The 72,089-nt window shown below is 41.1% G+C and overlaps 1 protein-coding gene across 1 annotated transcript; it reads left to right on the top strand.

Moving 5' to 3' along the window:
• The first annotated feature begins 44,864 nt into the window (after positions 1-44,864).
• LOC144590070 (G-protein coupled receptor family C group 6 member A-like) lies at positions 44,865-67,113 on the top strand. The gene is made up of 6 exons (XM_078394938.1): positions 44,865-45,058; positions 52,470-52,777; positions 56,842-57,599; positions 61,436-61,636; positions 64,283-64,403; positions 65,996-67,113. Exons 1-6 carry the CDS (start codon positions 44,865-44,867, stop codon positions 67,111-67,113), a joined length of 2,700 nt encoding a protein of 899 aa, XP_078251064.1.
• The last annotated feature ends 4,976 nt before the right edge of the window (positions 67,114-72,089 follow it).

The following is a 72,089-nucleotide window of genomic DNA, read 5'->3' as shown; positions in this document are numbered from 1 at the left end:
ACTGTCTAATTGGTTAAACAAAGTGTTATATCACACAAGAATAATATCACAATCACAATCACAATAATACTTTATTAGCCAAGTATGTTTTGCAAAATATGAGGAACTTCATTTGCCATGCAGTCATAACAATAAAAAGCAACAGGACACACACAATACATTTTAACATGAACATCCACCACAGTGACTCCTCCACATTCCTCACTGTGATGGAAGGCAAAAAAAAGTTCAATATCTCCCTTCTTTGTCCTCCAGTGGTCGGCGGCCTCTAACCTTCGATTAACGGGACGGTCTTGACTCCCGTAGCCGGCGGAGGGCCTTCCTCGTCGGGGCAATCCAGGTCCTGCATCATTGGGGGGGGGGGATTTCAGCTCCCCCGTGCCAGGCGATCGGACCCCGGGTCGGGGCTATCGAATGTCGTGTAGCTTGGAGCTCCCGACCACTCTCAACCCGAGACTGCGAGCTCCTTGATGTTAAGTCCGCAGGCCACGTTGGAGCGTCGATCCCAGGCAAGGGATCGCCTGCTCAGATGTTAAGTCCACACTCCGCAGAGGCTCAAAGTCAGTCCAAGGCAAGACCTCCAGCTCCGTGTTGTTAGGCCACAGATACGATCCGGAAAGCAATCGCATCTCCGGCAAGGTATGAGATTCAAAAAAGGTTTCCCCCGACCCCCCTCCCCCACCCCCCACATAAAACAAACCAGAGAACATTACACAAACTTTTAAAACTTACCAAAAATAACAAAAAGAATTCGAAAAGGACAGACAGACTGTAGGCGAGGCAGCAATCGTGCGGCGCCCCCTGGTGGTATATTATGATTGTGATTGTGCTGACCATTCCATAATCACTCCTGTATTAAACTCTGCTCTTCTACTCGCCACCTTCCAATACAGTAAATCCATATGTGTAATCATCTGTCTCTTTAAACTTTCCCCATCATTTAAGCTAATTTTCTTTTGTTCTTTTAAGAGCCACAAATGAAAAAAAAGGCCTTTATTTTAAAATATTGAGTGCACTTTGGAAGAGGTACTAATTATGCTAAATTTCACTGCACATACAATTAAGTTAATTGGCAAGTTAGACTAAGGTGATAATTTATGTTCTCAGAATGTAATTGTGATGAAATCAGAATTAATGTTCATTTTAAACAAAATATGACGTTCTATTTAGTTCATTGCAGTGATAATCTAATATGTGCTGTCATTACAGAAATTTGTGAGTTATCTTCTAAATGCAGGTTACTAAATTATGAAAGAATAAATGAATAGTTTGGTTAATTAGAATTTAACATTCAAATAAGCAAAATTTAAGAGTTTAGTAAGTCAAGAGCATAATGCCAACAAAGGCACTGATTTAAATAGACTCAATAATGCAGTTAATGTTCTGCCTGAATTTAACAGTAAGGGAGTTGTGCAGGATAGAAGATTTATGAAGTCATTAGTGTGCAACTTGAGCTTTTAATACCTAGCTTTCATTGATATTTGGAGGGATGTCTGCACACCCAAGCAGCTTTAGTTCACACAACACAGAACACAAAGCAGTACAGCACAGGAACAGGTCCTTCAGCCCACAATATCCATGCTGAACATAATGCTAAGAAATCTAACCTCCACTTTATTAAGGAAACAAATATCCAGCATAAACAAATTATGCCAGCAACACAGTTCAACCTCTGGTTAGTCACAAGGATAATTTCCTGCTGCAGGCTACCACCCCAATGAAAGTAAATAGACAATAGACAATAGGTGCAGGAGTAGGCCATTCAGCCCTTCGAGCCAGCACCGCCATTCAATGCGATCATGGCTGATCACTCTCAATCAGTACCCCGTTCCTGCCTTCTCCCCATACCCCCTCACTCCGCTATCCTTAAGAGCTCTATCCAGCTCTCTCTTGAAAGCATCCAACGAACTGGCCTCCACTGCCTTCTGAGGCAGACAATTCCACACCTTCACCACTCTGACTGAAAAAGTTCTTCCTCATCTCCGTTCTAAATGGCCTACCCCTTATTCTTAAACTGTGGCCCCTTGTTCTGGACTCCCCCAACATTGGGAACATGTTTCCTGCCTCTAATGTGTCCAATCCCCTAATTATCTTATATGTTTCAATAAGATCCCCCCTCATCCTTCTAAATTCCAGTGTAAAGGTGCAAGCTCTGCTGAATTATGCAGTTCGCTTTCTCCTTCATCTCAAACCTGCCTTTTTTACACGTGCTTTCTGATGCTTTCTTCCTGGTGTTTCATTCTCCCGAGGGATCTGGTCCTTTAGTTGCTTCTGTTCCTGGTCTGACCTCAGATCTACTTCAATATCACAGGAGATGTATTGTTTTTCAATGGAGCTTCAAGACAAATAATAGCTAAAACACCAGCATGTGACAAAAAACATGAAAGATTTCAATATAGTAATTTTGTTATCTACTCATCAATATCATGCAGTGAAAATATTGATTTCATGAAATATCAATATGTTATAACTCAGTGTGCTGCTAAACCTTTTCATCTTCCTTTACTTGAACATGTGATTAGGTACAATGGTAGAAACTAAGTCACACATTAGAAATACTTCTATTCAGTAAATATTTCAGCTAGAAGAATTTTATTTTATTTGTTGGTTAAGGATTACGAGATTTTTTAAAAAACACGTGGGATGTAAAAGACCCGGAAAGTGATTAAGTTAGACTAATCAACTAATCTTAATAAATTATTAATTAAAATTAATTTATTAACGCTGACACTGTGGTTCAGCCCTAGTAACCCATGTTCAATCCTGACTTCTGGTGTCATACATGTGTGTTTTTCATGTTTTTCCTGTGAATATGTCGGTTTCTTCAGGGTTTCTCCGGTCTTCTGTCACATCCCAGGGATATATGGATTGGAAGGTGAATTGGCTGCTCTAAATTGTTCCCAGTTTGTTATCATATTCATATCATATATATACAGCGCGGAATCAGGCCTTTTCGGCCCACCAAGTCCGCGCCGCCCAGCGATCCCTGCACATTAACACTATCCTACACACACTAGGGACAATTTTTTAAAACATTTACCCAGTCAAATTAACCTACATACCCGTACGTCTTTGGAGTGTGGGAGGAAACCGAAGATCTCGGAGAAAACTCACGCAGGTCATGGGGAGAACGTACAAACTCCTTACAGTACAGCACCCATAGTCAGGATCGAACCTGAGTCTCCGGCGCTGCATTCGCTGTAAAGCAGCAACTCTACCGCTGCGCTACCGTGCCGCAATCAAAGATCAGTGGAATTTCATAGGATTAGTGTAGGGTTGATGTAAATGATTACCAAATGGTTGGTGTAAATGATTATCAAATGGGCTGAAGGGCCTGTTTCCGTGTTGCATGACTATGAATCTGAGACCAGGTTGGCTGCACTAACTTTTCTTTTCCTCCATTATAGAATATTTTACTAATATTTAATAGGCAAATAACTAACCTGACACAAACAATGAACCTGTCCTGAGGCATTAACATACTACTATTTGATTAGCAGGCAAATAACCTGTTGCTGGCGTTACTTGTCGTTTAATTTTTTTCTCAAGGTTTTTTTTAACTTCATCTATAAAGTTTTATTGCCTATTACAGCTGTATAAAACTTAGGTTAGGCCACTTTTGGGATATTGTGTGGAGTACTGAGTACCGATAACTGAGAAGATATGGAGGCGTTGGAGAATAAATGGAACAGGTTCACTAGGATGGTGTCTGGATGAGAGAACATTAGCTATAAGACAATTCTCAATTAAAAACAGCTGCACCATTGCTTTTATGATTTATCATGCTGTGTTCAAGATGGTGAACAACTGCAGAGAACTTGACTCAATACTCAATCAGCAAACCGTTATAAAACTCAAATGTTCCAAATGCACATCCAGTTAAATTATTCAAGAAATATTCATCTATGTATTATTCTGTTTTTTTTTGCCAACAGTGAATTTGTTACTACAGAGACAATTATTATTTCACTGCAATGTTTTGTATCATTACTATAATCTGTTTCCACTATGCATGCCAAATAACTAACGATTTAACACATTTGCAGGTGCACGATCTGCAAAACGAGCTCATCATCACTTGTAACCTAATTACTGTTCCCATGAAATTTTCATTATGTTTCTGATCAAAATTTTTGGGGAAATCTGTAACATGAGAAAGGCAAATTTCTCCATGGTGGTAATTTATTTCCCCTTACTACATACTCTTTGTCAAGATAACAATGCTTTATTTAGGATGTCAACCAACCTTGGTTTGGTTGAGTAACTAAATTTAGAAATTTAGTTATTTAGAGTAATTTAGAACATAGAAGATTGAAGAGTACAGCATGGGAACAGGCCCTTCATCTCACAATGTATGTGCTGAACATGATGCCAAGACCAACATTTATCTGCCTGCAGTGTATATCCCTCCATTCGCTGCATATCCATGTGCATTAGCCTCTTAAATTACATTATTGCCTCCACCACCACCACCAGTGCGTCCCAGGCACTCACCAGCCTCTGTGTAAAATCTTTATACCTGGATTTATATATAAATATAAATGGATTTCCAGCACAGGTCTCTGCGGAGCTCCACTTATATACATATATAATTACGATCAAGTCACCGTTAATCCCACATGCATCTTCATCATCTGGATCAGATTACCATAGAGGACTTTATCAAATTCCTTACTAAATCCCATGTGGATGACATCTACCGCCCTACCCTTATCAATCAGCTGTGTTGCATTAGTAAGAAAGACCTGCCACATTGAATTCCATGCAATAAACGACTATTGACTATTGAATTCCCTAATTAACCCATTCTCTTCCAAATGGGAGGTGATTCTATTTTGAGGAAGGACATTCTTGCTATTTAGGGAGTGCAGCATATGTTCATGAGGTTAATTCCCAGGATGGTGTACGATGAAAGAATGGAATGACTGGGCTTGTATTCGCTGGAATTTAGAAGGATGAGAGGAGATCTTATAGAAACATAAAATTATTAAGGGATTGGACATGCTAGATGCAGGAAACATGTCCCCGATGTTGGGGGAGTGCAGGGCTCGGGGCCAGTTTAAGAATAAGGGGCAGGCCATTTAGAACTGGGATGAGGAAAAACTTTTTCACACAGAGAGCTGTGAATTTATAGAATTCTCTGCTTCAGAAGGCAGTGGAAGTCGATTCACTGGATGCATTCAAAAGAGAGCTAGAATGAGCTCTTAGGGCTAGCGGAATCAAGGGAAATGGGGAGAAGGCAGTAATGGGGTACTGATTGTGGATGATCAGCCATGATCATATTGAATGGTGGTGCTGGCTCGAAGGGCCAAATGGCCTACTCCTGCATCTATTGTCTATGTATCTATGTATCTATGAACGACTCTCTCAATAGCTTCCCTACCACTGATGTGAGCCTCACCAGTCTAGAATTCCCTGGATTCTCTCCCTTTCCTAAACAAATAGTTCATCATCACTTATAATGACTATTCTGATGAAGCTGTTCAATATATTTCTGATCAATTTTATCTCAGATTACTCAAGAATTAATTGTTTAAGTACAAAAGTAGGCCATTCATCCCCTCCATTCTATGGTATGGCGTTTTATGGCGTCAGCACCATAGCAATGACAGGTACAGTGAAATTATTTTTTGTTTACAGTTCAGTACAGATATCACAATACATAAGCACTTAGATACATATTAGACAAGCATTTCACATCAAATGCAAATGGATAGCAGAAGTACACTGAGACAGTATACAGAGTCACCAGTTTGATGCCATTTCCAAGTTCCAGCTGTTGTAAGTGCACTGATCTTGATCTGACCGTGAAGGTCTGCTGTCCTGGTGGTATTGCAGGGTCGGCCTGGCCAAACGTAGCCGTGGTGTCCTCCGCCACTGCTCCACCGCTGTAGGCTGCGTGCGGGCCACGTGCTCGGCCTCTTGGAGTGGTGCCCGATACATCTGAGCCCCAGATGTAGGGCCTCCAGCGGCCCAAGACACAATCGAGGCCATGCACTCCCTCCCGCAGCCAGTCTGCTTGCTGGCTCTCCCGTGGGTCCTTAATCAGCAGCAGGTGAGCCGGGCCTCAGTCCATGCCAGGCAAGTCCCTGGTGTGCAGTGGCGAGCTGGGCCTACCGGGCGGGTTCCTGTCTACGATGCGGGCCCACCACCGCGGCGGGCAAGTCAGGCCTACCGGGTGGGTGGGTCCTTGTTCATCTACTTATGCAAATCATGGCTGGTCCAACTCTACCCAACTGACTTGGCTCCAATGTCTTAAAAATCATTACTAGCAAAAGAAATATTGATCTCAGATTCAAAATCTTAAATAAAGCATCAGGGTGCAGATATTTGCAAAAGGTTTCCATTTTTCTGCGTGAGAAATGATTCCTAACATTGTCATACAGGACAGAAATTTAAATTGGTACTTGGATTGCTTGCTTTAGACTCCTTCACCAAAGAGGAAAGTTCTAGAAATGTATTTTTTGAATGCACATTCTTTATGGAAGTGTAAAATTGATTATTAAACAATTGAGTACCAACATCACACACAAAAATTTATTTGGGCATGACCACGTGTATGTTGCATGTGTGTTGTTAATTTGGAAGTTGGTTGGTGGTGGTGCAGAGGGATTGAATTGAGAGGGGAAATCCTAAATTTGTTCTGATTGGAAAGAGGGAGAGTGTACTTGGAAAATTGAACTATGGAGTGACCATCTTAAAGAAAGGAGACAAGGAGACAAGGAGACAAGTATAATTGAATTAACCTCAGAGGGCTCTCCCTGTTGCCTCCCAGGGAGAAAGTTTGCCAGGGACTTTTCTCCTTTACTTTAACTTTCTCTCTCTCTCATGTAGTCTCCTCTACATCAGAGGCACCAAACTCCACTTGGCTGATACTATGCTATACATTTCTGTTCACCCTACAAGCGTCACCCGGAGCTTCTCGTTACCTGTCTCTTAAATTTTCCTTCCCATTCTCACTCTGACCTCTACTCCATCATAAGCTTGAGGAATAGTACATTATCTTCCAACTCTGGAAACTAATATTATTTTCAACAATTTCAGGCAAATAATCGTGATTTCCTCAAACAAAAAGAAAAAGTACTGGAAACATTGAGGAGGTCAGGAAGCACCTGTGGAAAGAGAAAATGAGGACACTAAGAGACATTAGTTTACCTAGTTATAGTGATGAAAAAAATCACCTTTTCTTCCAATTGCCTTGATTTTTTAGGCAAATAAAAATTGGATTATTTTTGGGGCCACGTCGACTGGAAGTAAAGGTCGTGTTGAATTTCATGTCTATGGTTCAATGGTTCTTCAAATGTAGACACAAAATGCTGGAGTAAGTCAGCGGGTCAGGCAGCATCTTGGGAGAGAAGGAATAGGTGACATTTCAGGTTGAGACCCTTCTTCAGACTGAATGTTTGACTCAATGGTTCTTTAATATCACGTAAGCACAGCACAGTGAAATTCTTTTGCACAACACATAAATGCACGGTCGCCATATTTTAGTGCCGTTGACAAAGAAAAGGAAACTGTCCAATGTCCAAAGTCTGGTCCACCTGTTAGAAGGATTGGAATACTGGAGATGAAGTAGTATCATATGCACAAGGACGGTGAAGTACAGGAACAATGTAAATGTTGCATGCAATAGCATCACAGGCATATAGACTCTGACTGCACACAAAAACATAAATTACACGTAAATTACACATACATTCTACAGGGCAGTGAAGAAAGTAAATAGAGATGAAGACGGTGGAAAAATGAAGACATCAGTTCAAAAATATATAAAATTAGAAAATAGGTTCATGGTAGTGCAAGAGGTGATGCATATGTTGCTGAGGTTAGTCAAAAACAGAATAATGTAACAGAATTTGTATGGGTGAAAGGATTATGTCCACATTTTTGAATTCAGACATGGAGAATGCTTTCTATAGTTCTGTAAGGAACTTTGATAAGGTCCCACATAGGAGATTAGTGGGTAAAATTAGAGCACATGGTATTGGGGATTGGGTACTGACATGGATAGAAAATTGGTTGACAGACAGGAAACAAAGAGTAGGGATTAACGGGTCACTTTCAGAATGGCAGGCAGTGACTAGTGGGGTACCGCAAGGCTCGGTGCTGGGACCACAGCTGTTTACAATGACTTAGATGAAGGGTTTAAAAGTAACATTAGCAAATTTGCAGATGACACAAAGCTGGGTGGCAGTGTGAACTGTGAGCAGGATGTTATGAGGATGCAGGGTGTCTTGGACAGGTTGTGTGAGTGGGCAGATGCATGGCAGATGCAGTTTAATGTGGATAAATGTGAGGTTATCCACTTTTGTGGCAAGAACAGGAAGGCAGATTATTATCTGAACGGTGTCAAGTTAGGAAAAGGGGAAGTACAACGAGATCTGGATGTCCTTGTTCACCAGACACTGAAAGGAAGCATGCAGTTACGGCAGGCAGTGAAGAAAGCTAATGGCATGTTGGCCTTCTAACAAGAGGAGTTGAGTATAGGAGCAAAGAGGTCCTTCTGCAGTTGTACAGGGCTCTAGTGAGACCACACCTGGAGTATTGTGTGCAGTTTTGGTCTCCAAACCTGAGGAAGGACATTCTTGCTATTGAGGGAGTGAAGCGTAGGTCCACAAGGTTAATTCCCGGATTGGAGGAACTGTCATATGTTGAAAGAATGGAGCGACTGGGCTTGTATACTCTGGTATTTAGAAGGATGAGAGGGGAACTTATTGAAACATATAAGATTATTAAGGGATTGGACATGTTGGAGGCAGAAAAAAGGTTCCTGATGTTGGGGGAGTCCAGAAGCAGGGGTCACATTTTAAGGATAAGAGGTAGGCCATTTAGAACGTAGATGAGAAAAAACGTTTTTACCCAGAGAGTTGTGAATCTGTGAAATTCTCTGTCTCAGAAGGCAATGCGGGCCAATTCTCTAGATACTTTCAAGAGAGAGTTAGATAGAGCTCTTAAAGATAGCAAAAGGATATAGGGAGAAGTCATGAACGGAGTACTAATTGTGGATGATCAGCCATGATCATAGTGAATGGTGGTGCTGGCTCGAAGGGCTGAATGGCTTACTCCTGCACCACAATATTCAACCTCTCCTTGGCAAAGTCCGTGGTCCCTGCATGCTTCAAAAGATCCATCATTGTAACGGTGTCAAAGAATGCCTCTCCAGCGTGTTTAAATGACTACCGACCGGTGGCCCTCACCTCGGTTGTCATGAAATGCTTTGAGAGGCTAGTCAAGAAGCACATCTGCGCCCTCCTTCCTCGCAACATGGACCCACTACAGTTCGCATACCGTCCGAACAGGTCCACGGATGATGCGGTCTCCCAGGTTCTACACACCGCTCTCTCTCATCTGGACAGCCAGGGGGGCTATGTGAGGATGCTGTTCATTGACTTTAGTTCAGCATTCAACACAATAGTCCCCAGCAGACTGGTTGAGAAGCTGCTGGAACTGGGGCTTAGCACCCCTCTGTGTGCCTGGGTCCTGGACTTTCTCACTGCCAGGCCCCAAGTGGTCAGGATGGGGGAACACACATCTAGCTCCCTCACCCTGAACATAGGATCCCCCCAGGGCTGCGTCCTTAGCCCCCTACTGTACTCCCTGTACACACATGACTGTGGGGCCAGGTTCAGCTCAAACTCCATCATCAAGTTTGCTGATGACACTGTGGTGGTGGGCCGGATCTCCAACAATGATGAGAAGGCCTACCGGGAGGAGGTGGCTGATCTGGCACTCTGGTGTCAGGACAATAGCCTCCTCTTGAATGTCACTAAAACAAAGGAGCTGATTGTGGACTTCAGAAGGGCTAAACATCCAGGGACGTACACGCCACTGGAGATAGATGGGTATACTGTGGATAGGGTGAGCAGTTTTAAATACTTGGGAGTCTGCATCACAGAGGATTTGACGTAGTTTCGTTCGGTACTTCAGTACCGAATGACAAATAAAGCTCTGTTATACCTGTTATACCTGGCCGCACTGGTGGGTAAGGTTAAGCAGCGCCTTTACCACCTTAGACAATTGAGGAAATTCAGAGTGTCTCTGAGGATCCTTCATTGCTTCTACTCTGGGGCTGTAGAGAGCATCCTGTCCGGCAACATTACAGTCTGGTTTGGGAACAGCTCTGCCCAGGACAGGATGACCCTGCAGAGAGTAGTGCGTTCGGCAGAACGCACCATGGGAACTACACTCATCCCCCTGCAGGACCTATACATCAGGAGGTGCAGATCCAGAGCAAGCAAGATCATGAGGGACCCCTGCCACCCCAGTAACGGACTGTTCCAGATGCTACGATCAGGCAAACGCCTCCGCTGTCACGCTGCGAAAACGGGGAGGATGAGACGGAGCTTCTTCCCACAGGCCATCAGGACTGTCAACTTTTATAACCCCAGAGACTAAATTTTTGTCGACACTAATAGTAACTTATTAACTTTATTTATATGCTGTAACTGTAATTCTTTTATGTGCACAACCCGCAGGCATTGCCACTTTCATTTCACTGCACATCGTGTATGTGTATGTGACAAATAAATTTGACTTGACTATTGTCTATTGAAACACAATTCAAAACATCCCTCTTTAATGAGCTGCACAATTGTATTTTACGTTCAAGCCAAACTTGGGTTTGGCCACATATTGTTAACACAGCATTAGTTTAGCAATGGTGCCAGTGTTGACATGTCAGTGATACTCTGGCTGGCTCTCACCCAGCCAATAACGGTGTTACCTGGCCTCCTTTCCATCATCTGGTGAATCACGTCAACAACAGCATTAACATTTACTCTTCAATCAATTATTGTCATTATTTTGATTTCCGTCAGACTTTTGCTCCACACATGCCTACAAGGGCACTGCAGTGTGTACAACGTGACTACTTGCAGCTCTCAAATATCGGCAAATGCATTTGCAAGAACCAAAGTCTTCAGGTGATACTTTTATAGACGACGATATTTGGATTTTTTTTTCTCTCATGGATGTCAGTGTTCTACAACAGGAACTAAATTTGTTTATACTGCTTCTCATAGTGTCTCTCCAAAGATGAAATATTGCAGTCACTTACAATGGCTCGCACCTCTACATATTATTTCCATTCAATTTACAACCACAAACAAAACACATGTTGGAAAAAAAAGAGAAAATTTCACTACATCATGAAACATGCAAAACATACAAAAAAAGCAGTATAAACAAATTTAGTTTGGTTTAATTTAGTTTAACGTCACAGCACGGAAACAGGCTCTTCAGTCCACCGAGTCCACACCGACCAGCGATCCACGCACATAAACACTTCTTGCGCTTCCTTGTTAATCCCACTTTTAATCTCAGTGATGTTTTGGCTGACTTCTAAACAAGCAGAATTAAGGTCATAAGGTCATAAGTGATCTGGCCCATCAAGTCTACTCCGCCATTCAATCATGGCTGAACTATCTCTTCCTCCTAACCCCATCTTCCTGCCTTCTCCCCATAACCCCAGACAATCAAGTGGGAGTTGCCTATCTGATTGTAAATGGAGGTGGCCTGGCCATCCCTTTCCATGCACTCTTTCATCTGAAAAAAACCCCATTCTTTGCAGGCTTCCCCTCTCTGGAACCCAACCCAGCCATCCTGTTGTAGAACACTGACATCCATGAGAGAAAAAAAAAATCCAAATATCGTCGTCTATAAAAGTATCACCTGAAGACTTTGGTTCTTGCAAATGCATTTGCCGATATTTGAGAGCTGCAAGTAGTCACGTTGTACACCCTGCAGTGCCCTTGTAGGCATGTGTGGAGCAAAGGTCTGACGGAAATCAAAATAATGACAATAATTGATTGAAGAGTAAATGTTAATGCTGTTGTTGACGTGATTCACCAGATGATGGAAAGGAAGCTGTGTGTATAAAAACCGGCCAGGTAATACCGTTATTGGCTGGGTGAGAGCCAGCCAGAGTATCACTGACATGTCAACCCTGGCACCATTGCTAAACTAATGCTGTGTTAACAATATGTGGCCAAACCCAAGTTTGGCTTGAACATAAAATACAATTGTGCAGCTCTTGAAAGAGGGATGTTTTAAATTATGTTTCAATAGACAATAGGAATCTGTTTTGCATATTTCTCGGGAATCTGTTTTGCATATACAAAATTTGAATGTATGTAGAATGCTGGCCTTTTCAGAATTGATTGCTGTGCCCTCTCATACTTCCCTCTGCCCCTCTCCTACACATGTGAGGCAACGTTCAGGGTGGGGGTGGGCTGCGGCTATGGGGTAGGCCTCCTCATCATCAGAGGCTTTCACATCTGTGTGTAAATGTCCCTGGTGAGGTATATTTAAATAATTTAACTTAATAACATTTATAATATAAAATAACCCATAAATTGAATGAATGACACCATAAAATACTGGCATTTTACTGGAAAAAGTAAAATAAGGTAAAATAAGGTGAAGTATTTCCTGCAATTTTTTCCTCTTAGATTTGGCGTTCTCGTCATGCAGATGGGGAATTTTACAGCCCTGGCATAAAGCAGGGTGCTAGATGAAAAGTGCAGCATGCACCTTTCTGCATCGTGTCCAGTATTTTGCACTAGACTCATCGATAGCTCCAGCAGTGGAACAAGAGAGAGACGTGTTGGCACCTGAGCTGCGGGACATTTCAGACTTCCATATTTGGCCGAGCATGTGTGAAAGCCCGAAACAAATTGAGTCCTGAATACCTGAGAGTCAAAGTTTCCCAATGGATCCATTGACTGTCAGGCACTTTTATTTGCCCTTTAATTTTCCTTCCCTGCCAGTCAAATTTCAATGACGGGTGTACTTCCACAAACTGTTACTTAATTAACCAACTAGAAATGAAAGATTCTTCAATGACTTTTCATTTGTAGTGTTACTGGGATTTGAAAGGAATAACAGCAAGCGTGTGAAAACAGGTCTAGAAATTGGATCAATTTTGACACATTATTAAAAAGCACACATAAAGCAATTTAACTCAGCATCGACTTCATGAAAAATCATTTCCAAATGTGTCAATGGGGAGCACTTTGGAGATAGCGACCATAACTATATATATTTCAAAGTAGTGATGGAAAAAGACAGGGAATAAAGGCCTTAAGTTGGAGGAATGCCAACTTCAGTAAATAAGACAATACCTGGCAAAAATGCCCTGGGAGCAGCAAAGATACACTGGGAGCAACCGGGAGATACGGTGGGAAGCATTCAATTGAAAAATAGCAAAAATCCAAGGCCAAACCTGGTCCTTTAAGGGTGAAAGTGCAGGGAACCCTGGCTGTCAAGCGACATTGAGGATTGGAAAAAGAGAAAAAGGAAGCTTATTTAGAGGCTGTAGTGTTTAATAGCCTGATGTAGGGAATTGTAGGGAAGAAGCTGCTGCTGTACCTGGACATTACAGTTTTCAGGTTCCTATATCTTCTTCCTGATGACAGTGGCGGCACGGTGGCGCAGCGGTAGAGTTGCTGCCTTACAGCAAATGCAGCGCCGGAGACTCAGGTTCGATCCTGGCTACGGGCGCCGTCTGTACGGAGTTTGTACGTTCTCCCCGTGACCTACGTGGGTTTTCTCCGAGATCTTCGGTTTCCTCCCACACTCCAAAGACGTACAGGTATGTAGGTTAATTGGCTGGGCAAATGTAAAAAGTGTCCATAGTGTGTGTAGGATAGTGTTAATGTGCAGGGATCGCTGGGCGGCGCGGACCCGGTGGGCTGAAGGGCCTGTTTCCGCGCTGTATCTCTAAATCTAAATCTAAAATCTAAATCTGAAAGCGTAGCCAGGATGGTATGGGTTTCTGACAATGCTGGCTCCTTTTTTCAGCCAGTAACTTCTGTAGATCCCTTTGATGGTGGGGAGATCAGTACCCATGATGGACTGGGCAGTGTTCACCTCTTTCTGCAATAGGCATAGGCAACGTTCTAAGTGAATACTTTTCATTGGTATTCAGAAAGAAAAGAGGCTTCGGTGGGGATAGGTGACCAAGATACGCCATCTATACTAGTCTGAGTTTGACCCATATACCTTTAAACCTTTCCTGTCCATGTAGCTGTCCAAATGTTTTTTAAATGTTGATATTGTATATGCCTCAACCACTTCCTCACACATTTCGTTTCATAATCATACGACCCTCTGAGTGAAAAAGTTGATCATTGGGATCCTATTATCTCTCTCCCCTTTCACCTTAAACCCATGCCCCTAACCTGGGAAAAAGACAGTACGTTCACCCTATCAATGGCCCAAAGTTGTGGATGGGCTGCCTCACAATACGTTGAAGGTAGAGGTGGATATATTTTTAATTAGGAAGGAAGAGAGTTGAGTGCAGGGAAGTGCTGCTGAGCTAAGGACTTACAATTTCAGACATACTTTTGTTGAATTGCAAAGCAGGGATGAAGGCCAGTTAGCCTTTTTCTGGTTCTGTTTCTTAGGTCCTCAAAAGCCTTTACAGGGTGGCACAGTGGCACAGGGCCAGAGACCCAGTTTCGATCCTAAAACTTGACTGCTGTCTGTGTGGGGTTTGCACATTCTCGGTGTGTGTGTTTCATTCGGGTGCTCTGATATCTTCCCACATTCCAAAGACACATAGGAAAGATGTTGTCAAGCTGGAAAGGGTACAGAGAAGATTTACAAGGATGTTGTCAGGGCTAAAGGGTTGGAGCTATAGGAAGAGGTTGAGTAGGCTGGGACTCTATCCTTTGGAGCCCGGGAGGATGAGGGGTGATCTATTGAGGTATATAAAATCATGAGAGGAATAGATCTGGTAGATGCACAGGGTCTCTTGCCCAGAGTAGGTGAATCTAGGACCAGAGGACACAGGTTTAAGGTGAAGTGGAAAAGATTTAATAGGAATCTGAGGAGTAACTTTTTCACACAAAGGGTGGTGGGTGTATGGAACAAGCTGCCAGAGGAGGTAGTTGAGGCAGGGACTATCCCAGCATTTAAGAAACAGTTTGACATGTACATGGGTATGACAGGTTTGGAGGGAAATGGACCAAATGCGGGCAGGTGGGACTGGTGTAGCTGGGACATGTTGGCTGCTGTGGGCAAGTTGGGCCGAAGGGCCTGTTTCCACACTGTATCACTCTTTGACTCTATGACTTGTGGGTTTGTAAGTTAATTGGCCTCTCTAAATTGCCCCTAGTTTCTAGGGAGTGGGATAACATAGAACTAGTGTGAAGGGTTGGTATGGACTTGGTAGGCCAAAGGGCCCTTTTCCATGCTGTATCTCCAGGGTTGCTAACTTCATCACTCCTAAATATGGGACAAAGTGACGTCACAGCCCTGCGCACCATGTGACCTCACCCAGCCAGTGGTCATGTGCTCCCACTCCACCAATGGCGGCTGCCAGGGCCGGGTGGCCGCCATTGGTGGAGCGGGAGCACGTGGCGGCTGGCTGGGTGAGGTCACGTGGGGTGCGGGGCGGTGACGTCACCCTTTGTCCCTTACTTGGGAGTGAGGATGTTGGCAACCCTACTAATACGGGCAAGGGCGGTCCCGTACGGGACAAACCAATTTAGCCCAAAACACGGGATGTTCCAGCTATTACGGGACAGTTGGCAACCCTATGCATCTCTAAACTCTAAACTGAACACTGTGACTTTATGCAGTTTGTGGACTCTTTTATAAGCACACCCAAAGTGGAAATTGTCTCACGGTTCAGTTTTTGCAGATTTCAATATATGCCTATTTTTCTGACTCTTTCTGTAAATTAATCTGTCACATGTAACTAGACTACGCAACATGAATAATAATTCCGGCTCATTAAACAACTTCAAATAGCAGAGACATTCATACTACCACACGCAGTAATAAAACTCTGCGAGATGGTATGAGCCTTGGACTACTGGGAACTCAAGGCAATGAGACAGTTTTACATACTTTCAACAGGCACTGTCACACTGAAATATATATAAATATTAAAATAATAAAAATCAAATGTTAAAGACATTTACTGCAATAATATTAAACTGCCACAATTAAAAAATTATTTCTAACCAACATTTTTCAAATATCCTCTCATTTTAATTCTTACTCATTTACTTTTTTTTTGTTTGTTTTTAGTAGGTTTCCCGTTATACTAATTATCTAATCGGCACGGTAGCGCAGCGGTAGAGTTGCATGCAGAATGCAGCGCCGGAGACTCAGGTTCGATCCTGACTACGGGTGCTGCACTGTAAGGAGTTTGTACGTTCTCCCCGTGACCTGCGTGGGTTTTCTCCGAGATCTTCGGTTTCCTCCCACACTCCAAAGACGTACAGGTATGCAGGTTAATTGGCTGGGTAAATGTAAAAATTGTCCCTAGTGGGTGTAGGATAGTGTTAATGTACGGGGATCGCTGGGCGGCACGGACTTGGTGGGCCGAAAAGGCCTGTTTCCGGCTGTATATATATGATATGATATGATATGATAATCTCAAACTTTACTGTCCTTTTACTTCCCTTTCCTGCAGCATTTATGTTACTGAAGCTGGAATTCGATTGGTTAAAAAAACAGTTCAAAGCAATGTTTTTCAGCAATTCTGGTCCTAAGATTTAAGACGTAGATGCAGGAACTGCAGATGCTGGTTTACAAAAAAATGACACAAAGTGCTGATGTAATTCAGTGGGAGAACAAGACACAGAGTGTTGGAATAACTCAGTGAAATGACACAAAGTATTATCCAGAGATGCTGCCTGACCTGCTGAGTTTCTAAGATTTAAGGATGATTGGGGCCATTACAAAATGGTCAACTTCATTTACAAACACATACAGGCATTAAACAAGGAGAAATGGCCAATAAGCAAACTCATCCATTATCCCAAGAGTTCAAACAAACTCATAATTCAATACTAAAATGTAGCTATGATTATTTAGAATGTTCTCTGGTTTATGCTGGAGATTTTATTATATTTCAATATAACGAAATAAGGTTCTAACAATTTCATGTTAAACAGTAATAAGAACTGCAATATGTTCCATCACAGTAGATTAAACACAGTATGTTTAGTTTGATAATTTATTTCCAATATTAGTAACAATTAGTTTTTCATATTTTAGCTGCTTCCTTGTCTTTTACTATCACATCAATTAAATTAAATGTATATATCGTCTCCTGATTATTTTAAATGATTGCATTATCTTCATGCTCTGAGATATCCGTCATGCATCATCTGCTGAATTTTTGGTGACAGGGGAGATTCGCATTATCTTTTTCAAATTATTCCAAGTGACATATATCAAACTCCAGCATCTGCCAAGCTTGTCAGTCACTTTAATTGGAACTATCTTGGAACAATTGCCATTAAAGATGACTGTGGGCTGACTGCAATATATGGTGTCATCTCAAATGCAGGGAAGTACAAAATGCATCCTAATTCCTATGGATTTATTCCAAGCTATGTCAATCACCAACAAAATAAGAAGCCAAGTAGCTGAAACTGTTAAAATTCATCCACAGAATTAACAAAAAAATTTGATGCAAGGTTATCAAGTTGTTTGCCACATTAATTAAGCAGAGTTTAAGCCTGTGGCTGCTCTGATGTTCAGTCACGCTCAGAACACGTTGCAGCTATGATTCAAATAGGGAAAGGAGGAAACATGTTTGATCTCTTCCTCAAAAATGGAAGATTTCAATGATTGTTTTAAAATCATACCATGGTCCTGAGTACACAAATAAATTCATTGAGGAGTACAACAAAAACATGTGTTTATCAATGGTACCAAGACATATAAACCACATTTAAGAATTCTAGACTTACTGATTCTCTAAAAGCAGAGTTATGCCCTGCTTGAACCTAACAAGCATGACTGCTTTGTTAATAAAAACAGAGCATGGTGAAGCTTACAGAACATATCTACCATAGCCACTACTCAGAACAATCAAAGAGGAACATACCACAATACATTTGATTCCCTTTTATGGAAAGCGATGTGTTATTCTCACATTAGTTAGAACAGGAAGAGGTCCTTCAACCCATGGTTTCTGTGCCTTGATGTCATTTTAAATTGCACATCTTCCAGCTCATGGTCCATATCCCTCTATTCCCTGCCTATACATGAACCTTTCTAAATGTTTCTTAAACATTGTTATTCCCACCACCACTGGTAGTGGATTCAGGAAACATATTATCCTCTGTAAAAAACTTGCCTTGTCAATCTCCTTTAAACTTAATTTGTCTTGCCCTTAAAATGTGCCCATTTTAATTGAGATTTCCATTCTGGGGAAAAAGATTTTGATAATCTACCCTATCTATGCCTCCCATCATTTTATATACTTCTCTAAAGTCGCGCCTCAGCCTCCAGTGCCCCAGAGAAAACAACCGAGATCCATTGCACCTCTTCTTATAGCTAATGTTCTCTCACCCAGACACCATCCTAGTGAACCTGTTCCATTTATTCTCCAACGCCTCCATATCTTCTCAGTTATCGGTACTCAGTACTCCACACAATATCCCAAAAGTGGCCTAACCTAAGTTTTATACAGCTGTAATAGGCAATAAAACTTTATAGATGAAGTTAAAAAAAACCTTGAGAAAAAAATTAAACGACAAGTAACGCCAGCAACAGGTTATTTGCCTGCTAATCAAATAGTAGTATGTTAATGCCTCAGGACAGGTTCATTGTTTGTGTCAGGTTAGTTATTTGCCTATTAAATATTAGTAAAATATTCTATAATGGAGGAAAAGAAAAGTTAGTGCAGCCAACCTGGTCTCAGATTCATAGTCATGCAACACGGAAACAGGCCCTTCAGCCCATTTGATAATCATTTACACCAACCATTTGGTAATCATTTACATCAACCCTACACTAATCCTATGAAATTCCACTGATCTTTGATTGCGGCACGGTAGCGCAGCGGTAGAGTTGCTGCTTTACAGCGAATGCAGCGCCGGAGACTCAGGTTCGATCCTGACTATGGGTGCTGTACTGTAAGGAGTTTGTACGTTCTCCCCATGACCTGCGTGAGTTTTCTCCGAGATCTTCGGTTTCCTCCCACACTCCAAAGACGTACGGGTATGTAGGTTAATTTGACTGGGTAAATGTTTAAAAAAATTGTCCCTAGTGTGTGTAGGATAGTGTTAATGTGCAGGGATCGCTGGGCGGCGCGGACTTGGTGGGCCGAAAAGGCCTGATTCCGCGCTGTATATATATGATATGAATATGATAACACACTGGGAACAATTTAGAGCAGCCAATTCACCTTCCAATCCATATATCCCTGGGATGTGACAGAAGACCGGAGAAACCCTGAAGAAACCGACATATTCACAGGAAAAACATGAAAAACACACATGTATGACACCAGAAGTCAGGATTGAACATGGGTTACTAGGGCTGAACCACAGTGTCAGCGTTAATAAATTAATTTTAATTAATAATTTATTAAGATTAGTTGATTAGTCTAACTTAATCACTTTCCGGGTCTTTTACATCCCACGTGTTTTTTAAAAAATCTCGTAATCCTTAACCAACAAATAAAATAAAATTCTTCTAGCTGAAATATTTACTGAATAGAAGTATTTCTAATGTGTGACTTAGTTTCTACCATTGTACCTAATCACATGTTCAAGTAAAGGAAGATGAAAAGGTTTAGCAGCACACTGAGTTATAACATATTGATATTTCATGAAATCAATATTTTCACTGCATGATATTGATGAGTAGATAACAAAATTACTATATTGAAATCTTTCATGTTTTTTGTCACATGCTGGTGTTTTAGCTATTATTTGTCTTGAAGCTCCATTGAAAAACAATACATCTCCTGTGATATTGAAGTAGATCTGAGGTCAGACCAGGAACAGAAGCAACTAAAGGACCAGATCCCTCGGGAGAATGAAACACCAGGAAGAAAGCATCAGAAAGCACGTGTAAAAAAGGCAGGTTTGAGATGAAGGAGAAAGCGAACTGCATAATTCAGCAGAGCTTGCACCTTTACACTGGAATTTAGAAGGATGAGGGGGGATCTTATTGAAACATATAAGATAATTAGGGGATTGGACACATTAGAGGCAGGAAACATGTTCCCAATGTTGGGGGAGTCCAGAACAAGGGGCCACAGTTTAAGAATAAGGGGTAGGCCATTTAGAACGGAGATGAGGAAGAACTTTTTCAGTCAGAGTGGTGAAGGTGTGGAATTGTCTGCCTCAGAAGGCAGTGGAGGCCAGTTCGTTGGATGCTTTCAAGAGAGAGCTGGATAGAGCTCTTAAGGATAGCGGAGTGAGGGGGTATGGGGAGAAGGCAGGAACGGGGTACTGATTGAGAGTGATCAGCCATGATCGCATTGAATGGCGGTGCTGGCTCGAAGGGCTGAATGGCCTACTCCTGCACCTATTGTCTATTGTCTATTTACTTTCATTGGGGTGGTAGCCTGCAGCAGGAAATTATCCTTGTGACTAACCAGAGGTTGAACTGTGTTGCTGGCATAATTTGTTTATGCTGGATATTTGTTTCCTTAATAAAGTGGAGGTTAGATTTCTTAGCATTATGTTCAGCATGGATATTGTGGGCTGAAGGACCTGTTCCTGTGCTGTACTGCTTTGTGTTCTGTGTTGTGTGAACTAAAGCTGCTTGGGTGTGCAGACATCCCTCCAAATATCAATGAAAGCTAGGTATTAAAAGCTCAAGTTGCACACTAATGACTTCATAAATCTTCTATCCTGCACAACTCCCTTACTGTTAAATTCAGGCAGAACATTAACTGCATTATTGAGTCTATTTAAATCAGTGCCTTTGTTGGCATTATGCTCTTGACTTACTAAACTCTTAAATTTTGCTTATTTGAATGTTAAATTCTAATTAACCAAACTATTCATTTATTCTTTCATAATTTAGTAACCTGCATTTAGAAGATAACTCACAAATTTCTGTAATGACAGCACATATTAGATTATCACTGCAATGAACTAAATAGAACGTCATATTTTGTTTAAAATGAACATTAATTCTGATTTCATCACAATTACATTCTGAGAACATAAATTATCACCTTAGTCTAACTTGCCAATTAACTTAATTGTATGTGCAGTGAAATTTAGCATAATTAGTACCTCTTCCAAAGTGCACTCAATATTTTAAAATAAAGGCCTTTTTTTTCATTTGTGGCTCTTAAAAGAACAAAAGAAAATTAGCTTAAATGATGGGGAAAGTTTAAAGAGACAGATGATTACACATATGGATTTACTGTATTGGAAGGTGGCGAGTAGAAGAGCAGAGTTTAATACAGGAGTGATTATGGAATGGTCAGCACAATCACAATCATAATATACCACCAGGGGGCGCCGCACGATTGCTGCCTCGCCTACAGTCTGTCTGTCCTTTTCGAATTCTTTTTGTTATTTTTGGTAAGTTTTAAAAGTTTGTGTAATGTTCTCTGGTTTGTTTTATGTGGGGGGTGGGGGAGGGGGGTCGGGGGAAACCTTTTTTGAATCTCATACCTTGCCGGAGATGCGATTGCTTTCCGGATCGTATCTGTGGCCTAACAACACGGAGCTGGAGGTCTTGCCTTGGACTGACTTTGAGCCTCTGCGGAGTGTGGACTTAACATCTGAGCAGGCGATCCCTTGCCTGGGATCGACGCTCCAACGTGGCCTGCGGACTTAACATCAAGGAGCTCGCAGTCTCGGGTTGAGAGTGGTCGGGAGCTCCAAGCTACACGACATTCGATAGCCCCGACCCGGGGTCCGATCGCCTGGCACGGGGGAGCTGAAATCCCCCCCCCCCAATGATGCAGGACCTGGATTGCCCCGACGAGGAAGGCCCTCCGCCGGCTACGGGAGTCAAGACCGTCCCGTTAATCGAAGGTTAGAGGCCGCCGACCACTGGAGGACAAAGAAGGGAGATATTGAACTTTTTTTTGCCTTCCATCACAGTGAGGAATGTGGAGGAGTCACTGTGGTGGATGTTCATGTTAAAATGTATTGTGTGTGTCCTGTTGCTTTTTATTGTTATGACTGCATGGCAAATGAAGTTCCTCATATTTTGCAAAACATACTTGGCTAATAAAGTATTATTGTGATTGTGATTGTGATATTATTCTTGTGTGATATAACACTTTGTTTAACCAATTAGACAGTTATATGGATAGGAAAGGTTTAGAGAGATATGGGCCAAATGAGGACAGGTGGGACGAGTGTAGATGGGGCATCTTGGTTGGCAAGGACAAATTGGGCCTGAGGGCCTGTTTCCCATCTCCGTGACTATGACATTATAATTCCCCCTTGGAGCAAGATCGCACCTCCAAATGGATTCCATTCTCAATTATCTGCATATTACTCTGCTTTCCCTGGTCCCATGCCATTGGAAGAGTGCTTCTTCTCCTCAGATCTGGCCCTATGCTCAAGTTTGAGCATGCTCTCTACCCTTGAGGATTTTGTTTCTGTTCCTGGCTCCACGATATTGCTTCTGGGGATCCCACAAGATGCAATATCTGAGGCATACAGCCATGTAGTATTGAAACAAACCCAGTGGCCCACTGAGTCTGCACCAATCATCACAACCCATTTACATGCATGCCGTTATTTAATGTTGCTAATTTCCCCATCATCTCCAGAGGCCAATTTACAGTGGCCAATTAACCTACCAACCTGTGTATTTTTGACATTTGGGAGGAAAGTAGCCAATCTGGAAAAAACCCCTACACATTCACATGGGGAGCATGCAAACACCACACAGGAAGCAACAGCAGTCCGGACTGATTTCATCTCTTGAAGCAATGAGATAGCAGCTCTACGAGCTGCACCTGTACTTCCCAACTGTGACTTCCATTGCTTCCTCGTCAACCTGCTCACTTTGATGTTATTATTCAGAGATAATATACATCTTTGGCACCCAGGTCTAACTCTCCACTGACTCTTTCAATCTCTTCATTACCTCCAATTGTTCCTCCTATATTGGATCCCTCCAATTGTTCCTCTTATATTGGATCTTAAATGAGCTGCAATTTCGATGTTATGAATTCTGCCCCCTTACTGATCATTATCTCAGGCCTGAATGGAAGAGGTTCATGGCCATTATATGCTGTACTGTACTAAGATGACCCCATTCCTATCACAGATATCACCAATCTCCAGCCATGTTTCCAGTTCACTGTCATTGAAATAGTTCATTTATGCTATTAATATCTTCAGGCTCAATTTATTCAATGCTCTCCTGAGTATATTGCATCCTCCTGTAATTTAATCATATCTAAAGCTCCGCAGTCAGGGTGGCACAATTGTGCAGTGGGAGAGTTGCTGTCTTATCGCGCAAGAGACCTGAGTCTGATCCTCACTTCGGCTGTTGTCTGTACGGAGTTTGTACATTCTCCCTGTGATCACATGAGTTTTCTCCGGGTGCTCCATTTTCCTCTCACACGCCAAAGACGTACAGGCTTGTTGGTTAATTAGCTTTGGTAAAATTGCAAAATTGTCCCTTGTGAGTAGGACAGATCTAGTGTCAGCGTAATTGCAGGTCAGCGCTGACTCGGTGGGCCAAAGGGCATGTTTCTGCACTGTATCTCTAAAGTCTAAAGGTCAGAGCCTTTACATTGTCAATCCTGACCAATTTGTTGCCCAGTTATCATTGGCTCATAAAGATTATATTCAGATCACTTTTCTAAAAGTGGAACCTCATAATCAAACAGTCCACATCCCAATGCACTACTTCTTCTAACTCTGTCCCCCCCCCCAATACCTTTTTATTTGCTTTTTGACACCCAGTCCCACAATATGAAATGCTCTCCTGAATCCTTATATTGTTCTTGGCCCACTTTGAGGAAGGATATTCTTGCTATGGAGGGCGTGCAGCGTAGGTTCACTAGATTAATTCCCGGAATGGCGGGACTGTCGTATGTTGAAAGGCTGGAGCGATTGGGCTTGTATACACTGGAATTTAGAAGGATGAGGGGGGATCTTATTGAAACATATAAGATAATTAGGGGATTGGACACATTAGAGGCAGATAACATGTTCCCAATGTTGGGGGAGTCCAGAACAAGGGGCCACAGTTTGAGAATAAGGGGTAGGCCATTTAGAATGGAGATGAGGAAGAACTTTTTCAGTCAGAGGGTGGTGAAGGTGTGGAATTGTCTGCCTCAGAAGGCAGTGGAGGCCAGTTCGTTGGATGCTTTCAAGAGAGAGCTGGATAGAGCTCTTAAGGATAGCGGAGTGAGGGGGTATGGGGAGAAGGCAGGAACGGGGTACTGATTGATAGTGATCAGCCATGATCGCATTGAATGGCGGTGCTGGCTCGAAGGGCTGAATGGCCTACTCCTGCACCTATTGTCTATTGTCTATTGTTGCCAATCTCTTGGTCAGTACTCTAAATGGTTTGGTATCAATTCTTGTTTGATAGCTTTTGCCAGTAGTAACAAGGCTGTTTCCCCATTATAAAGATGCCATATCAGTGCAAAACATTGTAATTGCTGATGTTTTTTCTCTAACAGATTCTTATGTATAAGAACTGTACAGTACAGGAATGAGCCCTTTTGGCCCACAATGTTTGTGCGAAACATGATGCAAAGTTAAACTGATCTCATCTGCCTGAACATGATCCATATCCCCTTATATTCCTTGCACCTCCATGTGCCTATCCAAAAGCCTATCAAACACCACCATTATATTTGCCTCAACCACTGGCATTGTGTTCCAGGCCCCCATTACTCTCTGTGTAAAACAATATGACTTTCATATCTTCATTACATTTTGCCCCTCTCATCTTATAGCTATAGTGTTAGAGTGAGCCAGTGAGCTGAACTATCCGGAATCCTGAATAATACGTCGGTTGTGTAGAAAGGAACTGCAGATGATGGTTTAAACCGAAGAGAGACACAAAATGCTGGAGTAACTCAGCGGGGCAGGCAGCATTTCTGGAGAGAAGGAATGGGTGACATTTTGGGTTGACTGAACCAGTCTGAGAAGGGTCTTGACCCGAAAAGGTCACCCATCCTTTCTCTTCAGAGATGCTGCTTGTCCCGCTGAGTTACTAATACATTGTTTGTGCTCAGCTTAAGAATATATATAAACCAGAAGAGGGCGCTGATAGTCCATAATTCATCCACACTAGTGACATTCTGAAACAATCCCCATGATGGATATATTAAAATTTAATTTTTACAAGATGGGTTGCTGCTGGCAGGTGGGGAGACCAGCTTGCCTTTAGTTCCATAATTATAGTAAACTTCTGATTGCAGTCTTTGCCAACAAACAAAAACACTGCGCTAGAAATATGGCTGATATTTGTCTGACTTTGAAGATGGAGTGCAGTAAGTATTATTCTTAGGTTCCAATCCAGATGATTGTGGGGATATAAACACTGTTGATGGTAAGCAAAATATCTCAACAATTAGAATAATAATCAATGTGGAACTTAAAAATATTCACCTTCAGAGGTTTTGCATAGGGATAATTATTGTAATACCAATGCAAGGTATTTATTCACAAAATGCTGGAGTAACTCGGCAGGTCAGGCAGCATCTCAGGAGAGAAGGAATGGGTGATGTTTCGGGTCGAGACCCTTCTTCAGACTGATGTCAGGGGGGCGGAACAAAGAAAGGATGTAGTTGGAGACAGGAAGACAGTAGGAGATCTGGGAAGGGGAGGGGAAGAGAGGGACAGAGTGAACTATCTAAAGTTGGAGAAGTCAATGTTCATACCACTGGGCTGCAAGCTGCCCAGGTGAAATATGAGGTGCTGTTCCTCCAATTTCCGGTGGGCCTCACTATGGCACTGGAGGAGGCCCATGACAGAAAGGTCAGACTGGGAATGGGAGGGGTTGAAGTGCTCAGCCACCGGGAGATCAGGTTGGTTAAATACCAATGCAGATCACTATGATAACAATTGATGTTGGGGGCTTGGATCTTACTGGTTGTCTTGCTGTAACTGAAGAGCACAGACCATCCCCAGCACTCTTCACCTTGATCTGAGACGGCAGGCGGATGGTGAGGGAATAACAGACAAAAAAGATTTGGCTCTATGTTACGATGAGGTACTTGGTGCTCTTTGAAAGAACGGTGGGCCGCGCGGCCAGGAGAAGGATCGGTGGACCGCGGCCTGCAGCGGAAAACCGTCGACCCGGCCCTGGCTCATTCCCCGAGAACCGGAAAGGGGGATTTGCGGGAGTTTGCGATGGCAGTCGTAAAAATGAGGGCCAGTCAGAGAGTGAACCAGGGTCTTACCTTACGCACCCTTAAGGTTGGCTGCAGGAAGCGCCCCCAGGACACAAAAGCTGAAGGTGGCTGGACAAGGAGAGGGATGACAGCTCGCTGGATGATCCAGATGGAGGCGACGGCTGGACGTCCTGCAGCAGCTTGGACCTTGCCTGGATTGGGCACAGTTTCGGAAGATTGAGCGTGTAGACTGGCCTGGCGCCCAACCTGGCAACTCTTGCATGCGGTCTCAGCTGGACGATTTCTATGCATTTTGTATGAACTAACAATTGTGTCCAGGTATAGCAATACTTGAGTGAACTGTATGCAAACACAAGACTGTACGTATGTAGTGTGATAATAAAGAATCGTTGAATTATTTGAGCTGGAACTCTCATGATTCTAATGATGTACTGTACATGCTCACAGAAGCTGCTCGGTAAGAGCATTAGAAGATAACAGTGCAAAAGATTTGTAAATAATGTAGGCTTTACACGTTTTTAAAGGGTCCTAAATTTGGATCTTCCTTCAGATGGATTCTTTCTTTATCTCATCATGAGCAGTAAAGGCTCCCACTCTCACTCCTCCCTGTTGATGCCCTCAGTCCACAGACCAGATCAGCTCCTTGAGACTATATCCCAAACTTCTCCTGTTCACAATAACTGAAGCAGAATGGGCACCTAGGACCATTGCCTTTACAAATTGCTCTTTTGTAACAGTATCCAGAAAACATCATGTTTCATAAAGTACTGATTCTGTGTACCCAGATCCATTGTAAGGAGTGAACAATGAAGGCATTAATTGCATTTTCTGAGAATTGATTTTGTTAGTCAGTGCAAAAAAGAGAGAAAAAGAACATGTAATTGAAAGTCTTCAGGCTTATTAATTTTGTGTCTTTCCTAGTACTGTGATTGTTATCTAAGTTCAGTAACTTTCTCCCATCTATAATAATTAGGCACATCATCAGTTTTAACTTTTAGTCTGCTATAACTCCTGGGCATTCATGGATCAATTCAATTCACAAACCGTGACATTGAATTAAATATTCATATTTCATCAATATTTACCAGTCATGATTGTACTGTTGTAATATCAACATATAACTAAAGGGGGCACTTAAAATAATTAGGTGTAGAATTTAAAAATACAAGATCTTTAGTTTTTACAGTATTACTCTGATATGACCCAGTTCTCTTTCCCATTTTCTTTTTTATTTAACTATCTGGAAATATACAGTAAGAACAAAAAAAAGTCAAAGGGAGGCTTTGAATATATTATTTGATACATTAGCAATGTTATTAATTAATTAATTGAGAATTTAATTAGCATAAATTATATAAGTAAATATAATTCAAGCAAATCTCTGTCTTAATCCTTAACAATTGGACTATATACAGCAAATCCATAAGAAAAAAGGAATGATTCAAAGATATACCAAATTTCAAAGTATAATATTGATACACTTCGTTCCTCTGTCATAAGGTCATAAGGAATAGGAGTAAAATTAGGCCATTCGGCCCAACAAGTCTACTCCGCCGTTTAGTCATGGCTGATCTATCTCTCCCTCCTAACCCCATTCTCCTGCCTTCTCCCCATAACCTCTGACACCTGTACTAATTAAGAATATACAGTATCTCTGCCTTAAAAATATCCATTGACTTGACCTCCACACCCTTCTGTGGCAAAGAAATCCACAGATTCACCACCCTCTGGCTAAAGAAATTTCCCCTCAATTCCTTCCTAAAAGAATGTACTTTAATTCTGAGGCTATGCCTAGTCCTAGACTCTCCCACTAGTGGAAATATCCTCTCCACATCCAGTCTATCCAAGCCTTTCACTATTCAGTATGTTTCAATTAGGTCCCCCTTCATTCTTCTAAACTCCAGCGAGTACAGGCCCAGTGCCAACAAACGCTCATCATACAGTGCATTCAGAAAGTATTCAGGCCCTTTCACTTTTTCCACATTTTGCTACGTTACAGTCTTATTTTAAAATGAATTAAATTCTTTTTTTTTAATCATCAATCTACACACAATACCCCATAATAAAAAGGCAAAACAGGTGTTTGGAAATGTTTGCAAAGTAATTAAAAAGAAATAACTGAAATATCACATTTACATAAGTACTCACTCAGACCCTTTACTGATTGAAAAATACATCTCTTGATGCTCTTGAACATGATGTAACTTGGGATCCTTGGGTGTTTCAGGTCTTTCAACATCAGACACCCTCGCCAGGGCGACCCAGCCGTGGTTGATCAGACCACAACTTGTGTTCAGGTGGCATTCGCTCCACCCCATGAACCTCCTCTCCTGATCCAGATCCTCTCCTGATCTCGAGGCTTTCTCCGCTGCCTCTGTGGTATTCTTGATGGCTCTTCTCCTCTCCATTCCTGTGATGACCAGCGCACTCAAGGGTTACAGCGCTACAGCGATTGCCCTGCAAAACCTTACTCAGTACTTTGTTGAGGCACCTTTGGCAGCGATTACAGCCTCAAGTCTTCTTGGGTATGACGCTACAAGCTTGGCACATCCGTATTTGGGTAATTTCTCCCATTCTTCTCTGCAGATCCTTTTAAGCTCTGTCAGGTTGGATGGAGAGCATCGATGCACAGCTATTTTCAGGTTCCTCCAGAGATGTTCAAGTCCGGGCTCTGGCTGGGCCACTCACAGACTAGTCATGAAGCCACTCCTGCATTGTCTTGGCTGTGTGCTTTGGGTCGTTGTCCTGTTGGAAGGTGAACCTCCGGCCCAGTCTGAGGTCCAGAACGCTCTCGAGCAGGATTTCATCAAGGATCTCTCTGTACTTTACTCTGTTCATCTTTCTGTCGATCATGAGTAGTCTCCCAGTTCCTACCACTGAAAAACATCCCCACAGCATGATGCTGCCACCACCATGCTTCACTGTAGGCATGGTATTGGCCAGGTGATGAGCGGTGCTGTCTGTACGGAGTTTGTACGTTCTCACCGTGACCGTGTGGGTTTTCTCCGAGATCTTCGGTTTCCTCCCACACTCCAAGGACGTACAGGTATGTAAGTTAGTTGGCTTGTAATAAGTGTAAATTGTCCCCTGTATGTGTAGGATAGTGTTAATGTGCGGGGATTGCTGGTCAGCACTGACTCAGTGGGCCAAAGGGCCTGTTTCCACGCTGTATCTCTAAAATTAAAAAAACTAAAAATAAAGAAGGCCAGTGGAATGATATCACTCTCCCCGAGTCTTGGGCACACCTGTACCCACGGTCACTGCTGCAGATGTTAGATAGGTCTTCCTGAGAGTGAACCCATGGAAAGCAACTGGCATGGGTGGTGTTCCCAGTCACGTCCTCAGAGTCTCAGTGGACCAGGTGACAGGAATATTCAGTTACCTTTAACCCTACACCATTCTGATGTTCCCTCCTATTTTAAGGCCACAATCGTCCTGGTGCCAAAGAAAAGTGAGATAGCCAGCATTAAAAAGAAGTCAAAGGGAATGGCTTTGTATATATTCTTTCGTACATTGATAGTGTTATTGATGAATTAAATGGGAATCTAATTAGCACAAACGATGCAATAAATAAATGTAATGCTCAAGCAGGTTTCTGTTGTAATCCTTGATAACATAAATCAGTAAGAAAAATGAATGTTTCAACAATATACGAGACTTCAAAGTACTTGCTCCCTTGTCTCATGGCCAGCATTAATGACTACTATCAGTGGTTCTGACATCCACCATCATGGTGTTTTGAGAGATTGGTCATGGCACAGATTAACTCCAGTCCCTCACACACTAGCTCTACCACAGCTCACCTACCATCATAATAGGTTCATGGCAGATATTATTATCAAGACTTTTCACTTTTTGTTTGAACAAACAGATAACAAGGACATCTATGGAGACCCCAGTTTATTGACTGTGTCTTTAACACTATAATCTGAACCAAACTCATCTCCAAAAGCCTGGACCTAGGAGAAGGCAACCCCTCTGCCATTGGATCCTTGACTTCCTGACCACAAACCGTCATCTGACTGTGACCTACTGAAGGTTTCTTCTCGGTGAATATTGTTATTGGGAAGGGTGGTTTCTAAAGTCTGGAGGATAGAAATAAAGACATAAAATGTTGAGGGAACTATTGTTCTCGATGAGAGTGCGACTCTTTACAAGAGTTTGATGGATATCAGTTGAATATGATCAAACCAGACAACATTTGAAGTTGCATCCTTGATGCCATCTTTATTGAATTGAAAACATTCAGCTGAGGCACTGTTTTTTCAAATGAATCCAATTGTTGCTCTGGGATGATGTACTAGCCTTCATTCTCTCTAGAAAGAAATGTCAGTAGAAATGATGGATGTATATGATCAGGTTTTATTCAAACTATTCATATTTTTTTTACATCTGTGCTTTATTATCATTGGAAGATCTTGTGTCTTCGCTGTTGTAAACTGATCTGTTCATTGCCCTTGTGGGGGGAATAAGATTATCAACAAAAGTAACATGGTATTCAGATCCATTTGATGTGGGCATTTTCTTTCTTTTATTCTTAATATTTTTTTTCTGTAAGTACTCCATGATAATGTCATTTTTTCTTGGAGGTTAAATCGTTCCTGCTTTTCAAAGTAATTGCAATGTTCCTGTTTTTCTTTTTAATTAGATCACATCGTTTTTATATCATCTGCAGTAGGTGACTGACATGCACCTTCAGCCAATTTTACTGTGTTGTGGGAATCTGGAAGTTTCAGATTATACATACTTTTGCACTGCACATAATTCACAACTCCATTAGGACCATATGCCTTTTTCTCTTTGCTCTGAATATCTATCACCGTAGAATAGATATCTTGCATGTTAATTATCTTAGTTTTCTTGTCTCTACTTTCATGAAGAACTGCGTTGGCACAGATGAAGAGAAATATTCCAATTCCTATAACCAATGGTCCAAAAATCTTCAGCTTGTCAGACTGTGCAGAGCCAGCCATAAATCCAGAAATAATCTCCAAGGTTGTGGTCTCTGCTGTCATATTATTGCTCGTGGCATTATGAGATATGGTTTTGCAAATCTTATAAGCTAGGGGCCAATAACCCATTATTACCATTACAATTCCTCCCAACATTACCAAGATCCCAAATGCAGTAATTAGCCCTGGAATAGAACACAGTTTCAATTTGGCTTTCAATATTACCACATTATTTTTAGTTGTTTTGGATACTTTCCTTCTGTATTTATTTGTACGCCGACAAGATTGGAAGGAATTGTTTGTCCTGGCAGTAATACGAAGAATGCCCCCTGTTGCTATCATAATCCATTCACTTGAGAGCCATGCCTGAAAGAAAAAAAAGTTTATTCGTGAATTGCCAATGCTGTGTCTATGAAAGAGTCAGGAACAGCTCAGGTGACACAATTAGAAGCCTCTGTTTTTCTAACAATTCATGATTCAATGAAAAACATCATTCTACAAGTTTATGTAAAAAGTGTAACCAAAGTGAATGTTACATCTTAAGAGGTAAGACTTACAAATTCATAGTTGGAAATAAGGAAATGGCCCAGACCCGGAACAAATATTTGTTTTTCTTCACGAAGGGAAACACTGAAAGCATCCTGATAAAAGCGTAAATCAACGAGCAAAAGTTTGTTTTTTATTGCACTCTCTCTGTGGCAGTAACACTATAGTTTGTACTCTGTTTGTATTCTCTTTTGCACTACCTAATGTGTTCATGTTCAGTATGATTTGCCTGGATAGCATGCAAAACTATTTTTTCCAGTGTATCTTGGTACATGCGGCAATAATAAACAAATACCAATACCTTTAAACAGGGAAGTTAAAACAATCATATTTGCCATTGAAAAGGTGTTAAGCAAATTAATAGAACTAAACACTGACAAGTTTGTTGGACTTGATACGCTTCATTCTCTATAAAATAATTGTTGTTCAAATGATGGATTCATTGGTTGTGAATTTCTAAAATTCTCTATTTCTTAAAAAATGTCCCAGTGGATGGGAAAACCAGAAATATAACACTTCCTCATCTGGATCCACATATCTCTGGCTCTTGTCCCACCCCTTCCCCTCATGACTTTCTACCAACTATCTTCTCTCTACTTCATCTGTCTGAAGAAAGGTCCTGGCCCAAAATGCCATCTGTTCATTTCCCTCGACGGATGCTGCCTGACCCATTGAGACCCTCCAACATTTTGTTTTTTGCTCAAGGTACCACCATTCAACACAACATCCTATTCAAGAAAGAAGAGAAAAAGAAAGCAGGAAACTTTAGACTCATAAGCCTGACATCTGGCATGAGGAAAATGAAGGAACGCATTTTGAAGGAAGGCACAGCATAAGATTTGGAAGTTCATAGTACATTTAAGCAAAATCAATATGGTGTTAAGAAGGGAAAGCATGTTTGAGGATATAATGAGCAGTGTGATAAACCAGTGGATGTAATGTATTTTGACTATTCAAAGTGCATTTGATGAAGTGCCACACGTTAGAACTCAGGATACCGGGATAACATAGTGTCAACGATGGAGCTTTGGATAACTAACCGAGCCGAGGGTTCAGGTAAATGTATAATGTTCAGATTGGTAAACTGTAACCTAAGGTGTAACATAGGAATCAGAACTGGTCTCAACTACTTATTATTTAATAAAATAACCTGGGTAAAGAGACCGAGTATATTACCATTGTAGGATGAAAAGTCAATTGGGCACCAGTGCGTGGAAATTGAATATCACCTATTCTTGGAGCATTACATGGGGTTAGCCCAGGCACCCTGACAGACTTATACAAATTAAATGTACACATGAGAAATGGTTAAAATGTTCCTCCCCCTTCCCGCAGTTTTAGCACAATGCTTGTGCATTTCCTGATGACAGCATTATTGAAAAACTAAAGATGCTGTTTATTCCTGCACTGACCGCTGAATATCGATATGATATCCATGGTACAATATCCAAGGCAGCCTTAGTGCAGAATCAAAAAGCTGCTGTAGAGGTGAGGGAAAACAGACCTGGGGGATTGTTGAATGTCGGTGGCGACACAATCTTCCCCTCCCTCCCACTTCAGTCACCGATGCCAGTCGATCTTTTCCCATTTGCGGATCCATGCTGCTGTGAGCCATGGACTCACAAGCCTGCAGAGATCACAGCATGTACTGTACATGTCTTCTCATTTTTTTCAGTAAGCAGCATGAGACCAAGCATTGACATTTGCAGAGCACAGAGCAGTAGTCAGGCACACGCAGAGAGCAAAATAGCAATATCTCCAACAGGACACTTTAATTCACATCTGCTCAGTAATTTCTTGTGAAGTTTGCTTCTAATTTGACCATGAGTGAGGATAGTAGATATAGAAGATAGACTTCATTAGTTTAATTTCTATCAGTATGATAGAAGTGAATGTCATACACACTTGATGGTGTTTCCCTGCTCGCAAATTATCATGTGATAGGTGTAGAATTGGGCCATTTGACCCATCAAATGATGCTCAGAAAATGGCAACCATACAAGAGTGAATCATGCCAAGATGAGCCCACTCTCTATCCTGATGGGTGAGACTCAAATCACGCCCAAAAATTATTTATTTGCAATTTCTATGTAAAAATAGATGATCTAAGTATAACTTGGGAAAATGTGAAGTTATCTATTTAAAGAGTGTGCATAGTTCACAGAGAATACAGCCGGGAAACAGGCCCTTTGGCTGCCATCTGTCAGCCTTTTACACTAATCCTTCATTAATCATAATTTTATTCTCCCCACAACTCTTCCCAGATTCTACCACTCACCTGCACACCAGGACAATTTACAGTCGCTAATTAAGCTACCAAAGCATGATACTTTTGGGATGTGTGAAGAAACTGGATCACCCAGACGAACTCATATGCATAAGGGGAGAATGTGCAAACTTCACACAGACTGTATCTGACTTTATGATTGCACTTGAACCTCCAGTGCTGTGCAGCAGCAGCTCTACCAGCCATGCCACTGCGTAATGCCCATTACTGTTGAGATGGGGGTTACTGAATGCTGCAAAGGGATCTGAATGTCTTCTTGGAGAAAAAAAGGCTACTTTTAAATTGAAGAAAAGGTTGGGGCAGTGCTTAATAGAACAACGGGAATATCTCCAGTCAGTTCGGATCAATAGACAATGGACAATAGACAATAGGTGCAGGAGGAGGACATTCGGCCCTTCGAGCCAGCACCGCCATTCAATGTGATCATGGCTGATCATTCTGATCAGGGTTGCTGTGGGGTTGAGGTGCAGGTAGGGGAGACAAAAAGTGTGGTTTTGGATGATCAGCCATGATCATGTTGATTGGTGGTGCTGGCTCAAAGGGCCGAATGGCCTACTCCTGCATCTATTTTAGAAACATAGAAACATAGAAAATAGTTGCAGGAGGAGGCCATTTGGCCCTTTGAGCCAGCACCGACATTCATTGTGATCATGGCTGATCATCCACAATCAGTAACGTGTGCCTGCCTTTTTCTCATATCCCTTGATTCCACTAGCCCCTAGAGTTCTATCTAACTCTTTTAAATTCATCCAGTGAATTGGCCTCCACTGCCTTCCGTGGCAGAGAATTCCACAAATTCACAAGTCTCTGGGTGAAAAAGTTTCTTCTCACCTCAGTTTTAAATGGCCTCCCCTTTATTCTTAGACCAGGCCCCTGGTTCTGGACTCCCCCAACTATTTTCTATGTTTCTGTGTATCACCTCTGTGATTTTGGTGTAGTTGTTTTGAATCCAGTCTTACTCTGTACAGAATTGAAAAGCCAGCTGCTTTCAGAATAGTCGGCATGGACAAATTAGGCTGAAGGACCTCTTTCCGTACAGTACGACTCCATGACTTAATTGTACCAGCCATAACTTGAACTGTTATTTTTGAACATCTAGTTATTCAAATTGAGCTGGTCTTCTAGCTTACAATATTTACATCTCTGTAAATATTCTACGGTACAGTTAACTTTTAGAAGATGGAGCTTAAAGTTCTTATTTTAGTTCAATAGTCGTAAGCAATAAAAAAGAATTAAAAAAAGTATATAAAACACCATTCCATACAAGTAGTATAAGAAAATAACTGCAGATGCAGGTACAAATCGATTTATTCACAAAATGCTGGAGTAACTCAGCAGCTCAGGCAGCATCTCGGGAGAGAAGGAATGGGTGACGTTTCGGGTCGAGACCCTTCTTCAGACCATTCCATACAAAGTATGTCACCTATCGGAATGTGGCATAGTATTTTCCTTTCCTTGTGTTAGAAAGAAGGCTGGCAGTATATAAATGCAAATGATTTTCATGCATGGTTAGTTATTTTTTTGTACATCTTTAGTCAAATAAATTCACCGAGTAATTTAAATGTGACTTAGGGCTGTAATTATCTTGTACTTACCAATTAAGAGAGATAAACACAATAATACATGAGATAGATTTTTAGTTGTCAAAGTTCACAGAAAGACCATTCCCTTTCATTCTCTGCATTATTTAAACCCTCTCTGATAGCAAAGCTATTGACTCTATATTCCATAACATTTCAAAGCTGAAAACTTAAAGTAAGAAAAATGGGAGAATTTAAGAACAAAACTATATCTAAGTTGACAATTATATAAATTCTCATAGTTCCACATGTTTTTAGTGTAACTGCACGAAACTAAACAAGAAATTAGTTCTATAAATGTTGTCATTATAGACTCCATATCCTGTCTTGAATCAAACATTTTTTCTGTGTCGGTCTGTTTAATTGTAAGTTTCTCACTCTGAAATAACACACATACTTCAGTATCATCTTTTAAACAATTAACTTTTTCAGTTAGATTATCACAGATGAATGTCGAATCATGTAAATATAATGTATTGTGATATGATGCCAAAACATCCTGGGCCTCCAAGTAATGTTTCTTGCAATCCAACAATAAAGTGCAACTGTATTGAATGGCAAATAGACAGATAAATACAACCTAATGTATTTAATTATGAACGCAAATCATTCAGGCACATATTTAATATTTAATAGTAAGTTATTCACCTTTATTACAAAGTCATTGGCAACTTCCTCTCTGCAGTGAACAATGAAATCCAAAGGTTATTAATGAAGTATAGGCTTATTATTTTACAGTGTGGATACATTTGTTAAACAATAGTACTAATATGGGAAGGACTGCAGAAGCTGGTTTACACCAACGATAAACGCAAAATGCTGGGATAACAAGGCGGGACAGGGAGCATCTTTGGAGAGAAGGAATGGGTAACATTTCAGGTCGAGACCCTTCTTCAGGCAGAGTCAGGGGAAGGGGAGGGGGAGAATAAGGAAGTGTAAGGTGTGAGAACGAGACATCAAAGGGGGAAATCAAAGAAAATGTGGAACAGATCATTGTTAGCTAGGAGAAGGTAACAACAAAGCAAACAGAGATAAAATGTAATCAGGGACAGTCAGACTGGTCAGAGAATTGGGAAAGGGGAGGGATGGAGAGAGGGAGAAAGCAAGGGTTACTTGAAGTTAAAGAAGACAATATTCATACCGCTGGGGTATAAGCTGCCCAAGCGAAATATGAGGGACATCTCTCCAGAGATGCTGCCTGTCCCGCTGAGTTACTCCAGCATTTTGTGCCTATCTTCAGTAATAATGTAGGGCCTGGTATAAGTCAGAAGTTTAAAGGCACATGTAACAAGGGTTATAAAATAATTATAGTGAACTTTAGTTTATATATAGACTAGGCAAACTAAATTAGCAATCAATGTACAAAACACAAGCTCGTGATTATACAAGTGATTGTTTTGTAGATAAGGGTACTGACTATCCAGTGAGGAAGTAGACTATTTTAGATTTTATGTGCAAGAAGGAACTGCAGATGCTGGTTTAAACTGAAGATAGACACAAAAAGCTGGAGTAACTCAGCGGGACAGGCAGCGTCTCTGGAGAGAAGGAATGAGTGACGTTTCAGGTCGAGACCCTTCTTCAGATTTATACGTATTTTAGATTTCATGTTGTGCAATGAGAAGATTTTTAATTCAGCAAAATGCAAGCAGCTGCAGATGTTGAAAACCTGAAATAAGAACAGAGAATGCTGGAGACACTTAACATATCAGGCAGGACTTGTAAAGAGAGAAAGGTCATTCCAACAATGTCATAGAGTAAAACAGCAGGGAAACAAACCTTTCTGTCCAACTTATCCATGCCAACCAAGATGCCTAGCTAAGCTAGTTTCATCTGCCCACATTCGGCCCGTATTTACATGGGGTTAAAAGGGAAAGATAGATCAGCCGTGATTTGTTGGTGGAGGAAATGCGATGGGCCGAATGGCCTAATTCCCCACCAATGACTCATGAATTTATAAACTTCTGGACATATCCTATCCATGTACCTTTCTAAATATGTTTTAAATATAGTTATTGTATCTGCCTCTACCACTTTCTCTGGCAACTTGTTACATATATCAATCACCCTCTGTGTGAAGAAGTTGCCTTTTAAATTGTTTCCCTCTTACCTTAAATCAATGTCATCTAGTTATTGATCCCCGTCCCTGGGAAAATGACTGCATTCACCGTACCTACGCCCTCATGATATTATGCACCTCTATGAGGTCACCCCTCAGTCTCCTACAAGGATGGGTGTTTCCATTAACTGATGTGTCAACAACCAAGGGTGACTATCTAATAGTAAGGAACGAACCATACGGGGCTGAGATGATGAGAAATTAATTTTGGCAAAAGTTGAGCAGAATAAGGTCATTCGGCCCACCAAGTCTACCCCTCCAATTCAATCATGGCTGCTCTATCTTTCCCTCTCAACCCCATTCTCCTGCCTTCGCCCCATCACCCCTGACACCAGTACTAATCAAATGCAGGTTTCCAATTTGTTTAGGTAAATAAATTAAAGTGCCCTTGTCCTAAATCATGAATCAGGAGTGGGTGCGAATCTTTGGAATTCTGTACCCGGGGGACTGTAGAGGGTCAGCTAATTCTAAGCAGAGATGATCGGTTTTAGGACATCAGGCGATCATGGGCTAGTGCAGGAAAATTGCATTGCTATTAGCCATTATCTTAATGAATGATGGTATGGGCAGGAGAGGCCGAATGGCCTGCTTGATTTTGTTTTTATATTGTTATGCCCTCCTCCCCTGTTAAAATAATCATAACAATCTTATTAACAGTCCCATTAAACACATATATATTATTTATGAGATATCAGAAAACTAGATTTTAATGACTGTCATCTCTGGCAGTCAAAAGAAATACTGGTTGGCAAACATTAAATACCCACACTATGCAATCCATACCATAAAGTTTAACCTATGACTAGTTTAACCACATGACTTAGCTCAGAAAAATCAAAGAATCCGTTAATTGAAGTTAGAAGAGAATGTACTGTACTCAGCACTGCAGATATTGCAGATAAAAATAGAACAATTTCCAACTTACCCAGAAAGGCTTGGCTGATGTTGGTGGTCCAAAACCAATGGCTATCGCAATATTGAGAGAAAATGCCTGTCAAGGCGATAACCTTTTCAGCATTGTCAGTGTTTGTCAGAGTCAAGTGTAGTCGAACTGTGTCAGAGATCGATCGAATTCAGCAGTTTCCCAATTTTTCAAGTAAATTATTCAAAGTGCACTTGACAAATAAAATCACAAATCGGGAGGTTTTAGATTGCTGTCTGGAACAGTGGAGCACATCTTGTTATTTTGGAGTTGCTTGTTCTCTATTTGTTGACTTAGGTTGCAGACTGCTGATGGCATTTTGATGAAGCTAAGGTTACCCAGATTCTGCTGTTGCTATGATACCAGTTTGTGACACACAGGATGCAAGTGATTCCCTCCTATATTCCTTATCCTAACAATCTCGACAGAGCTCTATTTAATTTCCGACTCCTACCAATTTAGTTCTTTCTTTGATGGGTTAATTTGGGAATAAACAATACCATGTTTTAACAACAAAAAAACAAATGCAATTTGATCTGGATGTGCAAATATATTTGTAAACTGATTGTAACCAAATTACATGAGACATCCGAAAATAAATTCATCCTGTGTGGATTTGCAGTTACTCAAATCCAAAGAGAGTTGCAATTACTTTAATCATAGTGTTAACAAGCTAAATTTATTTACAAATATACTGCTCCAAATCCAGTGATAGTTAATATATTCAGGCCAAAAGTTTTAGCATACAGTTTTACATGAAAATGCTGTTTATTAAAAACAGAAATGTAATGGAACAGAACATTTATACAATTCCAATTTATTCAACAATTCTCAATTAAAAACAGCTGCACCATTGCTTTTATGATTTATCATGCTGTGTTCAAGATGGTGAACAACTGCAGAGAACTTGACTCAATACTCAATCAGCAAACCGTTATAAAACTCAAATGTTCCAAATGCACATCCAGTTAAATTATTCAAGAAATATTCATCTATGTATTATTCTGTTTTTTTTTGCCAACAGTGAATTTGTTACTACAGAGACAATTATTATTTCACTGCAATGTTTTGTATCATTACTATAATCTGTTTCCACTATGCATGCCAAATAACTAACGATTTAACACATTTGCAGGTGCACGATCTGCAAAACGAGCTCATCATCACTTGTAACCTAATTACTGTTCCCATGAAATTTTCATTATGTTTCTGATCAAAATTTTTTGGGAAATCTGTAACATGAGAAAGGCAAATTTCTCCATGGTGGTAATTTATTTCCCCTTACTACATACTCTTTGTCAAGATAACAATGCTTTATTTAGGATGTCAACCAACCTTGGTTTGGTTGAGTAACTAAATTTAGAAATTTAGTTATTTAGAGTAATTTAGAACATAGAAGATTGAAGAGTACAGCATGGGAACAGGCCCTTCATCTCACAATGTATGTGCTGAACATGATGCCAAGACCAACATTTATCTGCCTGCAGTGTATATCCCTCCATTCGCTGCATATCCATGTGCATTAGCCTCTTAAATTACATTATTGCCTCCACCACCACCACCAGTGCGTCCCAGGCACTCACCAGCCTCTGTGTAAAATCTTTATACCTGGATTTATATATAAATATAAATGGATTTCCAGCACAGGTCTCTGCGGAGCTCCACTTATATACATATATAATTACGATCAAGTCACCGTTAATCCCACATGCATCTTCATCATCTGGATCAGATTACCATAGAGGACTTTATCAAATTCCTTACTAAATCCCATGTGGATGACATCTACCGCCCTACCCTTATCAATCAGCTGTGTTGCATTAGTAAGAAAGACCTGCCACATTGAATTCCATGCAATAAACGACTATTGACTATTGAATTCCCTAATTAACCCATTCTCTTCCAAATGGGAGGTGATTCTATTTTGAGGAAGGACATTCTTGCTATTTAGGGAGTGCAGCATATGTTCATGAGGTTAATTCCCAGGATGGTGTATGATGAAAGAATGGAATGACTGGGCTTGTATTCGCTGGAATTTAGAAGGATGAGAGGAGATCTTATAGAAACATAAAATTATTAAGGGATTGGACATGCTAGATGCAGGAAACATGTCCCCGATGTTGGGGGAGTGCAGGGCTCGGGGCCACAGTTTAAGAATAAGGGGCAGGCCATTTAGAACTGGGATGAGGAAAAACTTTTTCACACAGAGAGCTGTGAATTTATAGAATTCTCTGCTTCAGAAGGCAGTGGAAGTCGATTCACTGGATGCATTCAAAAGAGAGCTAGAATGAGCTCTTAGGGCTAGCGGAATCAAGGGAAATGGGGAGAAGGCAGTAATGGGGTACTGATTGTGGATGATCAGCCATGATCATATTGAATGGTGGTGCTGGCTCGAAGGGCCAAATGGCCTACTCCTGCATCTATTGTCTATGTATCTATGTATCTATGAACGACTCTCTCAATAGCTTCCCTACCACTGATGTGAGCCTCACCAGTCTAGAATTCCCTGGATTCTCTCCCTTTCCTAAACAAATAGTTCATCATCACTTATAATGACTATTCTGATGAAGCTGTTCAATATATTTCTGATCAATTTTATCTCAGATTACTCAAGAATTAATTGTTTAAGTACAAAAGTAGGCCATTCATCCCCTCCATTCTATGGTATGGCGTTTTATGGCGTCAGCACCATAGCAATGACAGGTACAGTGAAATTATTTTTTGTTTACAGTTCAGTACAGATATCACAATACATAAGCACTTAGATACATATTAGACAAGCATTTCACATCAAATGCAAATGGATAGCAGAAGTACACTGAGACAGTATACAGAGTCACCAGTTTGATGCCATTTCCAAGTTCCAGCTGTTGTAAGTGCACTGATCTTGATCTGACCGTGAAGGTCTGCTGTCCTGGTGGTATTGCAGGGTCGGCCTGGCCAAACGTAGCCGTGGTGTCCTCCGCCACTGCTCCACCGCTGTAGGCTGCGTGCGGGCCACGTGCTCGGCCTCTTGGAGTGGTGCCCGATACATCTGAGCCCCAGATGTAGGGCCTCCAGCGGCCCAAGACACAATCGAGGCCATGCACTCCCTCCCGCAGCCAGTCTGCTTGCTGGCTCTCCCGTGGGTCCTTAATCAGCAGCAGGTGAGCCGGGCCTCAGTCCATGCCAGGCAAGTCCCTGGTGTGCAGTGGCGAGCTGGGCCTACCGGGCGGGTTCCTGTCTACGATGCGGGCCCACCACCGCGGCGGGCAAGTCAGGCCTACCGGGTGGGTGGGTCCTTGTTCATCTACTTATGCAAATCATGGCTGGTCCAACTCTACCCAACTGACTTGGCTCCAATGTCTTAAAAACCATTACTAGCAAAAGAAATATTGATCTCAGATTCAAAATCTTAAATAAAGCATCAGGGTGCAGATATTTGCAAAAGGTTTCCATTTTTCTGCGTGAGAAATGATTCCTAACATTGTCATACAGGACAGAAATTTAAATTGGTACTTGGATTGCTTGCTTTAGACTCCTTCACCAAAGAGGAAAGTTCTAGAAATGTATTTTTTGAATGCACATTCTTTATGGAAGTGTAAAATTGATTATTAAACAATTGAGTACCAACATCACACACAAAAATTTATTTGGGCATGACCACGTATATGTTGCATGTGTGTTGTTAATTTGGAAGTTGGTTGGTGGTGGTGCAGAGGGATTGAATTGAGAGGGGAAATCCTAAATTTGTTCTGATTGGAAAGAGGGAGAGTGTACTTGGAAAATTGAACAAACATACTCGAGAGTCCAGTCGTCGTGTCCAGTCATCTATGCTACAACAGAAACCACAATGTGAAGCAGGAGAAGCCAAATTGAAAGCAGTGATGTAATATAAACCGTCATGATAGATACACTGGAGACAAAGAAATTGGAAGGAATTAACAGAGTTTTGTGTCTCAATTGCTATGGGAGTACCGGCCATGAAATGGATTTTGGCCTCGCTAATGTCTCCTGTCTCCTGCGATTGTGATGGCAAAGTTGAGAAAGGGAAAAAAAAAGGTCAGAGGAAGGGAAAGGAGCAGGCCAACGTTGTACACCGAGAATGATGGTTGTCTGGAACAGCTGCCAGGGGTGGTGATAGCAACAGAGATTATAGTGACATTTAAGAGGCGTTTAGATAGTGACATGGATGTGCATGGAATATGGATCACATGTAGGCAGATGAGATTGATTTAACTTGGCATCGTGTTTAGCACCGACATGGTGGGTCAAGGGACATATTCCTGTTCTATGTTCAATGAAAGGAAAACTTAAATATCTGTCATATGAAAGTGAGAACAGGGTGGAATTGGCAGCAAAGATGGTGAAACTTTCAGAGTCATTGGGAGACCAGGGAGCAGCACCATAGTAATGACTGGTGTATTGGAGGAATGCTGCAGGTTTAGTGGTGAGTGTAAGAGGGGAGAGGGAATAGGTTAGAGTAAGAAAGGGCAGAGAAATAATTAGGATAGTTAAATAGGCAGTTTGTGATGATTGATCCAGGAGGGATTAGAGGCCAAATGTGGACAGGGAATGCTGAACACGGGAAAAAAGGTTCATTGACTCGGGTAAAGACTCCAAAACACAAAGAACACAAAGATATAGTTGGTGGAAGAACTCAAAGCTACTTTGGGTTCAAAATTGAATGTCATCCCTACCTTCCATCTCATGTTTCCAGCATTCACTTTGGTTTGTCTTTCTTCTTTTGTTATTTCAAATATCATTTATCCTTTGCTACTTGCATCTCGTTAACAGTCACTTTTACTGCCCTCTTTCAGTCTGCATTGCACTTATGTAATTGATCTCTTCAGATATCTTCTGAATAGACATTCCCTTTCCCTTCTCTCAGCCGCTTCAACATTTCACCAAAACTTGAAACTTGTTTTATTTCTGACTTTTTTGAAGTTGTAAAAAGGTCTCTGATTAAACATTAACTTTCATTTCTTTCTCTCCACAGATAGTGCCTGACTTGCTGGTGTCCTCTGTATTCCTTGTTTTTATTTCAGTTTATAGAAATAAAAGAACTGCTGGTTTACACAAAAGGACATAAAGTGCTGGAGTAACTCAACGGGGCGGACTGCATCTTTGGAAAACATGGATAGGTGACATTTTGGGTCCTGACCCGAACCGTCACCTATTCATGTTCTCCACAGATGCTGCTTGACCCGTTGAGTTACTTCAGCACTTTGTGTCCTTTTTATTTCAGTCACTGGAGTTTTCAAATCTCGGCCAGCAGAGGGCCTCAGTTGACTTCAGTTCCAGTGCATGTTGTGAAGACTCTCAGGGGAATGACAACAGTTTGCTTGGCTCAACATTAATTCCTACATCTTTGAAAGTTTGCTTTCTTTGAGATTTATTCTATTTCATGCCTTTCCCTAGAGATGATCTGAGACTGAACGCAACTGTTCAGTTAATATTTTCATGAAATAATATTTTCATGCAAAATATTATTCGAGGGAAATTTTATGTGATTGACATTTAAAAAAAAGATATGTCTCAGCAATGTTTCTTTAAATTGTAAAGGATTTTGTTTTCCTTTTAGCATAATGTATTCATTATTTAACTGTGAATTGTTTTCTTTTGATCCAACTTCTGTTATTAAGTATATATTCTGACATATGGCTTATTTTACAAGAATTTTGAGGAAAGGTCTCGACCCGAAACATCACCCATTCCTTCTATCCAGAGGTGCTGCCTGTCCCGCCGAGTTACTCCAGCATTTTGTGTCTATGTTGTACATGTATATGTCCTGATTGTACTCATGCATGGTATGTTTATTGCATAGCACACAAAATAATGTTTCACTGTATCTCGGTACACTTGACAATAATAAACAAATACCAATTGCAATATTTGTGAATAAACCAAAACGTGAAATCATAACTGCCAGAGGATATTTTAAGTAATACCATCAGTTTGAAATTCATATTTTTGTTTGATGCTCACACATAACATGTCACTCTGTCTGGTGAAAGCATTTTCAAATCAATCAAAATTGCAATTGACAAAAAAAAAGTTTTGCCTGACTTCCTTAAAAGCTAGAAAGATTTTTAGAGCTAATATTCTACATCTGTTCAAAGTGTTGTGTTAAATTTCCCTCTCATATTTCAACAGATTCATTTAAAATAAACAATAAAGGGAAAAAAACGCTATTTCCATGCACCTACTATGGTCTTGGGATATTCCAAACATTATAATAGCCAGACAAATACTATGAAAAACACAGCTAATTTCATATGTGAAAATAATTTTACAGTAGGAAATTTAATACAAGAGTAGCTCCTCCCAAAAATGGGTCGTGTTACATCACGATGTATTCAGCTGCGAGTACAAATGTGCCTCATCTAAACTCCGAATCTACCTGCTGAGTTGTTAAACATGATTTCCACACTTACAATACTCATCTTTATTTGTTGGCTCTCAGTTTTATGTGCAATCAGACTCTGTGATAACTCTCATCAGCCTGTAGTAATCAGTGCTCCAGGAGACATCATCATTGGTGGGATCTTTCCAATCCATGGAAAAGTGGAGTTAGTAAACCGAACACAACCAGGAACATTAAGCTGCTCGGAGTAAGTGTGCATCAATCTACACTAGCTTTCCCTTTGATTTTTGTTATTGTATTTTTAAGAGGGGTTAGTTTCAATTATCTTAAAGATGTTTTAAAGGAACTAAGTAAGAAAGGCATTTTGATGTTGTCTGTCAGAACTTTACAATGCCCCAGAATGTTGACCAGCCAGTGGAGTATAGCCAGATTCTCTCGACTATAACAAATGAACCTGCAACCTCTCCCATCCCTGTACATATTGGGTTCATTGAGTAATAGAGTCATAATCATAGCGTCATATGGCGTGGAAACAGTCCCTTTGGCCCAATGTGCCCTCACGGACTAACATGTTCTACCTACAATAGTCCTACCTGCATGCATTTGACCCATATCCCTCTAAACCTCTTCTATCCATGTACCTGCCTAAATGGTTCTTGAACGTTGTGATGCTTCTCAAGAAAAATGTTTCTCAACTACTTCCTCTGGCAGGTCGTTCCATACACCCATCACCCATGTGAAAAATGTTACCCCTCAGGTTCCTATTAAATATTTCCTCCCTCACCTTAAAACTATGTCCTCTTGTTCTTAATTCCCCTACTCTGGGCTCTGTGCGTCTACCCGATCTATTCCCATTACCTGATCTATTCCTCTCATCATTTTGTACATGGTTTGTACATGCTTTCGATGAGCGCATCAGAAACCACCTATTTATATTTTGCATTTGCAATTCCTTTCTTAAACAAACTGTGTAATGCAACTGTTCTAAAAGGAGTGCGCCTTACATTTTTGAAGCACATGGAATCCATAACAACCATTTACATTTATATATTATTCTTAATATAAAACATCCTAAGAAGCTTTTCAGGTACAATCCCAAACAAAATGTAATGTTGTGTAATATAGGGAGGTTTTAGATCTGATGATGGAATGCTTGGTCAAATAATGAGATTTTAACGGGTGTCTTTAAAGAGGAAGTGGTACTAAGGCAGAAAAATGAACTTTGGGACAAGGTGGCAGACGAACAAGAGACCAGGGATCTCAGCAATTTTTAGGTGTGTAGCAGTTTACATAGCTTTCAAGTAATATAAAAAAAAACCCTTCAGGCATGAAGCCCAGCAGGGAATAGCTCTGGCTCAAAAAAAGGTAGATCAAACTCGAGAGCTTGCAATGCCAAAAAAAGCTTGATGCCAAAGAAAATTTCTGAATAAGAGGGACCGTCAATGAAAGAGAAAGTAGAATGTGGAAGTACGAACACAAAAGAAACAACTATAAGAGGTTAAATAGGTATATAAACATTTTTTGTTATAAACCAGCCAACAGGGTTATAAACCAGCTATGGGTGGGCCCTTACAGAATGAAACGGGGAAAATTACGTTGAGAAATAAAAACATTATAAAGTACTCAAAAATGTTTTGTCTTTACTTGTCTTATATCTCATTTATGAGATGTGAGTGAATAAATAGCTGAAGGAAGTTAGCAATAAACATTATTATTGGAGAATGAATGACAGTGAAAGACAATAACCCTGCAGGATCAGTGAGGGTTTTGAAGGAAATGGCTATGGAACTAGTGATGCATTACTTGACATATTTTAAAATTCCATGGATTCTAGATGATGTCCAACAGATTGGGAGGCAGCATTTAGAAAATAATAATAAAATTCAACGGAGTCAACCTGGATTTATGAAAATGAAATCAGATTTGGCAAATTAATTTGACTATTTTAAAGTTATAACTATCAGAATAAATATGAATAAATCAGTTGATTTTGCATTTGGCATTCAATAAGGTGCTACACAAGAGATAATTAAAGTCCGGGAGCAGAGCAAGGACGCCCGTTGGCTGAGCAGTAAAGTAAGTGCTAATCACAGTTCAACAGGCAGTTTAAAAAGAGCGCCAAAAGGAAGTAGTAGGCAATTTGAAAAGTCCGGGAGCAGAGCAAGGACGCCCGTTGGCTGAGCAGTAAAGTAAGTGCTAATCACAGTTCAACAGGCAGTTTAAAAAGAGCGCCAAAAGGAAGTAGTAGGCAATTTGAAAAGTCCGGGAGCAGAGCAAGGACGCCCGTTGGCTGAGCAGTAAAGTAAGTGCTAATCACAGTTCAACAGGCAGTTTAAAAAGAGCGCCAAAAGGAAGTAGTAGGCAATTTGAAAAGTCCGGGAGCAGAGCAAGGACGCCCGTTGGCTGAGCAGTAAAGTAAGTGCTAATCACAGTTCAACAGGCAGTTTAAGTGGGAAGTCAGGTAAATTGGACAATCAGGCAATTTAAATTGGTGATATAAGCAAGGCTCACAAAAGGGTGCAGCCCTGTTCAGGTGCAGCGCCCAGTGAGGGAAGTGCCCAGTGAGAAAAGTGCGAGTCTTCGGCGAGGAGGCTGAGGTGAGGAGGATACCATTGTTTTAAGCCAGAGCTGGTTATAGGCACAAGGTGATGGCGGAAAAGTTGGTGCGGTGTGTTTCCTGCAGGATGTGGGAAGACAGGGACGTCGCGGGAGCTTCTGGGAGCTACACCTGCAAGAACTGTGTCCAGGTGCAGCTCCTGAAGGGACGTGTGGTGGAGTTGGAGAGGCAGTTGGATGACCTCAGGGCCATCCGGGAATGCGAGAGTTTCCTCGACAGGACCTATTGTGAGGCTGTCACGCCAAGGGTCCAGGTCGAGCGAAGGTGGGAGACTGTTTCCGGGGGGAGTGGACGTGGACTACAGGAGACCCCAGTGGCTGTGCCTATTGCAAATAGGTATACCCTCTTGGGAACTGTCGGGGCAGAAGACGTTTCCAGTCCGAGTGGCGGACCTGTTGGCAAGGATACACGACAGGGGAGACCGAAGTCTGGAAGAGCCGTAGTGGTCGGTGACTCCATAGTCCGAGGGACGGACAGAAGATTCTGTGGCAGCAGGAGGGACTTGAGGATGGTCTGTTGCCTCCCTGGTGCCAGGGTTCAACACATCACAGACCGGCTTCAGAAAATCCTAGCGAGGGAAGGCGATCAACCTGAAGTCGTTGTGCACGTGGGCACGAATGACGTCGGGCGGAAGAGGAAGGAGGTGCTACAGCGGGAGTTTAGAGAGTTGGGAAAAACGCTGAGAAGTAGGACGTCGAAGGTAGTTATCTCTGGACTGCTACCGGTACCTCGTGCTGGTGAGGCCAGGAACAGAGAGATAGAGGGTATGAATTTATGGCTGAGGGACTGGTGCAGAGAGCAGGGATTTAGATTTCTGGACCACTGGGATCTCTTCTGGGCTAGGGGTGACTTGTACAAAAGGGACGGGTTGCATCTTAACAGCAGGGGGACAAACATTCTGGCAGGCAGGTTTGCTAGTGTGACACCTGTGGCTTTAAACTAAGTAGTGGGGGGGAGGGGTTAACAAATTGTGAATATGAAGATGAGGTAAAAGGGAATACAGGAGATATTGCAAAAGACTCTCGGAAGAATGGGAACAGAAGTTCTAGAGCGGAAAAGAAATTAAGGGCAGGGCCAATTGTGAACGATGTGAGAGGGGAGGTAAATACAGAAGTTAAAGTGTTGTGCTTAAATGCGCGTAGTATAAAAAATAAAGTGGATGAGCTTGAGGCTCAGTTAGTCATGGGCAAGTATGATGTTGTAGGGATCACTGAGACATGGCTACAAGAGGACCAGGGCTGGGAACTGAATATTCAGGGGTACACAACGTATAGAAAAGACAGACAGGTGGGCAGAGGGGGTGGGGTTGCTCTGATGGTAAGGAATGATATTCATTCCCTTGCAAGGGGTGACATAGAATCAGGAGATGTTGAATCAGTATGGATAGAAATGAGAAATTGTAAGGGTAAAAAGACCCTAATGGGAGTTATCTATAGGCCCCCAAACAGTAGCCTCGATTTAGGGTGCAAGTTAAATCAGGAGATAAAATTGGCGTGTCAAAAATGTAATGCTACGGTGGTTATGGGAGATTTCAACATGCAGGTAGACTGGGAAAATCAGGTTGGAAATGGACCCCAGGAAAGAGAGTTTGTAGAGTGCCTTCGAGATGGATTCTTAGAACAGCTTGTACTGGAGCCTACCAGGGAGAAGGCAATTCTGGATTTAGTGTTGTGTAATGATCCTGATCTGATAAGGGGACTAGAGGTAAAAGAGCCATTAGGAGGCAGTGATCACAACATGATAAGTTTTACTCTGCAAATGGAAAGGCAGAAGGGAAAATCGGAAGTGTCGGTATTACAGTATAGCAAAGGGGATTACAGAGGCATGAGGCGGGAGCTGGCCAAAATTGATTGGAAGGAGGCCCTAGCAGGGAAGACGGTAGAACAGCAATGGCAGGTATTCCTGGGAATAATGCAGAGGTTGCAGGATCAATTTATTCCAAAGAGGTGGAAAGACTCTAAGGGGAGTAAGAGACACCTGTGGCTGACAAGGGAAGTCGGGGACAGCATAAAAATTAAGGAGAGGAAGTATAACATAGCAAAGAAGAGTGGGAAGACAGAGGATTGGGACTCTTTTAAAGAGCAACAAAAGTTAACTAAAAAGGCAATACGAGGAGAAAAGATGAGGTACGAGGGTAAACTAGCCAATAATATAAAGGAGGATAGCAAAAGTTTTTTTAGGTACGTGAAGAGGAAAAAAATAGTCAAGGCAAATGTGGGTCCCTTGAAGACAGAAGCAGGGGAATTTATTATGGGGAACAAAGAAATGGCAGACGAGTTAAACCGTTACTTTGGATCTGTCTTCACTGAGGAAGATACACACAATCTCCCAAATGTTCTAGGGGCTGGAGAACCTAGGGTGATGGAGGAACTGAAGGAAATCCACATTAGGCAGGAAATGGTTTTGGGTAGACTGATGGGACTGAAGGCTGATAAATCCCCAGGGCCTGATGGTCTGCATCCCAGAGTACTTAAGGAGGTGGCTCTAGAAATAGTGGAAGCATTGGAGATCATTTTTCAATGTTCTATAGATTCAGGATCAGTTCCTGTGGATTGGAGAATAGCAAATGTTATCCCACTTTTTAAGAAAGGAGGGAGAGAGAAAACGGGTAATTATAGACCAGTTAGTCTGACATCAGTGGTGGGGAAAATGCTGGAGTCAATTATAAAAGACGAAATTGCTGAGCATTTGGATAGCAGTAACGGGATCGTTCCGAGTCAGCATGGATTTACGAAGGGGAAATCATGCTTGACAAATCTACTGGAATTTTTTGAGGATGTAACTAGGAAAATTGACAAGGGAGAGTCAGTGGATGTGGTGTACCTCGACTTTCAGAAAGCCTTCGACAAGGTCCCACATAGGAGATTAGTGGGCAAAATTAGGGCACATGGTATTGGGGGTAGGGTACTGACATGGATAGAAAATTGGTTAACAGACAGAAAGCAAAGAGTGGGGATAAATGGGTCCCTTTCGGAATGGCAGGCAGTGACCAGTGGGGTACCGCAAGGTTCGGTGCTGGGACCCCAGCTATTTACGATATACATTAATGACTTAGACGAAGGGATTAAAAGTACCATTAGCAAATTTGCAGATGATACTAAGTTGGGGGGTAGTGTGAATTGTGAGGAAGATGCAATAAGGCTGCAGGGTGACCTGGACAGGTTGTGTGAGTGGGCGGATACATGGCAGATGCAGTTTAATGTAGATAAGTGTGAGGTTATTCACTTTGGAAGTAAGAATAGAAAGGCAGATTATTATCTGAATGGTGTCAAGTTAGGAGGAGGGGGAGTTCAACGAGATCTGGGTGTCCTAGTGCATCAGTCAATGAAAGGAAGCATGCAGGTTCAGCAGGCAGTGAAGAAAGCCAATGGAATGTTGGCCTTCGTAACAAGAGGAGTTGAGTATAGGAGCAAAGAGGTCCTTCTACAGTTGTACCGGGCCCTGGTGAGACCGCACCTGGAGTACTGTGTGCAGTTTTGGTCTCCAAATTTGAGGAAGGATATTCTTGCTATGGAGGGCGTGCAGCGTAGGTTCACTAGATTAATTCCCGGAATGGCGGGACTGTCGTATGTTGAAAGGCTGGAGCGATTGGGCTTGTATACACTGGAATTTAGAAGGATGAGGGGGGATCTTATTGAAACATATAAGATAATTAGGGGATTGGACACATTAGAGGCAGATAACATGTTCCCAATGTTGGGAGAGTCCAGAACAAGGGGCCACAGTTTGAGAATAAGGGGTAGGCCATTTAGAACGGAGATGAGGAAGAACTTTTTCAGTCAGAGGGTGGTGAAGGTGTGGAATTCTCTGCCTCAGAAGGCAGTGGAGGCCAGTTCGTTGGATGCTTTCAAGAGAGAGCTGGATAGAGCTCTTAAGGATAGCGGAGTGAGGGGGTATGGGGAGAAGGCAGGAACGGGGTACTGATTGAGAGTGATCAGCCATGATCGCATTGAATGGCGGTGCTGGCTCGAAGGGCTGAATGGCCTACTCCTGCACCTATTGTCTATTGTCTATTGTCTATTGTCTAAACAAAATCAGGGTGCACAGTATTGTTGGTAGTATACCAATATGGATTGTGGATGAGTTAATGGATTGAAAACACAGAGAAGAAATAAACAGATTGTAAATAGTAGGGTACTGAATGTCTTGGTACAGAGTTCCTAGCTGTTCACACACTATATCAATGATTTGTGTACGTGGATCAAGTGTAATATGATACTGCAGTATTATCTATAAGGAGGATGCAGAAACATTTCAAGGAGATATAGACAGGCCAAGAGAAAGTGGTACTGAGATAAAGGATTGTCCATGATCTTAATGAATGGTGAAGCAGGCACAAAGGGGTAAATAATCTTTCGCAATCGCTATTTCTTCTGTTCAAATCAATCTCTTTAACCAAGCTTTTGGTCAGCTTCCTTAATACTGCCTACAGTAGCATTTTTGTTTGATAGCTTTGAAGTCACTCAGAATAATTTGTCATATTAAAGGCACTATATAAATATGTTGCTAGATTAGCAAGCACAATGTTATCTTGGTTCTGCACTAATCCCACCACATTTAGGTCATTCAATAGAAATAACAGATACAAATACATATTTCCCAATGAATACATAAGAACATAAGAAAACTGAGGCAGGAATTGACCACAAGGCCCCTCATGCCTGCCCCACTATTTAATATGATCATGGCAGATCTACCCAACCCTCCATTCATCATTTGTGCCAATTCCCCATAGCCCTTAATTTCCTGTTCCTTCAATAGATGTTCTACTTTCTCTTTAAATATCCCCAATGAACCAGCCTCCCTATTCTTCAGGGACAGAGAATTCCAGAGATTCACCACCCTTCAGAAGAGGTTCCTGAGCAAACAAATAATTCCTACCGTTAGTACTTAAAGATGAAAAAAAACTGTCTAACAATCACACAAGATGGAATATAAAAACTGTTAAACTTAACGATTCGTTCATAAAATGTGGAGAAAATATTTGACAAAATGCATTCAAAATAAGGGTAAAATCGTTGTGTTTTTATAATCTTCCTAGATTTCGATTTAACCATTTCATCATGGCCCAGGCTATGGTACACGTTATCCAGCAAATAAACAATTCTTCCATGCTACCAGGCATCAAATTAGGATATGAAATTCATGACAGCTGCACTGATGTCGTCGCTGCAGTACAAGCCACTATGAAATTCCTTTCAAAATTTAATTCCTCGGAAAATAGCATTGAAGTTCACTGCAATTACACAGACTATGTACCTGCTGCAAAAGTGGTTGTGGCGAGTTTGTTCTCAGAAATCACAATTGTGATTGCAAGACTGTTGAACCTTTACCTCATCCCACAGGTATGTATGTTTAGATTTTAATAAGTGAAAGTAGTTATTTGTTTCTCACCTGTGAGATATCGTAATTCATTTTTGAGATATGGTCATCGGGAGCAAGGGTGGCATTTAATTTCCTCCCCTTGCTATGCTTGAAAAGTGTTTGACAAGACTGTGCCAGCTAGAGATGGACAAATTAAGGTCAGTGTGGGCAGTGTAGTGCAGCGTTACAGTTGCTGCCTTAAAACACCAGAGATCTGGGTCCTGACTACAGGTGCTTGTCTATACGGAGTTTGTATGTTCTTCCCCTGACCTGCGTGGGTTTTCCCCGGGAGCTCCGGTTTCCTCTAACACTCCAAAGATGTACAGGTTTGTAGGCTTGGTAAAATCGTAAATCGTCCCAAGTGTATGTAGGGCAGTGCTAATGTGCAGGGATCACTGGTCAGCGCAGACTCGGTGGGCAAAAAGGCCTGTTACTGCACTGTATCTCTAAACAAAACTAAACCAAACTTGAAAGGGGAATCATACTTCCATCTATTGAAAATTTACTGCAGAGGCCATTCAATCTATCATACGTATGCTGTTTGGCTATGACTAGCCCAACCAAATCCAAGAATTTATTTCCATTCTGCTTTTTGTCCATTAATAAAACTCCAATCCATGCCAGTATATTACCTCAAGTTACAATCTCAATAGTCAATAGTCGTTTATCAAAGCCGCCTGAAAATTCCAATTACACTGCATCATTTGGCATGCTCTTGTCTATTCTGTTGGTGACCACTTCAAAAACACATAAAAAGACTTGTCAAGCATGATTTCACTTTCCTAAACCCATCCTAAACATTGATGGCACAAAAGTAGAGATGGTTGAAAGCTTCGTTATTAGGAGTAAATATCCCCAGCAATTTGTCCTGTACCTGCCATATCGAAGCAATGGCCAAGAAGGTTCTGGTTTTTGATTCACCTAATCTGGGTAAAAGACTCTGTGGATGCATCCTGTCTATTCCTATCATGATCTTATATACCTCTGTAAGATTACCCCTTAGTCTCTTGTGCACTAAGGAATAAAGTTTTAGCTTGCCCAATCTCTCCCTATAGCTCAGGCTGGCAAGTCATGGTAACATCCTTGTAAATCTTTTCTGCACTATTTCTATCTTATAGCTTTCCAGCTTTCTGTTACAATTTTATTTGAATCAGTATTCTCACAATTTTAAAGGGTAGGATGATTTGAAATTGGAGATTGCCCACAAGATTTGTTTGTTGTAAGTTGGTAAGTTGAAACTACTTACATCAGTCTGATCTATAACCTGACTGAGAAAGGCTTGATAGAAAATATCCAATACTACTATGTCATTTTTGCATTGAACTCAATGTCAGCAAAATAACTAAACCAGGAATAAAATAGCACTATTTTTTTCTCCTAATTTCTTTCCTCAGTAATTATAAAACAATATTGCTTTTTGGGTATAAAAAAGTTCAGTGTGTGTATATACACATACTCACAAGTACACACTCGCACACAATACAATACAATACAATACAATACATCTTTATTGTCATTGTACAGGGGTACAACGAGATTGGGAATGCACCTTCCATACGATGCAATAAATTAATTAGCTAATCAGTATAAATTTATACAACCCAGTGAAACAAAATTAGAAACAGTTTTAAAACAGTATAAAGTTCAAATAGGTCTGTGCCGGTTCACTGTGCGATGTGACCATCCGGCTCAGCAGGACCGGTTCATAGCAGCTATGGCCCTGGGAATGAAGCTGTTCCTGAGTCTGGAGGTGCGGGCGTGGAAGGCCTTGTAGCGTGTGTGTGTGTGTGTGTGTGTGTGTGTGTGTGTGTGTGTGTGTGTGTGTGTGTGTGTGTGTGTGTGTGTGTGTGTGTGTGTGTGTGTGTGTGTGTGTGTGTGTGTGTGTGTGTGTGTGTGTGTGTGTGTGTGTGTGTGTGTGTGTGTGTGTGTGTGTGTGTGTGTGTGTGTGTGTGTGTGTGTGTGTGTGTGTGTGTGTGTGTGTGTGTGTGTGTGTGTGTGTGTGTGTGTGTGTGTGTGTGTGTGTGTGTGTGTGTGTGTGTGTGTGTGTGTGTGTGTGTGTGTGTGTGTGTGTGTGTGTGTGTGTGTGTGTGTGTGTGTGTGTGTGTGTGTGTGTGTGTGTGTGTGTGTGTGTGTGTGTGTGTGTGTGTGTGTGTGTGTGTGTGTGTGTGTGTGTGTGTGTGTGTGTGTGTGTGTGTGTGTGTGTGTGTGTGTGTGTGTGTGTGTGTGTGTGTGTGTGTGTGTGTGTGTGTGTGTGTGTGTGTGTGTGTGTGTGTGTGTGTGTGTGTGTGTGTGTGTGTGTGTGTGTGTGTGTGTGTGTGTGTGTGTGTGTGTGTGTGTGTGTGTGTGTGTGTGTGTGTGTGTGTGTGTGTGTGTGTGTGTGTGTGTGTGTGTGTGTGTGTGTGTGTGTGTGTGTGTGTGTGTGTGTGTGTGTGTGTGTGTGTGTGTGTGTGTGTGTGTGTGTGTGTGTGTGTGTGTGTGTGTGTGTGTGTGTGTGTGTGTGTGTGTGTGTGTGTGTGTGTGTGTGTGTGTGTGTGTGTGTGTGTGTGTGTGTGTGTGTGTGTGTGTGTGTGTGTGTGTGTGTGTGTGTGTGTGTGTGTGTGTGTGTGTGTGTGTGTGTGTGTGTGTGTGTGTGTGTGTGTGTGTGTGTGTGTGTGTGTGTGTGTGTGTGTGTGTGTGTGTGTGTGTGTGTGTGTGTGTGTGTGTGTGTGTGTGTGTGTGTGTGTGTGTGTGTGTGTGTGTGTGTGTGTGTGTGTGTGTGTGTGTGTGTGTGTGTGTGTGTGTGTGTGTGTGTGTGTGTGTGTGTGTGTGTGTGTGTGTGTGTGTGTGTGTGTGTGTGTGTGTGTGTGTGTGTGTGTGTGTGTGTGTGTGTGTGTGTGTGTGTGTGTGTGTGTGTGTGTGTGTGTGTGTGTGTGTGTGTGTGTGTGTGTGTGTGTGTGTGTGTGTGTGTGTGTGTGTGTGTGTGTGTGTGTGTGTGTGTGTGTGTGTGTGTGTGTGTGTGTGTGTGTGTGTGTGTGTGTGTGTGTGTGTGTGTGTGTGTGTGTGTGTGTGTGTGTGTGTGTGTGTGTGTGTGTGTGTGTGTGTGTGTGTGTGTGTGTGTGTGTGTGTGTGTGTGTGTGTGTGTGTGTGTGTGTGTGTGTACACACTGAACTTTTTTTCTCTCTCGTTTATCATATTGTTTACAGTATACTTTGTTTATGTATTCTGTTGTGCTGCAGGAAGTAAGAATTTAATTGTTCTATCTGGGACATATGACAATAAAACACTCTTGACTCTTGACTCATATATTTGGACACAAAGTGCAGGAGTAACTGCTGGCAGCATCTCTGGAGAATATGGACAGGTTATGTTTTGGGTTGATTCATTTCCTCTCGGCCTGAAACGTTCCTGTCCATGTTCCCCTGAGATGCTGCCTGATCTACTGAGTTACTCCAGCACTTTGTGTCCTCTTGTGTATTAACCGGCATCTGGAGGTCTTTGTTTTTATGTTGATATCCTCACATTATTGGTATTTGCTTAAAAGAAGATTTGATTGTCATATGTTGAAAGACTGGAGCGACTATGCTTGTATACACAGGAATTTAGAAGGATGAGAGGGGATCTTATCGAAACATATAAGATTATTAAGGGGTTGGACACATTAGAGGCAGGAAACATGTTCCCAATGTTGGGGGAGTCCAGAACCAGGGGCCACAGTTTGAGAATAAGGGGTAGGCCATTTAGAACAGAGATGAGGAAAAACTTTTTCAGTCAGAGTTGTGAATCTGTGGAATTCTCTGCCTCAGAGGGCAGTGGAGGCCAATTCTCTGAATACATTCAAGAGAGAGCTAGATAGAGCTCTTAAGGATAGCGGAGTCAGGGGGTATGGGGAGAAAGCGGGAACGGGGTACTGATTGAGAATGATCAGCCATGATCACATTGAATGGCCTACTCCTGCACCTATTGTCTATTGTCTATTGTCTATTGTCTATTGCATTTATCAACATTTTCAAGTACATAAAAAATTGTTTTTATCTTTTAACATTGCTCTCTCCTTGACTCTTGACAGGTAGCTTACGCTGCATCGGCAGAAATACTCAGTGACAAAACAAAGTTTGCATCATTTTTCCGGACTGTCCCTAGTGACAAGTATCAAATAATGGCCATTGCCCAATTGATTGTACATTTCAACTGGAACTGGGTTGCAGTCATTGCAACTGAAGATGATTACGGGCAGTCAGCACTAAACAGTTTTATCCTACATGCACAGAATCAGAATATATGTGTTGATTTTCGTTTTTTGATCCCTACTGTGAGTGGTGACAAACAGGACAATAAGATCACAGAAGCTGCAAAAAAAATTCAGAATTCAACTGCACAAGTTATAGTCGCATTTATTAGGTCAAATGATATCAGCAAACTGTTTGCATTATTGATCGAAAGAAAAGTAAATAAAACCTGGATTGCCAGTGAAGCCTGGTCCCATTCTGGAATGGTTGCCAACATGATGCAGATCGAAAAAGTAGGAACTATTTTGGGCTTTACATTCAAAAGTGGAACTATTCCAAATTTTAATGAACACTTGAAACAGTTGCTGGCACATCCGAACAATGCCAACGATTATATGAAAGAATTTTTAAGCATTGCACGTAGTAACACAAGTTCACAGTCAAATGACAATCATGAAGATAACAGGATAATTGGAAAGACCAATAACGCGTTTAACTATGGTGTATACTTAACAATCAATGCTATTGTTAATGCCCTTCAGAGACTACTCAATTGTACTCAACAAACGTGCAATAGAAATTTTGATTTTCCACCATGGCAGGTAAAGATATTAGGTTTCTTTGTGTAATAGCCAGGCATCTCTAAAACATTAACACACTACTGCACTTCCTTGCCGCCAGACCTTCACCTTCCAGCGTTATTGTTCCAGGACTTTCATAACTGGGATTACTCTTCCATATTTCACTTCATTAAGACATTTGCTGCTTCATTACTATTAGGACATAGAACATAGAACAGTCAGCACAGGAGCAGCCCCTTCGGCCCACAATGTCTGTACCAAACATGATGCCAGGTCCGTTTCTAAAATAATCCACAGAAATCCAGAGGTGGAATTCTCTGCCTCAGAAGGCAGTGGAGGCCAATTCTCTGAATGCATTCAAGAGAGAGCTGGATAGAGCTCTTAAGGATAGTGGAGTCAGGGGGTATGGGGAGAAGGCAGGAACGGGGTACTGATTGAGAATGATCAGCCATGATCACATTGAATGGCGGTGCTGGCTCAAAGGGCCGAATGGCCTCCTCCTGCACCTATTGTCTATTGTTTATAATTATTTTTCCTCGTCTTCAAATTTCTTTCCTCAAATACTCGTACCCCTGAAGTCCACTACATGTTTGTACTTGATTTGTACAATCTATTTGACTCATGGAATCAGAGAAAATTCATGATTCTAGGCCCATTCAGCCCATTCTGTCTGTACCAGTCAAAATAGAACTATCCAGCCTATCTCCCACCCTCCAGCACCATATCCATGCTCTTGCAGTTCAGAGGGGTGTCCAGTCCATACCCAAAGTGTAGAGAGGGTCTTTTCCTCCATCATCCATTCAGACAGTGAGTTCAAAAGCCCTAACTGCTCTGAGTAGAGTATCTCAACCACTCCTAAAGGTTGACATGGGGATCTGCAGTAAAAGCATACAAAGTGCTGGAGTAACTCAGCAGGTCAGGCAGCATTGCTGGAGGACATGTATAGTGAAGTTTCAAGTTAGAAGAAGGGTCTGACCTGAAACATTGCCTATCCATTTTCTCCAGAAATGCTGTCTGACTTGAGTTACTCCAGCATTGTATTTTTTCACTCCTAAAAGGGCTGGTTTCATTGTTTAAACAATACCCACTCGTCCAAGGGTTCCCAACCTGGGATAAATATACCCCCAGGGGGTACATTTCACCTACCATTATTGTTATTTGAACTTAAAATAATAATGTTAAAAACAGTATTTTTAAATTTTTCCTTTGTCAGTTGCTTTATTATGGTAGAAGTGTAAGCTCAAATTACTGAACGAAACAGAGTGGGGGTAAATTTACTTTCAAAAAGTTGCTAGGGGTAAACGGGATGAAAAAGGTTGTGAACCCCTGCTAGTCAAAGGCTCACTAATTAGCAGAGAAGGTCTGTTTTAATATCTTGACAAATTTTGGCCAAATTGTCCATTACCTGCTAACTTAAATGGAACAAACCCCTAATTTATGTAACCTCAGTTTAAACTACACTTCACTCTGCCTCGGCAAGGCTGCCAGCATAATCAAGGACCAGTCTAATCCCATCAGACGCGAGGTACAGAAGTTTGAAAATGCAAACCTTCAGATTCAGGAACAGTTTCTTCCCAGCTGTTGTCAGGCAACTGAGCATTCCTCTCATCAACTAGAGTGCATTTCTGACCACCCATCTAGCTCAGTGGAGACTTTTGAACTATCTTTAATTGGACTCTATCGGACTTCAATGTTATATCTTTGCACTAAATGTTGTACCCTTTATATTTTTTTGTGTACTGTGGGCGGCTTGATTGTAGTCACGTACAGTCTTTCCTTTGATTGGAAACCTTTTCATTGCACCTTGGTACACGTGACTATAATAAAGTAAAGTAAAGTAAATTAAACTAAATATTGCACTCTCTCCTAGGCCAACATATCTTTCTTAGAAAAAGACACAAGGTGCTGGAATAAGTCAGCGGGTCAGGCTGCATCTCTGGAGAACATGGATATGTGATGTTTCCAGACATCATCTATCCATGTTTTCCAGACATGTTGCCTGACCCGCTGACTTAGTCCTGCACCTTTTGCCCTTTTTTGTAAAACTCGCATCTGCAATTCCTCGTGACTCTATATCCTCCTCAGAACTATTTTGCCATACTCTAAGGCTTTTATTGATGGCAGCATAACCTCTCCACCTCGTACTTAAGTCTTCCAGATTTGAAGGCCAACATTCCATCAACTTTTTTGAACATTTTCCTTTGAACCCTCACTGCATCAAATTAGAATATAATTTATGTCATTATTTTGAGATCAAACGAAGCCTCCCATGTGTCTTCTCTATAATCCATTTGCCACAAATTTGTCTGCTCACTTACTTTATGAATATGATTCCATCTGCAATATTCACAATGGCGAATATATCTCTGTTGCAGGCAAACTTGGATTTGGTTTCTTGTCCCATCAGCTGATGGTTATAGGTATCATGAAGATCCATGGCTAGGTCATTACGCGAATCCATTAGTTGCCATCTGCTGATACCTGACCAATAACCCGCCTCTGTTTCCTGCTGCTCAGCAGATTTCAAACCAGTTCGAAGACATACCATCAGTTCCATCAGCTTTAACTTTAGCTAACATTTTAACATAACATTTTAGCTAACATAAAATATTTCACCCTACCAGGGTATATGTGACAATAAAGTATCATTGAATCTTCATACTGAGAATTAAAAAAAAAAAAAATTTAAAATATTTTTATTCAGGACAGAGTTAAATGACATAGCAATGAACGTACAGATGTACATTTTAAATGAATCAACACGAAGTAAAAAAGAGACATTGTAATAAGAAGCACTCAAATAATACACAAAAGAAAAGTACAAGAATATACAGAAACATAAAAGAAATAGAAATAATTAAAAATAATAATAATGCAAAATTCCAAGAGTCCAAACATCCCATCAGTCACACACCTCACCCATCCCGCCCACCCCACCCTGGCTAATTAAGAATGAAAAGTGCACCTACAAATAACAGAATTTAACAAACCAGCCCTTAGTCCGGCAGAACCTGCAAGTCTGTAAAGTATGACAAAAAATGTTGCCATTTGTGAAAAAAATTATCAGTACATCCCCTCAATGTATATTTAATTTTCTCAAGTTTAAGAAAAAACACTGCATCTTTGAGCCACTGTGACACAGAGGGAGGGTTAGGGTTACTGAGAAATTTTATGAAAACCCTTCTGAAAATCTTTATAATTAGCATCAACAGACATTCCCCAGTAGATTCTTTAATCACCTCTTCAAAAAATACAATTACGTTCATTTGGCACGGTGGCCCTATCTGATTCGCTGGAAATGTTCACGGTGTTAAGCTATCTGGTCCTTTTTTATTGACTAGTAATTTTCTGAAAAAAAAGTTATCCAAAATTGGAGATTTACAACTGGGGTACTAGTAAAGGTTTTTGCAGCTTCCCATCCTCTTCTTCTTGGAAAGAAGTGAAGTTTTGCCTTCTTTGCAAAAACTTAAAACCATGAAAAGATCTATAATGCCTGCCTAAAGAAATATATGTTTTTGTCACCACAAGCATGAGTAAACTCCTTCCTGGGAACCCCTGCTTTCCAAAGTTAGCAGCTTTCCTGAGCTGCTACTTTGGAAGAACTGGAACTCATAGATCCTGTTGAAGTTCCTTTCCAGAAACTGGAATATTAACGGAAGTAAGGAACAACCAAGCCAAATAGTACTCTTCCTGCTTAATATAAATTCTATCCATTGTTGAAAAGAATCCATTACTTAACCCAAGACCCACTTTAGCTTGTGCAATTTGCATTTACCAGAACCGGAATATGATGTTTCTAATCTGTATTCAACATTTCTATATCAAGTTCAAATAATTGACGATTGCTTCATTTACAGTTGATCAATGAATTGAAAAATGTCAAGTTTATGACAGAAAATGGCCAATTTGAGTTTGACAGTTCAGGAGATTACTCAAGCGGTTATGACGTCATACACTGGAAATTGATGAATGGTTCTATACGATTTGTAAGAGTTGGTGACTACAATGTGACAACAAAGTTGATTAATATCAGTGCTGATTTCAACCAAATTGCCCAGGTATTTATTTAAATTTATGCCTTTTCCCTGCAGAATTTATGTTAAATACATATTGCGAAATAATATGGATTAGAACTGTACTTCTGTATTGTATAAAGCTTCTTAATGGTTTTAAGCTTTCAGTAATTTGCAAATTCACACTCAGGTGAAAATTTAGGAAGATTGTTGAGTTGTGAATGGTTCAAAATATTTTAAGCACTTTACAAAAAGTTATATATTTACTATATTTTAACTGTACATTAAAAAGCTATCATTTGGAATTAAAAATCTTGTTATCTGTTGCATTGTTCTTAAGGATGACAGGCAAAATTCAAATTATTAAATATTGTGATAACAACGAGGAAAATAAAACTAAAACAGCAGGCAAGGATATTTCTAAAAATCCAAGCACAATTGTATAACCAGATTGCATTAAGTGAGCATAGCTATGGGCACTCACATGGGGCCTAGCTATGCCTGCCTCTTTGTCAGATATGTCGAACAATCCCTGTTCCAGACGTACACTGGCCCCGAACTCTACCCCCGCTACATTGACAACTGCATTGGTGCTACCTCCTGTACCCATGCAGAACTTACTGACTTCATACATTTCATCACTAATTTCCATCCAGCTCTTAAATATACTTGGACCAACTCCGACATCTCCCTACCGTTTCTGGATCTCACCATCTCCATCATAGGAGACAGACTAGTGACCAACATCTGCTACAAACCAACTGACTCCCACAGCTATCTGGATTACACTTCTTCCCACCTTGTCTCCTGAAAAGTCTATCCCCTACTCCGAATTCCTCCGTCTACGCCGCATCTGCGCCCAGGATGAGGTGTTTCACACTAAGGCATCAGAGATGTCCTCATTCTTTAGGAAACGGGGCTTCCCCTCTTCCATTATAAATGGGGCTCTCACTAGGGCCTCCTCTATATCTCGCAGCTCCGCTCTTGGTCCCCCTCCACCCATTCGTAACAAGGACAGTCCCCCTTGTTCTCACCTTCCACCCCATCAGCCAGCGTATACAACAAATTATCCTCCAACATTTCTGTCACCTCGAATGGGATCCCACTACTGGCCACATCTTCCCATCTCCTCCCCTTCCTGCTTTCCACAGAGACCGTTCCCTCCGTAACTCCCTGGTCCACTCGTCCCTTCCTACCCAAACCACCCCCTCCCCAGGCATTTTCTCCTGCAACCGCAGGAGATGCAACACCTGTCCCTTTACCTCCCCCCTCAACTCCATCCAAGGACCCAAACATTCTTTCCTGGTGAGGCAGAGGTTCACCTGCACCTCCTCCAACCTCATCTATTGTATCCGCTGTTCCAGATGTCAATTTCTCTACATCGGCGAGACCAAACGCAGGCTCGGCGATCGTTTCGCTCAACACCTTCGCTCAGTCCGCCTTAACCAACCTGATCTCCCGGTGGCTGAGCACTTCAACTCCCCCTCCCAGTCTGACCTTTCTGTCATGGGCCTCCTCCAGTGTCATAGTGAGGCCCACCACAAATTGGAGGAACAGCACCTCATATTTTGCTTGGGCAGCTTACAGCCCAGCGGTATGAACATTGACTTCTCTAACTTTAGATAGCTCCTCTATTCCTCCCTTCTCCTCCCCCTTCCCAGTTCTCCCACTGTCTTCCTGTCTCCACCTATATCCTTTCATTGTCCTGCCCCCTCCCCTGACATCAGTCTGAAGAAGGGTCTCGACCCGAAACGTCACCCATTCTTTCTCTCCAGAGATGCTGCCTGACCCGTTGAGTTACTCCAGCATTTTGTCATACCAAGTGATAGAGGATGTCAGTTTCCAATGGGAAAGATTAATTAAACTAAGCAAGTAAACATATTAACCATCAAGATAACTTGATTCATACACTTGGTATATTCTAATGTTTTAACTACTGGTATCCTGGCATATTGAATGATTTGAGTGAAATTAAACCAAAACATTGTATATGAAATCCATTTAAAACTTTAATGGTGTCCTGGGTTGCATGCTTCCTTTGTATTTTCTTCATAAGTTCCAGCATCTGGTACTTCAATTTAATTTCTTGTAGGGCTTTGGCCGAATTATTTGACCAAGTCTTTAAGATCTCTCCAGCTGATTCTAAGGACACAAAGCGCTGAAGTGACCCATTGGATCAGGCAGCAATTCTGGAGATGGTGCTTGACCAGCAGAGTTATACTCCAGCATTTTGTGTCCTTTTTGTAAACCAGCATCTGCAGTTCCTTGTGTCTACATTTTATGAGCCAATTGTAATTCTGATAGATTATGTTCATCAGGAACTCAATTTAATAATCTTAATGCTGTTTTTTTCAGGAATAGGTAATATATAAATTTTTCATCAATTGGCCATTCTGGTGTGGAATAGCCAACTCTGCAGACCTTTTAAAATCTTGCCCATAATTACTTGATCGGCAAAGCAAAGAAGCTTGAATTATATTTATGAGTGTGACTTAAATCCAGTTTGAGGAATTTCCTCTGAGAATTTTGCAAAAACCGACCACCATTCTCCCATAATTATTTCATTAAAAAATATTTTCACTGTTCTTCTCCACTGTTCCTAAAGATGTCTTAAGGCAATAGCTTGCAAGGAGTACTGTTACAGGCAAAACCTTTAGTTACTCAGGCATTTTCACTTTTTGTCTCTCATAGGCTGAAGCTTATCGTTGCTCAAGAACCTGCATACCTGGAGAGAAAAAGACAATTATACCTGAAAACAATTGTTGTTACGATTGCAGTAACTGCACTTCGGGAACTTACACAAAAGAAAATGGTAGGTATCAGGATGGTAGGAAGAAAATCCAACATAATTTATTAAAGTCATAAAGTTATATGCAGACTATGGACTAGGTACATCATTGGACATTCAGGTTGTAAGGTTGCAAATTATATTTAGAACCAGATGCCTTTTAACAAGCTGCTTCATAATTGTCTCCAAATAGTTATAAACCAGGACCAAAATTATTTTTATTGAATCCGAGGTCCAAGCTTGGATATCAGTCTTGAAAGCAGTTAATTATTTTCTTTCTTTTATAGCATGCATACTTTAGGGTCTCACTTTTCCAGCGAGCAAAAGGTTTTCATGTTTTAATCGGTTCAAACGGTTGTGGATTTAGAAAAGGGTGCAGAATCCGATGAAAAATTGGCAAAGGAAGTTTATAAGGTGGTCTCTGAGATAAAGTAAATTCAATTTTGAAATTGACTTTGGACAAATTAAGGTTGTTGTGTATGTAACCAATTCTGACATGGTTGTCATTTGAAATTCTTGCTGTCGATGATAAAATAATTTCTGAAACTTACAGCACAGAAACTCTCTGAAGACAGTTGCTTGTTATATTGCTGAACAGTCCACAGTGAAGTTTGAAAACCTCAATAACTCAATGAGTGTTTTTAATAAAATGCCAAGAGTAATATTGCTGAAATAGTTATGATTAATTAAGTTACTTTAGGAATTTATCATACTACAAAATCTATTTCTGGCACCAAAAATGTCACTTTAGAATTAGTGTAAGAAGAAAGGTTGAAAATATTTTCAAAAACCTTTGAAATATTTTAATCGATATTCCTCCTTCATATCACTTGATAGCACTTGATGACTGCCTGTTATTAATTGCTAGTTAGTATAAATATTTAATAGTCCCTCTCCCAGTAGTTCTGTTTTATAGATGTGAAATTTAGGTCATGATGTGTGCAAATTACAGAAAAATATGTGTTTGAAGTATAATAGAAAATGCAAGATAATATTCTCTTTAGTGGTGAATGCAAATTAGAAATCATTCAATTGGTTGAGGATGTTTTGTTCTGTTTTAGATTCTTATTTTGTGCTAGCAGCACAATGACAAAGAGCAATGGGGAGGTTGATTTCAGTACAATCCATGCCTCTGACACATATCAATAACGGAAAAGTGATCATTGGCATTGGATTAATACCTCAGAATTATGTGGACTAAAGGGTAACTTTGCCTGATGTGCATTATCCCGAAGGTCAGGGTCAAAAAGCAACAGCATTATATGATGTAACCCTGTTTGAAACTTCTATTACCAGCCTCTTCCTACTATACTGCAGAACCGATAATCGTAAGCTGTAAATTGCTTCTGTGCCTTTATTTAGTTGTGAGTAGTTTTACAATTTTTTGCTCCCTGTGCAGAAGCCATGACTGAAAGGAGTGCACGTCAAGCATTTTATTATTTAGCCAAATTCCAAAGATGCACTGACAGTGAATGAGACTTCATGCTGGTAGCCAAGCACGTGAAATTACATTTAATATGACCAAATTACATTTAACCAAGAACCAAGAATATTTCAAATCATGCAGTTTCACAAATTCAGTGCACAGTGTACATGATATTTCTTTCTTGCTGCAGATTCGACCGAGTGTATGAACTGCCCAGAAAACCAATGGTCCAATACAGGAAGTTCAACTTGCCAAAATGCTACTGTGGAGTATCTGCAATGGGGAAATCCCCTTTCTATTGTGCTAATCATATTTGCCATTTTAGGAAAACTTATTGTGTGTGTGGTAAGCATATTGGTTATAAAACATCTGAGCACACCTGCTGTGAAAGCTGCAGGAGGTTGGATGTGTTCCATAATGCTGTTATCACTGGTAGCTGGTTTGGTCAGTTCTATATTGTTTATTGGAGAGCCATCTAATCTCATTTGTAATATCCGGCAACCACTTTTTGGCATCAGCTTTACGCTTTGTGTTTCTTGCATTTTGATTAAATCTTTTAGGATCATCTTCGCTTTTAGTTTTAATCCAACTGTCCGTAAACATCTCAAGTTTTTTTATAAGCCAGTCCCCATTCTAGTTTTTACCACAGGAGTTCAAGTGGTGATTTGTACAGTGTGGTTATCTTTGAATCCTCCAAAGGTTGTGGAATGGAGACTCAATCCCCAAATTATTTTGATGCAATGTGATGAAGGGTCCCTTGAAGCATTTGGAATAATGTTGGGATACATTGCTTTCCTTGCTTTTATCTGCTTCATTCTTGCTTACAGAGGAAGAAAGGCCCCCAGACTGTATAACGAGGCAAGATTGATCACATTTAGCATGCTTGTTTACTTAATTGTGTGGATTTCTTTTGGAATTGTATATCTTCAAGTGGTAAAGAACAAATATTCCTCAATAATTGAATCAGTTGCGATATTAGCATCAATCTATAGTATTTTATGTTGCCATTTCATTCCAACCTGCTATGTAGTTTACTTCAAGAAAGAAAGTAATGTTCAGTCAAATTATCTGACCCATGCAAGGGAACATTTCAAACAGAAAGGACAGTTTGTATGTCCAGTTGTAAAAATGCTAAGGAATTCTCCAGTTTCTTTTGAAGAACGGCTTTCCTCCGTGATAGAAGTGAAGGCCAGTCCTGAAAATGAATGCCCCATTAATCAGCAAACTGAACACACAAACCAGAACAAAAGTTTCCAGAATCAAAGAGTTGCATCAATCTGCTTGAGAAAAAGACGTAGAAGTTGTTAATTGCTTTTAGCCCATGTATGAAATCGTGAGGAAAAAATGCAGGCTAAATTATTTTCATATTAACTGTTACAATTAGTTTAGACAATAGAAAGGCACAGATCCTTGTTTCATCCTTTTAAATATTAGCAGGTGAATGCTAAAATTCATGTAGCAGTTTATCAACTATTTAAAGTCACCATTAATCAACTTGAACTGAATTGACATACACTTGTACCCACTTAGCTTTACCCCACAGAGCACTGATTCATTACAACATCAGTCAAAAGACGCAGATACAAACCCACAGTATTTTCAAAGAGAAGTCCACTGAGGCCACAAGCATTGGGTATCTGCCATGTATGCTGCCTTCCTCACTGTTATGTTGGTAACTTGTAAAATATAAACCAACCTTGTCCTCCACTGACATCGGTGCAGCAAAATGTCGCCCATAGCCTAGTGTGGACAGGCTGCCTGTGAGGGCTGGCTTTAAGATCAATGGTTCATACGTTCATAGGCTCTCGGAGCGGAATTAGGCCATTCAGCCCATCAAGTCTACTCCACCATTTAATCATGGCTGATCTATCTTTCCCTCTCAACCCCATTCTCCTGCGTTCTCCCAATAACCCCTGACACTATTACTAATCAAGAATCTATTTACCTCTGCCTTAAAAATATCCATTGACCTGGTCTCCACATCCTTCTGTGGCAGAGTTCCACAGATTCACCACCAGAAAGGTGCAGCCACTCAGCACTGAATGTTGAGGCTCACGGCTGCACTCTGGCACACTGTGTGTGGACCATTTCCGGGGACAGGCAGCACCTAATCTAGGCGTTGACAGGATGGGAAGGTGTTCCAGTTACTCAGGATCTCTCGGATGTTTTGCAAGCTGGTGTTTCCCCCCACCCCAGCTCTCACCAGCCGAGAAGTCGCCATTTTAAGGTGAAGGGGAAAAGATTTAATAGGACTCTGAGGGGTAACTTTTTCACACAAAGGGTGGTGGATGTATGGCACAAGCTGCCATAGGAAGTAGTTACGGCAGGGTCTATCCCAACATTTAAGAAGCAGTTAGACAGGTACATGGATAGGACAGGTTTGGAGGGATATGGACCAAATGCTGGCAGGTGGGACTAGTGTTGCTGGGACATATTGGCCGATGTTGGCAAGTTGGGCCAAAGGGCCTGTTTCCACACTGCATCACTCTATATCAAATCCAATAGGTGGTGATGGGAGGGACGGTAAGGTCCATGTGGTCTGTCAACACCACCCAGCATCCCCAGCAGTGGCCCAAACTCACAATGCCTGACCAACCTAACGGCACACTCGCCAGCACCCTGTCCACACAGACACACCAGGCAATTCATTGCTGGGTTCATCCAGATTTCCCAGCACCAGGGTGGTGCAACGGTTTCTGCCTAACAGTGCCAGAGTCCCGGGTTCGATCCTGACTAAGGATGCTGTCTGTATGGAGTTTGTACGTTCTCTCCGTGACCTGTGTGGGTTTTCCCCAGGAGCTCCGGTTTCCTCCAAACACTTCAAAGATGAACAGGTTTGTAGGCTAATTGACTTGGTATAATTGTAAATTGTCCCCAGAGTGTGTAGGATAGTGTTAGTGTGTGGGATGAATGCTGGACGTCGTGGACTCGGTTGGCCGAAGGGCCTGTTTCCGCGCTGTATCTCTATATCTGATTCAAAATCGAAATCTAAATTACCAGGTTCTTGGGCAGAAATACATCCAGAGGGTGAGTCCATACTGGGTTCCACACAAAGCAGCACTGCCGGTAACACATCTCTCTATTCATAAGGTATTCCAACTCTGGAGTGAGGCCACAGGCAAATTGGAGGAACCGCACCTCATATTTATTTCGCTTGGGTAACTTACAACCCAGTGGTATGAACATTGAATTCTCTCATTTTAAGTAAATTCAAATCATACTGCCCTCCCCTGCCCCCTCCCTCCTTGCCCCCTTCCTCTCCCCAGTCGTTTTACCACTTCCACAGTTCTTCATTGTTTCTCTTGAGATCACACTTTCCTTAGTCAACAATGGACCTACCAGGCAACACCCTGTCTGAGGTCATTTATGGCTGGCCCTAATTGGTCCTGGTCATTTCTCAACTCCAACTCTTCACCTCCTCCAACCCCCACCCCCTCCCCCACTCCCCACTCCATCCCCTAATCCCCCAGCCTCAGTCTGAAGAAGATTCTCGACCCAGAACGTCGCCCATTTTTTTTTCTCCAAAGATGCTGCTTGACCTGCTGAGTTACTCCAGCACTTTGTGTCTATCTTCCTTTAGCACTGACTCTGTTAGTGTTCCTGAGAACACAATATGTATGATAAGTGAGGTACCAGAGGTAGCCTGATTTGAATCTAGGCTGCTGCTGGAATCACTGCTTGACAGATGCAGGGGTTTGCAATGCTGTACAATGGATGAGAGCGAGTACTTAATGGTATATCCCTAAATTGTCCATATGGGGGGTATGGTTTGGTGAAGTGGTGCACAGTGGTGCAGTGGTAGAGTTGCTGCCCTACAATGCCAGAGACCAGGGTTCAATCCTGACTATGGGTGATGTCTGTACGGGGTTTGTACATTTTCCCCTGTGACTATGTGGATTTTCTCCGGGTGCTCGGATTTTCTCCCAGATTCCAAAGACATTCAGGTTTGTGGGTTAATTGGCTTCTGTAAATTGTCCCGAGTGTGTAGGATAGAAGTAGTGTATGGGTGATTGCTGGAGGGCACGGATTCAGTGGGCTTAAGGGCCTGTTTCCAAGCTGTATCTCCAAACTAGACTCAACTAAACTAAAGATGCTCTTGGTGTATTCAATTGCCCCTTTAAATAAGATTTTCCTGTGCTCATCCTATCCTCTTAGGCTTAGCACTGTAGGATCAGCATTACCCCTGTGATGGAAAGTTGTGGGTTTTTAGAATCCTTGAGTTTTTATCAATCTGCCAATTATTTTTTATAACTATATTGTTATAGAGGTTTCTTACAACTGTGTATACTGACAGAAATATGTGTCAAACACTGAGGGAATATATTAATGCTCATTTAATAATCTGTTTTTAGGACACAGGTTTAGTTTGTTCACCAATATTTGAAAAAGTTGACATTTTGCATTCTTATAAATTAGAATTTTAAAAAGAATTTCTAGTTTGTAGAGTAATTTTTCAATTTGTTGATAATAAATGCTCCTAATTTAAGAACTTGAGGGTAAATTATGAGCAATTAGAAACCTATTTTACATGTAATACTTTTTAACCATGTGCAGAAATGATCAATTCTGTTTTGCAATTGTGCATTTGCGCTGTTCACTTAATATATGAATGCCAGCTACAACATTTAGGCATTAAAAAATTCTGAATTCTCGAAGAAATGCATCTTATTTCCTGGTATGCCTGTAACATTCAGAGTAATAATGCAATGACGCTTTTCATAGTGAAATTAAATGTGACAGTCCATTTACAAACAATTTTCCACTGTTTGTGCTGAATCCAGCTGTGACTGACAGAAACTACAAGTCAATTGAATAGTCCAGCTGCATGTTGAGACAGCTTTTTGTATGGGCAGTTATCCTCTTCCAATTTAAAGCAGTTAAAGAGTTGTATTAAAACTTAAAGAGATTCAGCCACTGAAAGATTGCATGTGGAGTCAAATCTTACTGCAGCTTTTCAATCAGTCAGTTAGATTTGTGGACACCATTAACATCATATAATAATTAAGTACGGTTAGATCATATTTAGTAAAGAGACATGAGATATTCACGACTTGATATTAACATGGAAACACGTGTGATGTAATCCAGTGCTAACATTCAACAGCATGTTAGAAATGTGTCGGAAGGAACTGCAGATGCTGGTTTACACTGAAGATAGACACTCAGATCACCCAGAAGCTGAGAAACTTTATTGAATGATGTTGTAATTTAATAAATGGTTTTAATTCTGTTAAAATCTCTCCCTTTGCTAGTGTTTTAGATTTGTAAATTTTGTAATATTTGAAAAGTAAATTAGCTGAAAAATAGATATATGCACAAGCCTATAAAGTTACACACAAAGTTTAATCCTTACTTGTAAAACAGCAAAATTTTATGAACATAAGTGAAAGGTGATTTCAGAATTATGCAGTAACTCACATTATTTTAAGAGCTTTAATGGAGAGAAACATTCACAAAATACTGCACAAAAACATACACATGGAAATAACACTAAATTATAACTAGCAAAGACAGGTCACAATTGTCTTTGAAAACTCATTGTTTGAGTAAACATAAGCAGAGCCTAATCAGAGAAATTAGATTTGCAAAGAAAAGAACTGCACTCATTAAGACCTAGCTGCTTTCTGGTTAGTTACAAGTGTTCTTGAAAGAGAGAGAAAAGACAAGTGTCCTTGATCATTGATTTCATAGGTAGATGGACGATTGCAGAAGGAATTATTACCTGCATGTGAGTACGTGTGGGTCAGTATCGGCAAGATCCTTCCACTTCCAATTTGCTTCATTTAAGTTAGGAACTGAGGATTTCCAACAACTTTACCTTCATTCGGTACTGATTAGCTTGGACCCAGAAGGCCTTTAATTTATTGACTGCCATTGACATTTGGTAATGGAAAGATTTTTTTTAATATAACCTCATTTATCAATGCACAGAATAAAGTTCCGGAAAAAAAAAGAACTACATCAAGGATATTTTGCTGTGTTTTATTATGAACTTTAACCACAATACATGAAATTGAATGAATCAACTTACAATAAATAAAATAATAAACTAATCTGATTGAACATAAAGCAACAGTTAGAATGACAATTAATGCCAGGTTGCTCTATGGACACAATGGTTCATAGTTAATACATAATATTTTTACTAAATTTGACCCATGACAATGAAAACAGGAATGTACAGATTAGGAGTAGGAATTTTATGAGGTATGACTCTAACCAATGGAATGTTTACCCTTAATAAGAACATAAGATATCAAGAAATAGAAGCAAGATTATTACTA

This window comes from Rhinoraja longicauda, unplaced genomic scaffold (genome assembly GCF_053455715.1).
Source record: "Rhinoraja longicauda isolate Sanriku21f unplaced genomic scaffold, sRhiLon1.1 Scf000114, whole genome shotgun sequence".
Classification (NCBI taxonomy): Eukaryota; Metazoa; Chordata; class Chondrichthyes; order Rajiformes; family Arhynchobatidae; genus Rhinoraja; species Rhinoraja longicauda.
This window is presented reverse-complemented; position numbering and strand designations above follow the sequence as displayed.

Coding starts and splice junctions, on each gene's coding strand:
- LOC144590070 (XM_078394938.1), top strand. CDS start 44,865: ATGATTTCCACACTTACAATACTCATCTTTATTTGTTGGCTCTCAGTT. Junction 57,600..61,435: donor TTGATTTTCCACCATGGCAG/GTAAAGATATTA, acceptor CTTCATTTACAG/TTGATCAATGAATTGAAAAA. Junction 61,637..64,282: donor ATTTCAACCAAATTGCCCAG/GTATTTATTTAA, acceptor TGTCTCTCATAG/GCTGAAGCTTATCGTTGCTC.